The 71,726-nt window shown below is 38.6% G+C and overlaps 6 protein-coding genes and 1 long non-coding RNA gene across 18 annotated transcripts; 5 read left to right on the forward strand and 2 right to left on the reverse strand.

Annotated features, from left to right (window-relative positions):
* Positions 1-10,185: 10,185 nt before the first annotated feature.
* LOC111019537 (uncharacterized) lies at positions 10,186-21,175 on the forward strand. Of its 12 annotated transcripts, none has more exons than XR_015792607.1 (7): positions 10,204-10,527; positions 12,225-13,708; positions 13,791-13,956; positions 14,117-14,226; positions 17,640-17,690; positions 17,785-18,218; positions 20,670-21,175. It is a non-coding gene; the product is annotated as an uncharacterized LOC111019537 (long non-coding RNA). The 12 variants fall into 12 exon arrangements; XR_015792611.1 differs by having other exon boundaries at positions 14,117-14,202; XR_015792598.1 differs by having other exon boundaries at positions 10,186-10,527; positions 14,073-17,690.
* A 78-nt stretch (positions 21,176-21,253) lies between these two features.
* Positions 21,254-22,466, reverse strand: LOC111019570 (polygalacturonase inhibitor-like). The gene has a single exon (XM_022295964.2). It carries the CDS (start codon positions 22,409-22,411, stop codon positions 21,434-21,436), a length of 978 nt encoding a protein of 325 aa, XP_022151656.2. The 5' UTR covers positions 22,412-22,466; the 3' UTR covers positions 21,254-21,433.
* Positions 22,467-27,196: 4,730 nt separating this feature from the next.
* Positions 27,197-30,141, forward strand: LOC111019573 (cytochrome P450 93A2-like). Its single transcript, XM_022295967.2, has 2 exons — positions 27,197-28,333; positions 29,384-30,141. Exons 1-2 carry the CDS (start codon positions 27,401-27,403, stop codon positions 30,008-30,010), a joined length of 1,560 nt encoding a protein of 519 aa, XP_022151659.1. The 5' UTR covers positions 27,197-27,400; the 3' UTR covers positions 30,011-30,141.
* A 14,969-nt stretch (positions 30,142-45,110) lies between these two features.
* Positions 45,111-46,375, forward strand: LOC111019558 (polygalacturonase inhibitor). Its single transcript, XM_022295957.2, has one exon. The coding sequence runs from the start codon at positions 45,296-45,298 to the stop codon at positions 46,298-46,300; it is 1,005 nt and encodes a 334-aa protein (XP_022151649.2). The 5' UTR covers positions 45,111-45,295; the 3' UTR covers positions 46,301-46,375.
* Positions 46,376-48,813: 2,438 nt separating this feature from the next.
* On the forward strand, positions 48,814-49,706 carry LOC111019546 (uncharacterized). Its single transcript, XM_022295947.2, has one exon. It carries the CDS (start codon positions 49,017-49,019, stop codon positions 49,704-49,706), a length of 690 nt encoding a protein of 229 aa, XP_022151639.1. The 5' UTR covers positions 48,814-49,016.
* Positions 49,707-51,445: 1,739 nt separating this feature from the next.
* Positions 51,446-52,786, reverse strand: LOC111019562 (polygalacturonase inhibitor). The gene is given in 1 exon segment (XM_022295960.2): positions 51,446-52,786. A coding segment is annotated over 1 exon segment (1,068 nt). The 5' UTR covers positions 52,514-52,786.
* A 9,993-nt stretch (positions 52,787-62,779) lies between these two features.
* On the forward strand, positions 62,780-66,920 carry FTIP1 (C2 calcium/lipid-binding plant phosphoribosyltransferase family protein). Its single transcript, XM_022295956.2, has 4 exons — positions 62,780-63,617; positions 64,222-65,124; positions 65,770-66,512; positions 66,625-66,920. The coding sequence occupies exons 1-4, from the start codon at positions 63,111-63,113 to the stop codon at positions 66,842-66,844; spliced, it is 2,373 nt and encodes a 790-aa protein (XP_022151648.1). The 5' UTR covers positions 62,780-63,110; the 3' UTR covers positions 66,845-66,920.
* The last annotated feature ends 4,806 nt before the right edge of the window (positions 66,921-71,726 follow it).

The following is a 71,726-nucleotide window of genomic DNA, read 5'->3' on the forward strand; positions in this document are numbered from 1 at the left end:
GTTTCAAGGTCGACAGATAAGTGCCTCCCTTTCTTCAAGGTCTTACGAAAGAAAGGGCCGTTTGAATGGACAGCGGAGTGCGAGCAAGCGTTTCAGCAATTGAAGAGCTACCTCTGTTCGGCACCCTTGCTTGCCAAGCCCATGCCGGGGGACAAGCTCCAATTGTACCTAGCAGTGTCTGACAGTGCCGTCAGCTCGGCCCTAATCAGGCAAGAGGAAGCGCGGCAAAACCCGGTCTACTACACCAGCAAGGCTATGACCGAAGCCGAGACTAGATACCCTCAGATGGAGAAGTTGGCTCTCGCTTTGGTCACCTCGGCCCGACGGCTCAGACCATACTTCCAAGCCCATACGGTGGTGGTGCTCACTAACTTGCCCCTAAAAAGCATCTTCCATAAGCCGGAAGCTTCTGGACGCCTAATGAAGTGAGCAATAGAGCTAAGTGAGTACGACATCCAGTTCGAACCCAGAACTGCGTTGAAAGGACAAGCAGCGGCAGATTTCATAGCCGAGCTCACACCACCTTCCGAGCTGAGCGAGTCCGACCTACCTTGGACAGTCTATGTCGACGGATCCTCCAATGAGAAGGGGTGCGGAGCCGGGGTCCTCTTGCTCGGACCAGGGGGCGAGCGATTTGAGTATGCCTTGCGGTTCGGCTTCCGGACTTCTAACAACGAGGTTGAGTATGAAGCATTTATTGCCGGCCTGCGAATCGCTCGAGCATTGGGGGCCTCTTGTGTTAAGGTCTTCAGTGACTCCCAGCTGGTTGTGAGCCAGATCAATGATGAATACCAAGCCAAAGACACCCGAATGGAGAAGTATTTTGGCAAGGTCAGATCATACCTCGCCCAATTTCGAACTTACGAGGTAAGCCGGATTCCGCGAGCAGAAAATTCCAATGCTGACGCCTTGGCCAAGTTAGCATCGGCGTACGAGACCGACCTCGCCAGGTCGGTCCCCGTCGAGATCCTAGATAATCCCTCGATCTTAGAGCCAGATCTGATGAAGATCGGCGCTCCAGAATCCTCATGGATGGACTCGATCACGGACTTCATTAGGGGCAACTCACCACAAGATCCGAAGGAGCGCAGAAAGTTGGCAAGGCGGGCAGCTCGGTTCGTGGTCCGAGATGGGGCATTGTACCGACGTGGCTTTTCCCTGCCTCTATTGAAATGCCTAACCCCTGAAGAGGGCCTGTACGTCCTCAGAGAGATCCACGAAGGAGTGTGCGGCAATCACTCAGGCGCCCGGTCGCTGTCAGCCAAAGTGATCCGGCAAGGATACTATTGGCCAACCCTCAGCCAGGACGCCAAGAAGTTCGTTAGAACTTGCGACAATTGCCAACGCTACGGAACCATAATCCACCAACCTCCCGAGCTGCTCACCCCCATCTCGGCCCCATGGCCATTCGCGCAGTGGGGGGTAGATATCATTGGTCCTTTCCCTTTGGGCAAGGGCCAGACCAAGTTCGCTGTGGTTGCTGTGGATTACTTCACCAAGTGGGCCGAGGCCGAGGCGCTCTCCCACATAACGGAATCCAGGGTCACGTCCTTCGTATGGACGAATATCATATGTCGCTTTGGTATACCGCAGGCCATAGTGACAGACAATGGGAAGCAGTTTGACAACGCCAAGTTCAAAGACTTTTGCAGCAAACTTGGCATAAGTCATCTCAGCTCGTCCCCTGCACATCCGCAAGCAAATGGGCAGGTGGAGGCAGTCAACAAGATCATCAAGCGAGGCATCAAACTTAGACTGGACTCCAAGAAAGGCAGGTGGGCCGAGGAGCTACCAGAGGTTCTATGGTCGTACCGGACCACCCAACGAGAGTCGACGGGTGAGACCCCGTTCTCCCTGGCCTTCGGCTCCGAAGCTGTAGTCCCGGTTGAGATCGGCATGCCATCTGACAGAGTAGAGCATTACGAGCCTACGACGAATGAGGATGGGCTGCTCCTCAACCTCGATTTGTTGGAAGAAAGAAGAGCAATGGCCCAGCTACGCCTGGCGGAATATCAGGGCAGAATGGCCAGACATTACAATGCCCGCGTTCGACCTCGGGCCTTTCAGGTCGGACATCTGGTCTTAAGGAGGGTCCAAACGCATGTGGGTGCCCTTGATCCGGCCTGGGAGGGCCCGTTTGAGATCAAGGGCATAGTCCGACCTGAGACGTACATATTGGCCGATCTGAAAGGAGACGTCCTCGCGCACCCGTGGAACGCGGAGCACCTGAAGCGTTATTATCCTTGAAATGACAAAAGGATTTTCAATGCATCTGTAAAGACTGTTCCAAAAGAATTATGATCGGAATAAATGTGATGATTTAATTTCATGCTTCCGAGTTCGACAAGAAATTAAATGGGGGCCACGGACTCCCACGCGATCGCATTCCAGCAGTTGGTTCAAATTCAATCCTTCGAAGCCTAAGGGTACGAGGTGCGATGCCAAAACCACTGACGAACTTAAAATTCAAACCTTCAAGGCAAAGGGGGCGATGTGGAAAGTTCAAAATGATCAAGCCTCCGAACTTGGGGGTACGAGGAACGATATGAAGAATAGCTACGGACTTAGGATTTTAGCCTTTTTACCTTTTTTAAGTTAAGGGTGAAATGTTAAAAATCCAGAGTTGGTGCAATGTATTGAACATTAAGAGATTCAAACTCAAACTTTCAAATTATTTTAATTAAAGGCGCGACCTCAAAAGTAAGAGGTGCGAGGTGACATTAGCTGCAGTTCAAAGGAAAAGCAAAGAAAAGAGGTTGCCAACAACAAAGTAGAAGCAAATGAGAGTCTCTTTATTGAATGAAGAGCAGAGCCAAGGCTTATAGACCTTGCAGCTCTGCCCTGACACTTACAAAACCAAAGAAAAGGGAGGAAGAACAGCGAAAAGCCTCGTGAAGGGTGGTCGCCTAAGAGCCCGCTTGAGGAGTGCCCTCTTGAGTGGAGCCGACCTGGTCCTCTTCGGGATCGGAGTAGTCAGAGTCCAGATCTCTGACATACTGTTCCACCAACGCTTGGGGGCCAGGGGTACCGCCAGGACCAGACGCCCACTTCTCGGCATACCTCCTTTTCAGACCGTTGAGATCGATCTAAAGGTCGGGCATGTCGGAAGCAATGCCCTTCATGAGGAACTTGAAGCCCGCGTCAGAAAAATCTTTGGCAAATCCATCGAAGTCAGGATGTTGCCTAAACGATTCCTCCAGTAGGACTCCATTGCTGAGGCGCTCATTCGCCGTCTCCAGCTCGGCAGTCGCATGCTCCAACTCCTTATCCTTCGCTTCAAGCGCCTGGAGCATGTCGTCCTTCTCCTTCAGGAGCTGGAACTTCTCCCTCTCCAGGCCCCTGGTAATAGCGTGGGCAGCTCGGAGTTGGGCCTTGCGCCTGTCCTCTTCCTTCTTCAGCAGCTCGGCCTGGGACTCCACCTCGGCCTTCAAAGTCTCCACCTCAGAGTGAGCCTTCAGCAGCTCATCCTTCATGGTGGAGGAAGCAGCCTCCAAGGCAGCAGAGAACTCCTCTTTCTCCCTCGCTGCCAGAACTTCCCTCCCATCCAGCTCGGCCTTTACAGCCAGAGCCGATTGAATGGAAGCAACGAACGCCTGAGAAACGGTACAAGGAAAAAGTTAGATCGAACTACCTGTTGGGCGAAATCAAGCAAAAATGGGGCACTAGTCTTACCTCGGCGGCGTAGTCGATGGTCATCTGCAGAACGGACCCAGGATCGCTGACAAATTTGGACGCCCTCCTTAGGTAGCGGTCCAAACTTGCAGCTGAGATGCGGGACACCTGGTCCCTCACCCCGGAACTTGACGGCTCAATTCTGAACCGTGTCGTCATGTCGGACGTCCCGCCCATCCTGGCCGCAGGATCGTCCACCCGATCTGCGAAACTTGCAGGCAAGACCCTGCAAGCTCCGACCTCCGAGGGGGAGATCGCCTTCTTTTTCTTCCTTCTTCGCTTCAGAGGGGCTTCCTCCCTCACCTCCTCGCCCAAAGGCGGGGCGTCAACCGCCTCGGTCTGGGCGTCCACCGCCTCGGTCTGATCCCTGGGGCGCTTCTCCCTCGAGGGACCCCCAGAAGACTCCAGCTCGATCACCGGGGCTGGATCTTCCGAGGCAGGCCCTGCCACGGCAGGGGTGGCAGGTTTCGAACTCTGGGCGGCCTCAAGAGCATGGGCTCGGCCCTTAGACTTGCGCTTCACGCCGCTTGCAAATCTGCAAACCATGGCTGCGAAATAAAAACAGGGGTCAACACAAGGTTAGAGGAAAAAGGGGGGAGGCAAGCTCGGCATACCAAGTTCAGAGTTCGGCCTTGAGGATTCAATGGGACGAACTGTAGGGTTGTAATCTAGCAGCCCGGACTCAAGCAGCAGTTCGTCGGTTACCAGGGTTCCGACCTTCCTACCCCTCGGAAAGCGCTCCTTGTAGTATTTCAGCGTATCGAAGGAGGCTTGCGTAAGCTCGGGGACTGGTCGGATTGAAACTGCACGAGGATAAAATCCGAGTTAGACCTGAATGACAGAAGAGAAAATTACGAAAGGCAAGAGCTACTCCGTACCTAGGTTCCCAAACCTAGTGGGGACGTCAAAGAAGGAACGACCTGACTCGTCCTTTGCGAGCCATTCCCCGGAAGCGTAGAACCACTTCCTCACCCATCCCTTGATGGAGGTCGGCCCCTTAACTATGCCGCCTGCGCCTTTCCTTGCGCACATATAGAACCGACCAGGCTTCTTAGCTATCCTTTTCGCCTCGAAGCACGCGAGGAGCTGGTCTACGTCCAACAGCTCGGCCTCCTCACTATCCCGAGCTCGTAGCCAAAAGAGGATGGCCAATGCGAAAATGACACCCCACCCATTGGGGGCCACTCGAGCCGGAGCCAACCCAGTCCGGAAGAGAAATTCTTGGACAAAAGGGTGAAGGGGAAGTCTGAGGCCGTACTCAAACATTTTGAAGTAGAGAGTGACCCATCCCTCTGGAGGATTGTCAGCTCTCTCCCCCTCCTCCGGAAGCCTGAGGAGGATGTTCTCAGAGATAGCGAACCCCCTACGAAGGGATCCGAGGTAGTGCTCAGGTATCCTAGAAGGGTATTCCAAACCCTGACCTGAAGTGGAGGCGTCACTATCCTCCCCGTCATCGGAGATTCTAAAGTTTTCTATCTCCTCGAGCTCGGACTCTAACCTACGAGCTAAATCGGATCCTAGGTTGCTGCTAATAGAGGACGACATGGCAGTTACGTTCGAAAGAGAGAGGGAAGAGACCGACCTACCAAGGGTTCGAGCTGCCTTCAGATCGAACTCCAAAAATTCAAGGAACGTAAGGTATGATCTGAAGGATTGGGGGCATTTATAGCCCGTCGGAAGAATTTCCCCACCGTACACGTGTAATAAACGAGCGGCTAGGATCCTCTCTGAGATCCGAAGCGTCGGAATATTTGAATATTCCGACGATAAATCTTCCGCGGCGGTTGTATTTTCCCACGAATAGGAAGTCGCCACGTGTCCAAAGCAAGTCGAATGAACTTCTCTGCTAGGTCGAGATCGGACCAGACAGAGAGGGGGCCAATGTTTGGGGAAGGGAATACCCTGGACACGTGGATGACCCCTATTGGTGCTCCAAGATGGCTCATGAGTCATGCCCAGCTCGGATAGCCGAGATGGCCGCCACCAACGCTGACAAATGCTAAGTATGAGGGCCGAGGTGAACCTGACCCAGGTCTGACCTACCGGGGAGCTCGGTAGGGGCCGATGTGAGCAACATGCGGCGTGATTATCGGGCGTAACCGTCGGTCCCGAGATCACCGGGTGTAACCGACGGTCCCGAGATTACCGAATGTAACTGTCGCGAGATTAGCGGGACCACCACCCATAAGTAGAGGACCTCACTCCCCGATCAGGTACGATAATTTCTGGCTTCGAACTAAACTTGGAATCCGACCTATACTGACTTGATCGTCGGAGTGCTCACCTTTTTGTGCAGGTCCGCCCAAGTGTTCAGGTCGGTCCGGAGGCCGAGTTCGAGCTACAATCAGGAACACACTGTTGTGCACATCTGTGCATAAACAGGGGAAGACAGATAATTGGAAGAGAGACGAGGAGAAAAAGAGATAAGGAAGAAAGTGGGTGGGGAGACCTTCAACATGGAATCCTGAATTCATTTGATTGTTACAGAAAAAATGATGAGAACTTGGTGAATAACTAAACTATGTTACATAACTAAACTATGTTACATCAGATCAATTATATATATAATTCTTATTTTTTGCTACTAATTAAAAATGTCACATAACATAGTTAAGTAAGGTCTATGTTATTTTTTTTATTAGTCAACTAACGATCAAATGAATTCATAGACCATTTTAAGATTAAAGTATGTCGGCGTATTCCTGCCGGTTAGAGGTCGATCACCACTTTTGAAATTTTAGGGATCAAATAGATACCGACCTCAAATTTTAAGGACAAAAATCATAAGGTTTGAAAAGTAATATAAAAATATTTATAAAAAAAGCCATAAACACTTAAAAATACTCTGTGAATAAGTATTTGTAGAGCTCTTTAAGCTGCTTGAAAAGGACTTTTTTCTTATACCAAATATCAAAATACTTTTGGAAACATATTCATTAGTAATAGTGATCACCTTACTCTTATTATTATTATTGTAAGGGTATCTCTCATAACTTATTATTATTTAAATATTAATTTAACAGAATTAATAGTTTATTATGGAAAAGAAATCAAAATTGAAGTGTAGAAAATTAACCTAATTGGAATAATGCCAAAAGTAGGAAAAACATTGTGAAGCACTACCCTGAGATTGAGGATTTTGCACATGTTATGTTCGTTGAGTGACTTTAATGTGGAGTAGGTCAACTTTTTAGTTGGATCAAGTGCTACAATAATATATTATCTTCACAATGGAGAAATTTTTTTTTTCCCTTAAAATTTTTATTATTATATTCTCTTAATTTGAGTTTTCGAACTTTAGGTAAGTTATCATCTTTTAAAAACGTTAAATATGGTCCTATTCTCTATTCCATTTCTTTAATTTTGCCCCGAATGTATTAGAAAGTGAAAATGTTACTAAATTAAATTCTTAGAACGTGAGCTTTTACCTAAGTAGACTTTTTATAGATTCTAATTACATATTTATAAGATTTACACTTTTGTTAGCTGGGTAAGAAAGTTTTTTTTTAAATTACCAAATTACCCATGTATATATATTTGATTAACAAAAATATTCTAGATGCAAAAATCTGGGAGGAAACTGTTCCCCACTCCAATCTTGAATCAATATTCTTCCCCCAAAGTTTATTCAGCCGCCACGCCACCTTCGTGTCCACCGCCAACATTCTTCACCAACGTCCCATATTTCGTGTTGATGGCGAGTTTTGGAGGTCTGTGTGCCCTTCAAAAGCGTAGGTTGCTGAAGGACAAATGAGTTTGCAACCAGAAAACTCGACACCGGTGCAGCGTCCGGCCTAATATACTATGACCATCAAGTTAGATATCGGAGTAAGAAAATAGGAGTAGATAGCTTAAGAGTTTAGTGACAGGTTTTTCAACTATTTGGTAGTGAAGGGGTCCTTCATTTTTATAGGTGCGTTCCCTTTTATAGGCACGAATGGCTACCCGTACAGTATTTTAGGTTACATGCCTGTATGCACACCCAACTTACATTGCTAACCGTTTGTGGTCCCGCGCCTCATTGTCATCCCTAGTGCTCGATACCTTGCTTAGATTTCTCCCTCAACATTTAGCCCTCTTTTGGAGCCAGGTCATCTCGCTTGGGAGGGACGGATCCAAAAGTGTTGACGCAGGTTCGAGCGTGAGCGAGTGACATGGCGGGGAGGTCATTCCCAAATCCATTATGGGGCTACTGGTTAGACTGGAATCATCATGGTGGACGCTTGTTCGTACAACCGCATTAATGAGGGGACACATGTTCAAACCCATTTCGTGGGGGTCGTGTCGCCTGTGCGCTGAACGAAGCGGTGGGCTATGCCGGTTTCAATTCTGAGTAGCCGTTGGGATCCGAAGTGACTGTTGGAAGGGTTTAAAATCCTGCCTCGAGGAACCATGGATTTTTATTTCATTTTCCTTCCTTTTTGCTCCTTTCGATTTCCTCTTCATCGAAGATCCAGTAATGGCTACTCGCAGAAGCGCTTCCTTTGGCGACGGTCGCTCGGTGGTGGTACACATTTCATCGACTACGACGGAGGCAGACGTGGAGAAGATCAGGATGACTTACCGTGTTCTCGACTACGTTCTTATACATTTGCCCTTGGAGGACAAGAGGATCGACTCCCCCTCCTGGGATGGGTGAGTTTTTACCTCAAGATGTTTGACAATGGGGTTAGGCTCCCTCCATCGTTGTTCGCTCGGTCCTTCTTGTCCTTTTGTCTGGCTGGCACCGGCTCAGCTTTTTCCTAACGTCTGGGGGATGATGATGGCTCTGGTCATCATTTGACCGAAACACAGCGAAGGCCAACAATTGACCTTGGGCTTGCGGAGCGCCCTTATGATGTTGAAGACAATTGCAGGCTTCCTGGGGTTCTATAGCTTTAACACTCATCATTGGGAGATATTGAAGCCTCCCATCTCCAACAAACATTTGAGTAACCGATGGTTTTTCGTTGGTGGGACGTGGTTGGCTACTGGCAAGCCAATTTGTGGTCGGGTTCCCAGCCACTTCGGGGAGAACAGTAAGTTTCCCATTCTTTGCTCTTGTCTTACCTTGTCTCCCTTTTGTCGTGGGTATAATTCAACATCTCAGATGATCTTTTCCTCCTTTTCAGCCTTGCCGAGTGGGGTCCCGCCTCTTTCCCTTGAGTCTACATTGATACTCTAGGAGATACGGGCACTCCCAGCCAACAAACGGGCTCCTTCAGTAATCATCACCAATGAAAAGCTATCGTTCCACAACCTCGCCGGAGATCTTGCCGGGCAGGTTCGGGCTGCGATCCTTATCCTGACCAGGCAGGTCCCTTGACTAGTGAGCATCCCGACCCCTTTTTCTCCCAGCGACGGAGTAATGCTCGACTTCTCAAAGTAATACTCGACGGTCACTCGGGGGACATCGATTAAATATGTCCAAGAATTTCTTAAATTGAGCATCAAGCGTTTTCTTTTGAAAACACCGAGGATAAGCTAAATTAATAGGAAGAGTAGGAAGAGTATAACTAGTAGGCTTTTCAACTTCGAGTGTCAGTGGTGCTTCCTTCCCTGGCTCCTTTGGATCGTCTTTTTATTGGTTCCTCAATTGCTTCCTGCACTGAGGAAAAAAACGATCCAAAGGAGTCAGAGAAGGAAGCACCACTGACACTCGAGGCTAAAAAGCCTACTAGTTCTACTCTTCCTACTTTTCCTATTAATTTACCTTTTCTTCAGCGTTTTCAAAAGAAAAGCTTTGATGCTCAATTTAAGAAATTCTTGGACATATTTAAAAAGCTTAATATTAATATTCCTTTTGCAGATGCACTTGAGGATTGCAGTGCAAGAATTCAACGAAAACTACCACCAAAACTCAAGGATCCAGGGAGTTTTTCTATTCCACGTAATCTTGGTAGTTATGGTTTTAAAGCTTTACGTGATTTTTGTGCCAGCATTAATTTAATTCCTTTATCTTTGTGCAAAAAATTAAATATTGGAGAAATTAAGCCGACCACTGTAATGATCCAATTAGTTGATAGATCGACTACAGATCCTTACGAAATCATTGAAAACGAGTTGATAAAAGTTGGCAAATTCATCCTTCCGATAGAGTTTTAAGTGATGAATATATAGCAGGATCACGATCGAGTTACCTGTGATTCTTGGAAGACCATTTATGGCAACTATGCAATTTTAATTGATTTAGAACAAAGGGAGCTCACCATTCGGATCCAAGACGATAAAGAAGTATTCAAGGCCACAAAGGACTCGGACCATCGAGCATAAACTCATAAAATGAAAAAGCCTACAAATGAAGAAGTCAATGGAGGAAACAATCAATTTCAACCTCCTTGAATAATTGACTTAAGCCCCATCTAGTTACCGACATTATAAAACGCTTATTGGGAGGCAACCGATATTTTTCTTCTTTAGTGTTCATTTCATCAGTATTATTCTTTGTTGTTTTTGGGACTTTATTAACTTGTTTTATTTTTATTTATTCTATTTATTTAATTATTTTTCTTTTTGTTACAGATAATTATTTAATTAAAAAAACGAAACACGCGCGTTGGGACGGACATCACAAGGTCGTAGTGTTGAGACGCTCAAAAGTGTCTTAACGCTACTGCAGGTTAAAATCTCGCCGTGACATGTTGAGACGCTCGAAATCTGGGACTTTAAATCCAAGATTTCTACTCATGGGGGAGCCCTAGCCGTTGCCCCCTACTTTTCTCCTCTCTTCTAAGTTTTCTCTCCTCTTCTCTCAATTTCTTCCAAATTTCTATTCCGTTCTTCCATATTCCCTCATACCCACTCTATTTTGCAGCAATATTTCAAATTCAAGGTGGGATGAAGACATTTTCGAGGTTCTTGAAGCTACATCTGTGGGTATTTATCTTCTTCACTCTTTGAGAATTTTTTTTTTCTGATTCGAACTCGATTTGGTGTTGTCCATTCTGAGGCCGAGTTTTCTTATAGGGCAGTTTCTTTCTCTACTCTCCTTTTTGGTTTCATTGTTCTGATTGTTTTTTATGTTTTCATTTTATTTACATTGGGACAACGTAAGTTTTAAGTTTAGGGGTGGGTTAAAGTAATTTTGGTCTGTAATAATTTGATGGGATGATAGGTTGCTATAATTCATGTATTCTGATTTCTTTTTGAATCTTTGAATTCTGATTGATACTCCAAAATATTTGGTATGTCATGAGTGCATCCTTGGGTTGATTCATTATGCATGAAAGAGATAAGCATGATCGTTTTTGTTAAAAATTTTATGATGTTATCTCATTGAAATTCTTGATTGAAAATCCACTTCACTTGATGCAATTTACACACCCAAGTCAGTTTTTTGAGCTTATGAGCAACCCATTACATCTTGATCTACTTAATTTCATTCTGGTGTAATCAAAATTAGCATGATTATTCTAGAACTTGCTTGTGAATGCATTTTATGACCACTTATTTGGATAGATGCTTTAATATCGTGATAAGGGCAATTTAGGCTTACCCTATGTTTGACTTCTAAAAAGCCCACCTTTCACTATATTTTTCTATAGTAAGCCAACTTTGAACCTAATTTCCTATTTTTCTTCTTGTTTTGCACACCATTTTGAAACCCTAAGGTCTTTTGATTGTTTTATCCTAAATGTTTCCCTATGGTCAAGACAAAGGAGAAAATATTGCACAATACTACATTAACTCCTATCCTTATGCAAAGTGTGTGTTGAAGAGAAGAAAAATGAGATGGTGATGAGCATTGAAAAAATTATCATTTGATGAATTATGCTATAAAATTTCAGCTTATAAAAAAAAGGCGCCATTTGGAGAGTATTGTTTCAAGAAAAAAAAAATAATAAATAAATAAAGTAAATCAATTTTAAAAAATAATTAGTACTCGAAGATATGGGTGGACAATTCAAGATGCTAGGAATACGATGTACTTTATGTTATTATGCAATTTAATATATGTGCTGTCTTGATTATTGAGCCTATGAATTTCCTCTTATCCCATTTTCACCTAAGCCCCGTTACAACCATTATTAAAGTCCCTTTGATTTTTGCAACTTATTCATCTAAACGTGGGGAAATTTGATTCATTTGCAAGCCTATGTAATAACATACTATGTTTGGTTTTGAGAGTAAAAAGAACCCTAAATCACATTGAGAGATTGGAGTGAATTCCTGTGAGGGTGTTATTGATGAGATGCTTGAGTTCTTTAAAAATTATATCTTATCATCGCTTATTTCTTGATTGTCATTTTGATTCATCTCGTAGATACATGATTAACTTTACTTGTATTTTTGGGTATTGAGAAGAAGGAAAAAAGGAGTAGAAAGGGGAATTGGTATAATGAATAAGATGCGTGAGCATGACTTTGGAGAATTTACTATGAAAAATGTGCACCCATATTTATCCTTAATTAATTGATATGAGATTGCTATATTTTATAGGACAAGCAAAAGGTTAAGTTTGGGGGTGTTAATAGCCCTCGATAAGGGCTATATTTTATAGTTATTGTAATGGAATTAATTGTTAGTTTTCGTTTCTTTATGATAAATTCACGTGCATAAATGTTATTTTGTAGAAAAAAGGTATCAAGAAGAATCGAGACATCAAATTGATCAAATAGAGTGAAAGGTAATAGTCCGAGCAAGTTGAGAAGGCCTCACAACGTAATTTAGAGCTAGAAGACCCGAGGGGGGGGGTAGCGTTGAGATGCTACCAGAGTGTCTCAACGCTTAAATGTCACAGCCAGCCGACTGACCAGCAAGGGTAGTGTTGAGACGCTACCTCAGAGCGTCTCAATGCTACGACGATGTTGAAGCGGGTTTATTAACGCTTCACGTCGTAGCATCTCAATGCAATTCATAGCGTCTCGATGCTACGACGCCTGGATCGGTTTCTTTTTAGTATTTAGGGCATAACGTTGAGACGCTGTCTTGAATTTTTCTATAAAATAAAGCCTTCGCAAATCAAAAGAGGGGGGAGACCAGAGGGAAAAGGGTAGAGTATTTCGAGGAAGAAGTCGAGTTTGAAGATTGATCCTGGAGATTGAGTTGGGGACGATCAATCGACACGACAAATTCATTTTCTGTCTCTTTTTCTATTATTTTGCTAGTTTAATCATGAACACGAGTAGCTAAATTTCATTGTCTTAGGGATTGATGTAGCCATTGACGTTTATGGATTGATTGTTTAATTTTTTTGATTGAATGCATTTGTTTATTCTATTTATGTTTCTCTTTGCTTTATGCGTTTCATCTCAAATTAATTGATCTTAGACTTGCAATCTTACACTCCACAGAGATGGTTGAGAGTTGAGAACTGGGATTCATAACTGAAGGGGTTTTAAGATCAAGAGATTTAGAATTCTTTTAGAGGCAGTTAAGAGACTTGTTTATTGTAGCATTTACTTGTTGCAAAACTAGATAGGGATATTGGTTTCGTAATTTAGTAAGGAGATTTGGCTTGTGCTCGGGAGAGGCAGTTGAGATTTGAGAGTTCCTGGCCTATAGAATTGATAACCTATTCAATCTTGAATAATTAAATAATTGTTCCATAGATTCAATCGGTGAAATCTATTCTCTAAGATAGTTATTTCCGTTGAATTTACATTCTTTAATAGTTTATTAGTTTATGTTAACTTGTCTTGATCATATTACAATATTTCAATTTTATTTTCTAAATAGAATTGGGCAAAAGTATCTGTGGTTCTTAAGTGATCTAAAAATCCAACCCTGAGGACAATATCGATATCTACTTACTAAGTATATTAAAACTTGACCCATACACTTGCGGTCGTAGTTAGCAATTTCTGCTACAAGGATTGATTCTAGCTCATTTGTAAATGTGCTTTCGAGATGTCCTCCATCACGTGAGGAAGCGGCGCCGCCAGGGCTTCAAACTCTTTTCAATATTCTTCCATCGTTTCTTCTTGCTTTATGGCGAGAAACCAAGCACATAAACTGCGATCTTGTGACGGTCTGAAACGATTGAATAGTAATAGTCTTTACTTGAGGTTGTGCCACCCTTTGAATGGTTGCCGCCCCTCATCAAATTGATACCACGGTAAGACTACCCCGTCGAAGCTTACCACCATCAGGGTCACTGTTAAAGATTGAAGAATTCTTTAACCTTAATCTTTCTGTAGGATAGAATGGTCATGATGGAGGATGAGAGAAAATGAAGACAGAAGAATCAAGTGGTTCAGCTTAATTAAAGCCTACGTCCACAGAAGAAGAGCAGATGATTCATTCACTATGTTCTTGGAAAAGAAAGTTTTACAAAGATGATGACTGAAACTACATGGAAAAGTGGTATTTATATCTTATATCTTTTACAACAGAATTATTAACTTTAGCTGATTTACCCAGATTTCTGTTGGTTTCAACACGGTAACAAACCCACAAATATCCACCTTTGAAATTGACAGAAAGTGACGACGCTCTGCCCTAAGAATTGTTCACCCTTTTTCAGGCATGGTAATACCAGTCAGCTTTAGGCAGTACTCAAATTTCGCTTGTACGACTGGTTTAGTAAGCATGTCTGCAGCATTTTCAGATGTATGAACTTTAACTATTTAAACGGTACTCAAATTTCCATTTCTCAATTTGTTCTCTAACATAATGAAATTTTATGTCTATGCGTTTTGTTCTATTGTGAAATTGTTGATTCTTTGTTAAGTATATTGCACTTTGATTATCACAATAGATCTTTACCTGTTGTTGTTCATGTCCGAAGTCCTAGTCCTTTGAACCACACGACTTCTTTTACTGCTTCTGATAAGGCTATAAATTCGGCCTCTGTTGTGGATAGGGCTACAACTGGTTGTAAATTTGACTTCCAACTCACTATATTTCCATCAACTAGGAATAGATAACCTGATAATGATCTTCTGTTATCTAGCTCTCCTGCGAAATCAGAATCTACATATCGTTGAAGCTAAGGAAGTGATTCTCTTGGTCTTTTATACATTAGACCTGTAGTTGAAGTGCCCTTTAGATATCTTAGCACCCATTTCACTGCTTCCCAGGGTCTTTTACTTGGATTTGACATGAACCTGCTGATTATACTTGTTGCATATGCATTGAACATACCATCAAGTACATTATACTACCAATAGCACTAGAATAGGGAATAGTTCTCATGTAACTAGTATGTTCAAAGTCATCTTCTGTTGGTGAGTTTATATTCGAGAGTTTAAAATGTTGAGCAATTGAGGTCTTAACTGATTTGGCTTCGTCCATTTTAAATTTTCTTATAACTCTTTTTACAGTAAGAGGATTGGCTAATGAATATCTCTCCTTCAGCTATCCTTCTTGAAACATCCATTCCTAGGATTCTACTTGCTTCTCCCAAATCTTTCATGTCAAACTCTCATTTCAAACATTGTTTTACAAGATTTGTTTCTTCTCGATCATTTCCAGCTAAGAGCATATTATCAACCTATAGAAGAAGATATATGCTGATTTTATTAATTGTTGTTTTGGAGTAGAGACAACTATCAAAATAGCTTATGTTAAAGCCTATATTGATTATGAACTCACCAAATCTGTTATACCAGCACCTCGGAGCTTGTTTTAAACCGTAAGGGGATTTATTTAATAAACATACCTGTTCCTCTCTCCCTTTTACTTGATATCCTTCTGGTTGCTTTAGGTAAATTATTTCTTCAAGGTGTCCATGAAGAAATGCTGTTTTTACGTCTAATTGATCAAGTTCTTGACCTCTTTGTGCCACCAAAGCAAGTAGAACTCTAATAGATGTGTGCTTCACAATAGGAGAGAAAAATTCTGAGTAATCGATTCCCTCTCTTTGTGTAAACCCTTTGGCTACCAATCTTGCCTTGTACCTTGGCTTTTGAACACCAGGAAGCCCTTCTTTATACTTGTAGACCCACTTCGAGGATATGACCTTTTGGCATTTTGGGAGAGGTACTAAAGTCCATGTTCTGTTTATTTCAAGAGATGTCATTTCTTCGTTCATTGCATTTATCCAATTTTCTGCATTTGGACTGTCTATAGCTTCCTGAAAACTTAGTGGTTCATTATCATTAAATGAATGAGCTACACTTAGAGCTACAGCCATTGTGTTACTCTCTGCATACCTACTGGGACGTACAATTTTTCTTCTTTGCCTATCTCTTGCTAGAGAATAACCTGTCAAATCAGTCTGCAATTGAGAAGTTTCTATTACCTCAGTTAGTGGTTGAGAAGTTTCTCCATGTTCATCAATATCCTCTTCTTGTGTTTCTTGTATTGAACTTTCAAGATTTTTCTTAAAGCTGGAAGCTCCACCTCAATTATTGAGTTCTGATTCAAACTTGCTAGTTTTGATGGTTGTTGATACATGAACATCTCTTCTTCTCGAAAAATTACATCTCTACTATTTATGCATATTTTATCTGTTGGATGCCAAAGCCTATATCCTTTTACTCCTTCTGAAAATCCAACAAACATGCATCTGATAGCTCTTGGCTTTAGTTTTCCCTGATTTATATGACATAACCAACACAACCAATCACTTTAAGATTATCTAGATTTGGAGGTTGTTTAGTCCATTTTTCTTCAGGTGTTAGGAATTGATTTGCTGTGTGTGGACACCTATTGATAGTATGAACAGCATAGGAAGCTGCTTCTCCCAAAATCTTTCTGGTAGGTTTGCATCTGACAAAAGACATCTCACACGTTCCATTATAGTTCGGTTTAGTCTTTCAGCTACCTCATTTTGTTGGAGATTATTCCTTACGTTTTATGTCTTTTTATTCTAGTTGTTTTATAGAAAAAGTTGAATTCTTATCCACAAAATTCAAGTCCATTGTCAGTTCTCAAGTATTTTATTGACCTTGACATGCGATTTTTTCAATCATTTTCTTCCATTCTTTGAATTTTTCAAGTACCTGGTCGTTGGTTTTTAAGAAATAGATCCAAGTCTTCCTAGAAAAATCATCAACAAGAGTTAGAAAGTACCTTGAACCACTTAGAGATTGTGTTTGTGCAGGCCCCCATAAATCGGAGTGTATGTAGTCAAGAATGCCTTTTGTAACATGCTCACTCTTTTGATAACTTTGTTTCTTTGCCTTCCCCATAAAGCAGTGCTCACAGAAACTCATTTCTTTAGATATACCAATGGGCAAAATGCCCTGTTTTTCAAGTTCTAGGAGACCTTTAGTACTTATATGTGCTAATCTTCCATGCCAAAGATCCCCATTTGAACATGTTGATTATGTTATTAATGCAGCACCAGGAGAATCAATATCTTTGACCACATACAACCCATTCACTTTTTCTCCAACCAACACAATTCTGGAATTTTTTCTTACCTCAAGTGTACCATCATGTCCACTGTATTCACAGCCTATAGAGTCGAGCATTCCTAAAGATATTAGATTTCTTTTTAGGTTTGGCACATGCCTAACGTTCTGAAGGAGCTTCAAAGATCCATATTTTATTTTAATGATATTGACCCAATACCAATTACCTTTCAGATGTCATTGTTACCCATGTAAACAGAACCACCATCCCATTCTTGGTAACTTTCACCAAGTCCTTGATGGTGTCATATGGTATGAACAGCCAGAATCTAGCAACCAATCATTATTTTCTCGAGTATTACTTGAATGAGCACGATTATCTGTTGCTGCCAAAACATCCGAATAAGTAACAACATTTTCTCCTACAGAGGCTTCAGCAGGCTGTGATTTCTTGTTCTTCAAGTTTTGCTTCTTTTTAAGAAAATAACAATCTCTTTTCAGGTGACCCTTCTTGTGGCAATAGCTGCATCTGATTTCTTGTTTACCTTTCTCCCCACTTTGGTATTTAGTATCTTTCCAATTGTTCTTATTTCTGCCTTTTGCAAAATGTCCTTCAGCACTCACATTCTCTTTTCTTGAAGCTTGAAGCTTGAAGTTCGAGTTCTTTGGTCTTTACGGCTGAAATTATTGCATAATTTGTTACTGATACTCTTTCATACTTCAATGCTGTTTTTACATCTTTGTAAGCCTCTGGTAGTGAACAAAGTATCAAGCTTATTCCAAATGTCATATGCAGAGGTGAGATCTAATACCTGTCTTAGTATGCTGTCACTAAGATTCAAGATAATGGTTCCATATGCAATCTCTTCCATTTTTTCTTTTTCTTTTGCAGTCATCGACTGGGGCAATTACGCTGGATCAAGGATGGCTTTAGACGCCTTCTGTTGACCAAGAACAACTTCGATTTTGGCTTTCCATAATTCGAAATCGCCTTTTCCATCGAACTTCTCTATTTCAAATCTTGCAACCGTTATCTCTCTTGTTTCTGCTTCTAGACGAAAGATCTTCTAACCAACCGTGAGCTCTGATACCACTTTGTTAAAGATTGAAGAATTCTTTAACCTTAATCTTTCTGTTCGCAGAATAGAATGGTGATGGAGGATGAGAATAGAATGGTGATGGAGGATGAGAGAAAATGAAGACAGAAGAATTAAGTGGTTCAGCTTAATTAAAGCCTACGTCCACTAAAGAAGAGCAGATGATTTATTCACTATGTTCTTGAAGAAATTTTTACAATGATGAAGACTGAAGCTACATGCAAAAGAGGTATTTATATCTTATACCTTTTTGAACAAAACTATTAACTTTAGCTGATTGATCCAGATTTCTGTTGGTTTCAACACGGTAAAAAACCCACATTCACCTTTTCCTCGTCCATAAGCTAGTGAATATCAAAGTACCTATCGGCTCGGAAAAGCCACGCATCGAGGTCTTCACTAGAGAAAATTGGCATTTCCAATTTCTTGAATTTGTTGCGATTAAAGGACCCCATTTCTATCTTGCTTGTTTGAGCGTCCCTTTCATTCCCCTATTTTTGGAACAAAGAGTCCACTGTTTCTTACGGTTGTTTATGTTTTTGTGTACCTCAATCTGAGCGCGAGGACGCGTTTACTCCTCTTTTCTCGATTGAAACTTCGTTTTTTATCCACGCTAAGATTTTTTGTGTTTCTCCTTGTTGACCTTCGAACTTCGCAGCAATATCTGAGACTATTTGTGCTAGCTGGTTTATCGCCCGTTCCAGTGTTGATAACTTCGCTACATCATTGATGGCGCCTAACTATCTACCTGTCTCTCCCATTCTTTCTTCTAACTTTTTTGAGCCATTTTTCTCAAGTTTCCTTGGTCGAACTGCCTTGATACCAATTTGTAAGAAAATCTTACAAGCAAACTGATATTCAAGAGGAGATGAGCTTGGTTCTCTCCCTATCCCAAGACTTCTCAAAATGAACAAAGCATACCCTTGCACAAAAGATCTCAAAAGCATATAAGCAACAAACAAAATAACTTGAGGGGATGAATTCCCCTCTTTGCCCCTCCTTCTATAAGTATTAACTATTGGGGTCTTACATGGACATTTGGAAAATATTAAGTATAATTTGACTCCAAGACATCTATACATTTTAACTATTTACCCTACAAATATTAAAATCAAAAAAGAAAAAAAAAACAACTGTTTATTAGACCTAGTATTATTTTTTAAATTCCGTGTATAATGTTTTTGGCTTAATTTTATTCATGGAACTTGTGTTTAAAAAAAAAAAAAATTGTATTTGTGGAACTTGTGTTTAAAGAAAAATTTACGTTCTCGTTCCTTGGTTTCCTTCCCTTGAAGCAAACGAGGCCTAACTTTATTTCATTGATGGAAGTAAGAACTTTTATGTTTTGTTTTAAAAGTTCTCTTTTCTTAAAACTATTAATTTTTTTTTTTTTGATTCAGATGGGTTTTTGAAATCTATTTTTTTTTCTTTAATGTGATTTATTTTAATTCTAGACAACAGTTATTATTTTAATTTTGAAAAAAAGTAATGTAATAATTAGAGCATAAACCATAATTATTTGGGACATGTTTGGGTGGACTAATGTATTAAAAAATTTAAATAAGATCTTTTTATAAAAAAATTGCTTAAATTTGTTAATAAAAAACTGGCGTATCATTAAACTATTGTTTTATTAACAAATTTGGACACAAACACGATATTATTATAATATCATTAAACTATTGTTTTATTAACAAATTTGGACACAAACACGATATTATTATAATATTTGACCGATGAAATAGAAATTGTTAGTTGCATATGAAACTAGCTAGTACAAAAGAAAGAGAGACACTCTGAAGAAATAAATTTTTATTAAGAAGATACAAATATGACACTCTCAAAGAAACTATCTCACACTATTCTTCATTACTACACTACTTATCTAACTTACCTAACATTCTAACTGTTGGGTTTGTAAGGAGTATAAATAAAGTCCCACGTTGTTAGGGACTTTGTTTGCACTCCTTACGAACCCAATACTAATTTGCTTCTAATATCTGATAATACAGCTCCTTAGACAAGAGATCTTTAGTTGAATCTTACATGTAAATATTTCTTTAGTAAATCTCAACAAAATCTTTTCTTTTATATATGTGTATATTTTTCAAGAATAGACAAGATATAGGTAGATCCTTCATGAACGCACACTACTAAAATGTGACCTGAAGACGAATAATTACTCTGCACAAATTATTTGCAAATTACAACGATTGTCTTAGAAAGGTACCATGCATAACTTCAATAGATGAAGAACCTTTTGAACTATTCGGAAGTTATATAAACATTTGCTCTCAACAAAATTAAAGATATAAAGAAGGTATAAAAAGAGAATTATGGAGAGAGAGAAACTCGAAGGTAGGATGAATTTTTTATTTATTTATTTATATTTATTTTTAATTAATTAATTAATTAATTAATTAATTAATTTTTTTTGCAAAGGGGAAAGTTAGGATAGTTTGAAAGGAAGAACTAAGCAACTATCTATTCTACCAATTATTTCATACGTATATATCTCTTTTCCTCCACTTTCTTATCCACCTTCAATAATTTTAACAGGTCTTTAAACTTTCAAGATAATGCTTATTTAGTTTTTTTTTTTGAATGAGATAATGCGTATTTAGTTGATAGCTTATTTAGTTTTTTTTTTTTTTTTTGAACATATATTCTCTTCGTTAAGCAACCGACCAAAGAACTGTTCACCAAGAATAAAACTTGAAGCCAGCTGCAAATTCTTCATCAGGCTTCAAAGTCGAAGAATTTCACAAGTTACAAGCCGAAGAACTTCAACAAGTTGTAAAGCTGAAGAACTTCACAAGCTACAAGTTGAAGAACTTCAACAAGCTGAAAAGCTGAAGAACTTCACAATTGCAAAACTGAAGACTTCAAGGATTATTCAATAAGCTCAAAGCCGAAGACTTCACAAAATCTTCATTAAACTACAAGTTAAAGAAACTTCATCAACAAATCGAAGTCTTCAACAAACTCAAAGTTAAAGACTTCAAAAATCATTCGACAAGCAGCAGAGACATCAACCTCATTGATTTAAGAACAAGCGCACAAGCTCTTAAATTAAAGTTTGCATTCGAGAGAATTAATCAAATCGAATTAATCAGAGGATTATATATTAGAGATTGTACACTACATACATAAATACAAAACAGTATTAAAAGTTTATTTTGTCAATTTAGAATATCGAAACTATAAAAAATATCTAAATATGTTACTCGATAGACTTGTAGAGCTAAATTTGAAGGTTCAGAAGATCCCAATGATTAGACTAAATTTGTAATTCAATAAACTCTATATTAACAAGTTGCATTAAATATATATACACATATTTTTTAAAAATACAACTTAAAATCCCACAACAAAAACTTTATTCCAATGGTCTTAAAACTTGAAATCAAGATTGTGAGTCACGAGTGAGTGGTAAGAAGTCCATCATTTGCAGCTACCAAGCGGCGCGCCACACAAACACTTGTTATGAAAATACGAATAGACATCAAAGCTCTGCAACTGCCCTCCCACCGGAATCTCACCGCACAGCCTATTATAACTCACATTCATAAACTGAAAACTCAGCTTCGTCATCTCCGGCGGAATCCCCCCAAAGATCTTGTTATGATTCAGATCCAGCGAAGTCAGGCTCTGCGGAAACACAACCGCCGATAAATTAAACTCCAGCAGATTCCTCGACAAATTCACGATCTGGGTCGTCTTGTTCCCGCCGAAAATCATGGAGGCGTCGCCTTGGAGCTTGTTTCTGGACAGATCAATGACATTGAAGTCAATTCCGGCCAGGGAAGTTGGGATTTCGCCGGAGAGTTGGTTGTGGGAGAGATAAAGGTACGGAATTTGTCCCTTGAAGTATCCGAAGGAGTGTGGGATTTGGCCTGTTAACTTGTTGCGGTCCAAGTGGAGAGCGCCTAGGCGCTGGAGGTCAGCGAGGGAGCGCGGGATGGGCCCGGTGAGATTGTTGAAGGAGAGATTGAGGAGGGTGAGATTGGAGAGGGAGCCGAGGAACGGCGGGACCGGACCGGAGAGATTGTTCCAGCTGAGGTCGAGGAATTTAAGGTTGTGGAGATTAGCGATGGCGCGTTGGATGGGACCGGAGAGATTGGAGAGCTTGTGGAGCATGAGGGTTTCTAGAGATGGGAGATCGCCGACCTCCGGTGGGATTTGGCCGGAGAGCTCGCCGGCGAGGATGGTGAGGGCGGTGATCCGGTGGGTGGTGGGGTGGCACTGGACACAGTACCAGTCACAGCAGTCGAGTTTTGGGTCCCATGAGGAGAGGATGTAGGGATTGTTGAAGGATTTTTTGATTTTGAGGAGGACTTTTTTGTCATTTGGGTTGCAGAGTTCTGCCAAGGAAATGGTGAAGAAGAAGAAGAGGGTGAGGAATGGGAGCTTGAGAGCCATGGATTTGGAGTTGAAGACAGCTGACTGGTGAGGGTGATATGTGGATGGATAAACTTGAAAGTCAAAGGGGGAAAGAATAAAGATAGGGTTGCATTTGAAGTTCTTTTTAATGGGGTGCAGAGGTTTTTTGTCAAGGAGTGGGGATGGGTAAAAATGATGCCACTATCATTGAAGACTGCAAGTAAAGTCAATAGTTGCGGCTGCAGCTGTGATGCATTTCAATATAGATATCAAAACAATAGAGTGGCTTGATTTTCCATTCAAAATGTGACTCATCCAATCTCGAACGCGCATCTCGACTAGTCTCATAAAGTATCGTCTGATCTTACAATATTGAACGTGAATTAATTTCTAAGATAAGTGGTGTTGGGATTGATAGAGTCAAATCACAATGGAAGCGGAAAAGAAATTGACGAAGAAAGCATGGAAAAATGCAAGGGAGCTGCATGGGCACACTACTTGAGGAGGCAGCGTTCGTACGCCACATCAGAGCGTCTCAACGCTGCGAAAGCGGGAGGATCACGTTGCACGAATCAAAGCGTTGAGACGGGACAACATCTCATTACTGTCGCAAAGAGGCGCGCGTTGGGCCTTCCATCCGTAGCGTTGAAACGCTAAGGACAACATCTCAACGCTACTACAATGTATTATAATACACATCATTCTGTTAGGGTCTGAGTTAGCCAAAATTGAGAGGTCTTTTCTGTGGCGTTTTGAGGCAGCGGCTCGAGGGTATTGGCAACAGAAGGGCAAGTTGATATCACTGTGATTGGGTAATTTATTCTCGATTATTTTAGTGTGTTTTCATTTATGTACCTAAATATAGTGTTTAGAATACTAAAAGCTAGAGTGCTTTTGTTGGGACCTGTAGAGGGTGAATATCTAGGGGAGATATTTGAGTGCTTGCTTGTATTCAATAATTTTCATATTAGTGGAACCCGTATCTGAGCGGAAGACTGGACGTAGCCATTGATGGGTGAATCAGTATAATTCTTTGTGTTGTTATGTCTTTACCTATTTTCTCATATATTGTTGATTGGCTGTTTGTCTGGATATAACTGTGGAAGGGAAAATTATGGAATTCCTAAATTTTCCAACGGATGATAATCATGGAGTTTGAATTGACACTACTAAACTTTTGCTTTTGTTCTTCTATAATTTTAAAATTACCTCATCATTGAATCCAGAGATTTTCCTTTAATCAATTACTTGAATCATCTATATCGGCTCATAATCGGCGTAAGTTTTGGAAAAAAAGATATAAGTCCAATAGAAAAAAAAATAGACCAATCGATCTTTCCGCTGCAAACACGATCTATTTGATTTTTTTGATTTTTCGCATGTTTAAAAGCATAAATAGATAAGTAAGTGACAATAATAAAAGAAATAAAAATAGAAAGTTTAACAAGGATTATAGTGATTCATCATAATTTAGGGACTACGTTTAGTCTTATGCAAAATTAGATTCTTACTATGTATTTGGAGATTACCATAAACTTCTCTCCCGATATCTCACTGGCTTGATTGCTTCTAAATATATCAACAATAGTTGTCTAGAATTACACAATAAGAAACACCCTCACCATATCTACTAGGTACAAAAATTTCTCTATTCCACAAACACTCAATTCCCTTTTGGAATTTGTATAAATAAAACTTAACAAAAAAGTTATATTTATATGAAGCAATATCTTAATCTTTAGATGAATAAACAGTAGTATTGAAAATTATTTTCCTCATAGGACATGAGCCGTCTGTATTGGCTTCGTTTCTCAACAATATTAAGATTGCTAGAGGTGTAAACAAAGTCCCACGTTGACTGAGAGAGCAGTCTATGAAACATAAATGGAAACAATTATCTCAATTAGTATGAGGACTTTGGTAAAACTCATCAAGTTGTATTGGGGTTGGAAATTCAACAAGAGGACGATACTTAAATTGCAGAGAGTCGGTCTAACCCGAATTGAAATTGACAAAACGTGTATCAATTTTTACTATAAACTTTCAATTTCATGAGATTAGAGCTTAAACGTATACAAATTGTACAACTTTCCATACCCATTACCATTAGGATGGGCGTATACTAAGTTTCTAATTTTGCAATTCCGTTTACCCCCAAACCCAAGAAATCAGTAACTAATTGAAATGATCTGATTCATTGTTCCAACTTTGTTCTGCACAATGGGCAAGAATTGTTCTTGTTCAACCATGAGAGGATGCATGATTCATGATACACATGACCGCACGGCATCTTAATCACCTCGCTCCCGCCATTCATCTCATTCAAACAAACGCTGCAATCTCCCAATTCTACTTCTTCTTCAACCTTCTCCTTCTTCAGCCTCGAGATCGCCGATTTCGCCGCCCCCGCCGGAGCTTCTTCTGCAACAATCGCCATCTCCTCGATATAATCCACCAATGCCACGACGTGCAGGTTCACCTGATCGCTGTTTCCGCCCGCCAATTCGACGACGAACGACGCGATCTTCCGGGCGATGACCTCGCAAGCGCCCTCAGGGAGATCCAGCGAGCACAGCAACTGCCGGATGTAGGCCTCGAGGAACAGCAGACCATTGAGCGCGCTCAGGGGGAGAGGGAACACGGCATTCGCCATCGGAGTCCACGAAGTTTCCTGGAGGATCGCTGCCGGAGATCGAGAGATCATACGGCTCTGGGACCTCAGTCGGACTTGCAGGACCTGATGCGGTTGGTCGCCGGAGGAAACCACGCTGCGGTGCCCGTGGAGGCAATAGCGGACGGAAAAAGAAGTGGAGGATGACATGATGACCTAAAGAGATGTGACTATGGTGGAAGGCCGAGGCCTGGATTGAGTTTTGTAGATGAATTGAAGGCAAAGGGGGTGACAAGATCATCCATGGGAGATTAGCGCAAATTAATTACGGTTACAACTTGCATTCAAATTTTTGTTCTCTGTTTTAAACAATCCCCCAATCTTTGGAATGTTTTTAAGGCTACTGTTTGTGTTTTTGTTTTATTTTTTCGGTTCTTAATTCTTAACAAAAATAATAAATAATAAATAATAAATCTAGTATGCTACGATAATTTATCCAAACAAAATGTAAAATATTGTACCATTTTTAAATTTGAACCTCCATAACTACTAAAACTATTGGCTTGGTTGAACTTAATTTAGATTTATATAAGTGGTGGACAAAATGCTAAAACCTTATTTTATTTAATGAGAAATCATGTTTGGATTGTGCTATAGAGAGTAAAATTAAGCTCGACATCTGGCTCTCTCCTACTTCGACACGTGTGTTTGAACCTTAGTTTAGGCACTCTAAAAGGTGAGAAGGAAGAGTTTGTGACTTTGGAAGAAGAGCTTAGCTCGGTTTCAACATGGGGAAGTTTTTGATCTGACGGAAAATTTGGTGACGTTCAATTGAAGGGCGATTCTGCTGTTAGAGGATCTTCTAAATTTTGGCGAGAAACCTGTTGAATGACAAGTTTGACAACCACAATGATAGATCATTGATCTCCAATCTCCAAAGCTCTGGAGCTTTCAAATACGGATCCCTTCCTCTAAAAAACAAAGTCTAACATTCTCAAATGTACACAATCTCTTTCATTTCCCACAAGCTATAACCTTGAAACCGGCTTAGACTTAATTCTAACTTAAACTTTGAAGTGTTGCCTTCATAGCTCGAATTGTTTGTTGACATGTCACCTTGCCTAGAATGGTGCATTAACAAATGGACTTTGATAACAAAATTGAAACTAAAAAACACGTAAAACATGTTGGCTAAAAAAAAGTCTTTTCGTAAAACTCTTTCAAATTACAACAAATCTAAAATAACAAAAATTGGTCAGGTATAACAATTTCTATTATAAATATTAACATTCATGGATTCCATCTCAAAATGCAACATATTTCTATTATAAACGCCTGTTAATTCCATTTTATTTTTAATGTGGGATCCTTAAGGAATGTAAATTAATATCCCATAATAATGAGAATTTAGAAGGATCATAATGCTCATTTTCTCCTTCTAGTGTGACCATCTTGAATTTGAGGGAGAGGTTTAAGTTTAAATCTATTTTCTGAAAGTGAACATAACTCAACTGTAATTGATATATATCTCTGATCATAAATGACCCTTAAAAGCGAAACAAATTTATATATGCATAACTCACTCAAATGTACTTACTTAAAATTGCTCAAACTCGTCTAAGCACACTCCATATCTTAGAAACTCACTCAAATTAACCTTTTAAAGCCAAGAAGTGTCTCACCGGGACCCGCTCGAAATACCACTAACTTATTTGAACACACTTCACGTCCCACAAACTCACCCCAACTAACCCTTTCAAAAAACTCATACGATCTCACTTCAAATCCCACTAACTTATCCAAATTATAAACATTAAAAAAAAGTGTCTAACTCACTTAATTAAACTACCTCTCTATTAGGGTTACAAATTTTATTGGGACATATGACTTTTGCCAACAAAATTTAAATTTTATTAGCAGAAGATACTTTTGCAACGAAGTTGTTCGACGTCTAGAAGAGCTAGTATAATAGAGGGAGAAAACTTAGAAAGTTGTATGAAAGATTCGACGTAGTGATCCTGATAGTTTCGGAGAGAGAGAATATATATAACATGCGGGGTAAGTGCATATTTTCTTTTGAACAATATTTAAGTGCTGATAGTTAGAATTTATTTTCAGGCACCGAACCACTATTAAAAATTTGACACTAACTTATTGTTTTTTTTTAAGGTTTTAGTGAGTAACACCCAAAATTCCAAACCATACAAGGCCTGCAAGTTTCATTCTTTTTAAAATCATTAAAAACAACAAACAAAACATAACATTGCCAATCATAAAAACTCCCAAACAATCACCAAATTCACAATAAACAATACTACTCGCCGGCTGAACTGACGGATCAAATACAAAAATGACACTATCACAAGCCATCAAAGTCGTCTTCCAATATAAAACAATGATAAAACCATTCTGAATTGATGGAGCTTCCATTTGAGTCGTCAATGGCGGATTTCCAAACCTTCATAATCCTCTTCCTCACATGGCTAGTTTCCACCATCACAATACGCTTCATCTTCGCCAAAAACAAACCAAAACCTCTCCCTCCAACCCCTAAATTTGCCCTTCCCATCATCGGCCATCTCCACCTCCTCGGCCCCTTGCCCCACAAAGCCTTCCACAAGCTCTCCTCCCGCCATGGCCCTCTCCTCCACCTCCGCCTCGGCTCTGTCCCCTGCCTTGTTGTTTCCTCCCCCGAAACCGCCAAACAAGTCCTCAAAACCCACGAGTCCTCCTTCTCCAACCGGCCCCGTTTGGCCGCCGTCGACTACCTCACCTACGGCTCGGCCGACTTCTCCTTCGCCCCCTACGGGCCCTTTTGGAAGTTCATGAAGAAGCTCTGCATGTCGGAGCTCCTCGGCGGGGCGACGCTCGACCGCCTCCACCCTGTGAGGCGGGACGAGACGAGGCGGTTCCTGCGGTCGCTCGAGACAAGGGCGACCGAGGGAGAGGAAGTCGACGTGGGAATGGAGTTGATGAGGTTGAGCAACAATGTGATATCTAGAATGATGTTTGGGAGGAGAAGTGGTGAGGGGGAAGAGGAGGCTGAGAAGGTAAGGAAATTGGTTAAGGATGTGGCTGAGCTTACAGGGACTTTTAATGTTTCAGATTATGTTTGGTTTTGTAAGAATTTGGACTTGCAAGGGCTTGGGAGGAGGCTGAGGGAAGTGAGGGAGAGATTTGATGATATGATGGAGAGGATGATTAAGGAGCATCAAGAGGAGAGAGAGAGCGAGAGAAATGGAGAGGATGGTGGGAAAGAGAAGGATTTGCTTCATATTTTGCTTTCTAAGTTTGAAGATGAGAATTCAGAAGTGAAGTTGACAAGAGAGAACATTAAAGCCTTTGTCATGGTAAAAATATTCCTTTGTTTTATACTTTTACCTTTCGAAAATACGTTCGTATCGGTTAAGGTAGACTTTTAACCAATATAGTTTCAATTTGATTTCTAGAATTTGGTCAAAATTTTGATTTAGCTTATGGGATTTAGTATATAGTTTTAGAGACGACAATTAATTGACCCAACATATAGATGTACATCGTGTAGTTAAGCTGACAAATGATAGTGATATGATCTCTCTTTCTCTCTCTTTATTATCTCAACCTTCTTTTCAAAGAGAAACACTTCATCTCTATTTCCCTCACTTTTGAGGGTCGTCAAACCTAGCGGGTAGTTTTATGCCTTTGAATGTGCAAGGGGAAAGTAAAAGCTTTTTCTTAATATGCATTTAGTGATTAAAAGGCAAGAGTCACATTGTGGCGATCATTGAATAGGGAAAATAGTTGGCTCGTTAGTATTGGTCCTAATCATCATTGAGAAATTGACAAGTCATTATTTTCTTAGAACTATCTGTTTTCCATTTTATCTCTCTTAGTCGTCAATTTTTCAATGATGGTCAAGAACGTATTGGATAGTTTTTGACCCTTCTTTGTCTCTATTCTTTCTCCTCTAATCAAAATCTCCCCCTCCCTTTCTCAAAAAACTTTTTAGATTGTGATGAATATCAATATTCATTGAAACCAACCTTAACATTCTCTCTCATGATCGTTGCACCTCTTTTGATTCATCGATCTTGGTCGGAACTTTTTTTTTTTTTTGACCAAATGATGTTTGAGCGTTTTAGGCTCTGATATTATACCAATTGACTATAGAGGAATAGTAGTCCATATATATTATAAACGTTTATAAGTACTTTTATCTTTTGTGAAATTCTTCAACATTAATACTTCTGGAATTCTTATCATATTGACCGTTCACACCAATAAAGAAATTGGGAGTAAACAAGTTTATGTTTCAAAAGTTATAAAAAAAATTAAAATCATTATCAAACTAGTATCTTGGAAAAAGAAAAAGTACTTACCTCTAAAGATTGACATGTTAGTTTTTTCAATCAATTTTTCAGGACATATTTGCAGCTGGAACAGACACATCTGCAATCACCACAGAATGGGCATTGGCAGAGCTAATAAACCATCCAAACATAATGGAGAAAGCCAAACAAGAACTCCACTCAGTTGTGGGAAAAAACAGACTTGTGGAGGAATCAGACATTGCCAACCTTCCCTATCTCCAAGCAATACTAAAAGAGACACTAAGGCTTCACTCAAGCCCATTGATTGTGAGGGAGTCATCAGAAAGCTGCACAATAAATGGGTATGAGATTCCACCAAAAACCCAGCTGTATGTGAATGTATGGGCCATCGGGAGGGACCCAAACCATTGGGAGAACCCGCTCGAGTTCAAGCCAGAGAGGTTTGTGGACAAAGAACGGAGTGTGAGTTGCGATCTGAGAGGACAGAATTTTCAGCTGTTGCCATTTGGGAGTGGGAGGAGGAGTTGCCCTGGAACTACTCTTGCATTGCTGATGGTTCAGACTACTTTGGGTTGTATGATTCAGTGCTTTGATTGGAAGGCTAATGGAGGAGATGGGAAAGTTGATATGGAAGAAGGGCCTGGCCTTACACTTCCTAGGGCACAGCCTTTGGTTTGTGTCCCAATGGCTTCTCTTAGTCCATTTCCAACCCTTTGATTAGAGCATGTGTTGAAGGGAAGGTCATGGGATTAAAAACCCAAGTTCTATAGAGTCAATTGGGTAGCGTTTCTATTTCTTATTTTTTGTTTTTTGTTTCCTCTTTTAGAATAAATGAAAAAAGAATTGTGTTTGGTAACTGTTTTTTGTTTTTTATTTTTTTAGAAAAGAAATATATATATAAACATATTTGGTAACGTGATTCTTTCTTGTGCTCTAAAATTTTAAATTTTTACATGAAAATTAATTTTTTAAATTAAATATTCAAAATTTTATGTTAGGTTTATATTTCATTATATTTTATAAGTCAAGAATGATAAAATAATTCTTTTATGCATGTTTTTATGCATGTTTTGGAAAAAAAATTAAAATTGAGACAGATAAGTAAAAACTATAATTCTAAAGAATCTAGAAGGAATTAGTTCAAACCATGATAGCCACCCACCTAATTTAATTCCTATAGATTTCATTGACAAACAAATTTGTTCTAGGGTAAAGTAGTTATTCCATGAGATTCTTCACGATGAGCGTAAGTTTTCCCGGACACTCACAGTTATCAAAAAAGCAAAAAAAGAAAAAGAAAAAATGATTTTATTCAATTTTTGAAACGTTTCATAAAAACGAGGAATGACAAATTAAAACAGTTACCAAAAGCTTATATACAGTGCGATAAACCTATACTTCCTCCAAAATGTTATATAATATATATTTTTCAATGTTATATGCTAAACTTGAGGTTATATCATATTATACTTTTGTATCCAACCTACAATATGATAATTATATACCCAAATATATGTTATATAATGAATACTGGCATATATTTTTTTTCTCCTTAATGACATCATCTATTTTCTCCTTCGAAAAAAATCCTAGACACCTCATTCTTCTTTTCCTTTCACTAGTTCTCCTTAATGACATCAACTGTCTTCTCTAGCATCGAGCAACAACTTGGCGGCGACAACCCTTGCGAACTCCCCGCGACCCATGCCTGGCATCCTCCGATGACCTACAGCGGCGTGTTGGCTTTAGTGAGAGAAAAAGAGGGAGATTAGGGTTTGATGTTGTGATGGAGAGAAAGAGAGAGGTGTATGTGAATTTTAAGAGAGATTTTATTGACTTTGGAATAAAGATCATATGGGAGGTGGCCTAAATTTTGTATTTTTTCTTATTTGTAATTTTTTTTATTTATTTGTTAAAAATATACAAACATTAGGTAGCTTGGTAATTTTCACATGGTCTTCATCCTCCATTTTTACAACTATGTAAATTATTAAGATTTAATTCATTTATGTGTAATTAGGTTCTTGAAAGAGTATGTATGTGTATTTATTCCAGTAAATTATATATATATATATATATATATATATATAAAGCACGTGAGAAACTGCACGAATCAGTAAGAATTACAAATTTCACACATGTGAGTAAATAGAGAAAAAAACACTGATAATCAAAGTACGCTACAAAACTGTAACTCTTGTTATGCCTCATATAAACCCCATTCTGATTTAAGTATTAGAATGTGTGTGGCTAATACCACACCGGTGTCTAATCTATCTTGTTTGCAAATCTCATTGAATTCCTTTTGTTCAGAAAGAGTAGTGCGAATTTGATAATTCTACTAAGTTAAACTTACGCATCAACGCTAGCATAGAAAGGGAGAGAACATTTTTAGAAATTGTTGGGGGTTAACTACGCACGACCGACCTGACTCCGGCAGAATTGAAAGAGCCGACCTAATAGGTCGGCCTCAACACCAGGAAAACGAGCGAACGGCCAAGCCTCACCTATTGCGACAGGGAATGGACCGGTTAATAGTAGGGATCGAAGGTCGTTCAGGAGAGCCCTGCCCGAGCAGTGGAATACGCTGATAGGACGGATATCCACCCCATCTACCACTATAAATACACCACTCACCTATGGGCCCAGGTATGAAATCTATCTGATGCTGAACCGTTAAGCTCGGATCAAACACTAACTTAGACGTCGGAGTGGCTTACCCCTTTGCAGGTACCCCGAGAGCTATTCTAAGTGTTGCCGGCCGACCTCTGAGCTTATCCTCCGTACCTCGGCAGGTTTTCGCACCAACAGTTTAGGCCATCTGTGGGGACGACTATCACAGCCATATCAAGTAGATCGCCCAACCGCTAGTCATGACGTAAGGTTCCCAAAATCAAGCAATCACCGACCCAAAGATCCGAAAGCTCGACTGGGTTCCTCCAAACCACCGGTAAGTCAGAAGTCGAAGACTCAAGTTTATTCCCAGAGGTCGAAGTCTTGCTTCCAGGTCGAGGTGATGTTCGACCTACAAGAAGAAATGGATGCCATGAGGGTTCAGGTCACAACCCTGACTGAGGCATTGCAGACAGCGGCAGTGCCGCTCCCTGAGCTCGAAGTCCAGTACTACCCTCGAAGAGGAAAGGCGAAGGCCACTAGGGTAGACCAGGTCGGTGGGACGCAACCCGTCAAAGTTCGTCCTTAGGGGAAACGATCGCCCTCGGGGGCAGGAGGACATGTGCGACCGTCTCTCTTTGTTGAATGAACGAGACCTTCGCAATGTGTTGGATTAGAAGTACTCCTCCAAGAGAGATAATCCCCTGACGAGGTTGGAGTCAGTCAACAATGTGGACCTATTGCTGTAGTTCGAGCAACTCTGGAAAGAGGTCAAGAATGACCTCTGGAAGGTCTAGGGGAAATCGGTCTCGGATGATGACGAGCCCAACGAGCCACCCTTCACCCAGGCCATATTAACCGCGTCGATCTCATCCAAAGGGAAGCTCCTGAGCTTCGATAAGTACAATGGATCCACCGATTCGGTGGACCACGTGGAGACCTACGAGTCACTGATGGATTTCCATGCCTACTCTGACGCGATGAAGTGCTGGGCATTCTCCGTGACCCTACCGGAGTCCGCAAGGAAATAGTACCGGCAGCTCTTGCCTCACCCCATTTCCTCATGGAATAAGCTCCACAAGACATTTGTTGCCCAGTTCGCAGCTCAGCAGGAGATTCAACACCCAGCCAGTGCCTGCTCACGATAAGGCTGAAGGTAGGAGAAAGCTTGAGGGACTACGTGAGAAGGTTCCTCGCTGCACAAATCATGGTTGCCTGAAACGAGGAATTCGCCTGCTCGGTGTTTGCTTTAGGGGTTCGACACGAGCAGCTCAAGTGGTCACTAGCCAAGAAACCCGAGCTCACCATCAAGGCGAATATAGAGTGAGCTAGGAAGTTCATACACGCAAGTGAGCTCATCCAGTCAAGAGAGGAGCCACTAAGAGCCAGCCCTACAAGCGAAAGGAGAGGTCGGAATAATTCTCGAAGGTCATCATAGCACCAGCGACGTTATGACCGCAAGTCTCGACAAAAACATGACCAGAAGCACGGACGACCTAAGAGGTATGATCGCTTTACAACTCTGAATGTCCCAGTGGCTGAAATCCTCGCCAACATACAGGATTCGAAGCTCGACCTACTCACCAGGCCCAATCCCAGGCGTCGAGACCTAGAAAAGCGCAACAGGTCGAAGTTCTGCCGCTTTCACAAGGACCACGGTTGATCACGATATCTCCGACTGTTACGAGCTGAAGAGGCAGATCGAAGAACTCATTCAGAAGTGGTATTTCAAGAAACATGTGGGGTGAGCTCCCAGCGGAGGAGGAAATAGAGCAGGTAGCTTGAAAGGAGAAATGACAGAGAGGGAGAGGACACGATCTCCCCCGACGCGTGCAGACTGACCTACTATGATCAATATGATCTTGGTGGACCAAACGGGGGTCAAACTGGAAACAAGCGCAAGGTGCTGGCACGAGAAGCCCGCCATGAAGTGTGCACAACCTACGCGCAGCTCGTATGCTACCAGATCTCGTTTTCGGTCGAAGACGTGAAAGACCTGTACAACCCATACAACGACGCTTTGGTCATCGAGGCTCAGATCGATCACGTGACAGTCAGACGCATACTGATTGATGGAGGTGCCTCCGCTAACATTCTATCATTTTCCACTTACATTGCTCTATGGTGGAAGATATGCCCGCTTAAGCCAAGCCCCAGTCTGCTGGTCGGTTTTGCAAGAAAACCAGTTCTACCTGAAGGATGCGTGAGTCTTCCCATAACGCCGGGAGAAGGAGAGCACCAAATCCACAGATGGCAGAATTTGTGGTGGTTGAAGCCAGGCGGCGTACAATGCCATATTTGGCCGACCTGTCATCCACGACTTATAAGTTGTGCCATCCACACTACATCAGACGATAAAATACCCAACTTCCAAAGGGGTAGGAACCGTAAAGGGTAAGCAGAAAACTTCGAGGGAATGCTATGCAGTAGCCCTCAGGCCCACGCGCAACGCCATCATTGGGGGCCGCGAGCTCCAGGCGGACAAGCCACTTGACGAGCAGAGCTGCCGTGAGCCCGCAGATGGCTTGAAGCTTGTCCAGCTACTCGGCCCAGAGAAGTGCACAAGCATCGGCACAAAGCTAGGGGCCACCAAGAAGGAAGAGCTCGTCCAATTCCTAAAAAACAACACCGACGTGTTCGCCTGGTCGTACGAAGACATGTCTAGGATTGACCCCAACATCATGGTTCATCGTCTAAACATAGATCCCTCTGTACGACCCGTAAAATAAAAGAGACGACCTGCAAATGCTGAAAGAAGCGCAACAATTGTAGGAGAAATCCAAAAACTTTTGAAAGTTGACCAAGGAAGTTAACTACCCTGCGTGGCTCTCGAATGTAGTGTTAGTAAAAAAATCAAATGGAAAATGGAGAATGTGTGTGGACTTCACTAGCTTAAATAGAGCATGCGCAAAAGATAGCTTCCCCTTCCCACGAATCGACCAGCTCGTAGACGCAATGGCAGGGCATGAGCTCCTGAGCTTCATGGACGCATATTCAGGGTATAACCATATCAAGATACACATCCCTAACCAAGAGCATACCTCGTTCATCACCGACTAAGGGCTCTACTACTATAAGGTCATACCTTTTGGGCTAAAGAACGCCGGAGCAACCTACCAGTGCATGGTCAACAAGATGTTTGCCGACCAGATAGGCCAAAACATGGAGGTATACGTCGACGATATGCTTGTGAAGAGTAAGAGGACGACCTCCCACATTGCCGACCTAACAGAGACCTTTGAGGTCCTCCGAAAGTACTAAATTAAGCTCAACCAAGAGAAATGTGCGTTTGGGGTCTCCTCTGGAAAATTCCTCAGGTTCATGGTCAACCAGCGTGGAATAGAGGCCAACCCTGAAAAAATCCAAGCCATGCTGGATATGCAACCGCCTCAGAATTTAAAGCAGCTCCAATGCCTCAACGGAAAGATCGTCGCACTAAACTATTTCGTATCACGATCCACGGACAAGTGCCTACAATTCTTCAAGGTGCTACGCAAGAAAGACCGTTTCGAGTGGATTCTTGAATTTAAAGTCTCGTTCAATGAGCTCAAAGGCTATTTGAGCTAAGCACCACTATTATCAAAACCAATGTCAGGCAAAGAGTTTGCACTATACCTCGCTGCATCCGCAACAGCAGTGAGCTCGGCATTGATGTGGCAGAGCGATGGTCGGCAGAGCCTTGTGGATTACACGAGCAAGGCAATGACAGACGCCGAGACTCGGTACCCCCAAATGGAGAAGCTAGCGCCAACACTAACTGTCGCGGCGCGACGTCTTCGACCCTACTTCTAGGCTCACAGGGTGAAGGTCCTTACTAGCTTCCCCTAAGACAGGTCTTCCAGAAGCCCGAAACCTCAGGGAGACTCATGAAGTGGGCTATCGAGCTGAGCGAGTACGACCTCAGCTTTGAACCAAGAGCAGCGATGAAGGGCCAAACGGTGGCAAACTTCATTGCTGAGCTCACTCCGTTCTCGAGCTCGGGCAAAGACAACTTGGATAGATGGATCCTTAACGTCGATAGATCCTCAAACGAAAAAGGTAGTAGGGTCGGAGTTCTTCTCCAAACACCTAGTGGTGATCAGTTCGAATACGCAGTAAGGTTCAGCTTCCCAACTTCAAACAACGAGGTAGAGTATGAAGCGATAATAGCATGATTGCACATGGCTGAAGCCATAGGGGCCACACGCCTGGACATAAGGAGTGGCTCGCAACTCATAGTCAATCAAATCACCAAGGAATACCAGGCCAAAGACGACAGGATGGAGAGATACCTACACAAGGTATGCGAGTTGTTGTCTCGGTTCCAAAAGTAGACTATAGAGCGGGTACCTCAGGCAGAAAATTCTAACGTCGATGCCTTGAACGCGCAACATCTGCACATTTACTACCTGGGACATACACCCTGGTCGACCTTGAAAGGAAACAACTCCCACCCATGGAACGCGCAACATCTGCACATTTACTACCACCAAGCATGGCCTAGCGAGCTTTTTAAACGCGTTATGTAATTACGAGAAATTTAAATGCAACTCTTGTTCTTTATAACCAAACCGAGCTACATTTAAATGGGGGCCTAAACAGTTTTGTTACTTAAACGTTGGAGCATTGATAGTCATTCACACAAAGATACGAGCTAAACAAGATGTACAAAGTTAAAACAAAAAAAAGAGCAGAAGGACAAAACGAAGGATAAACACGCCGTAGTTTCATTGAAATTTACCGAGGAGAAGGCCTCGGACCTTAACAAAGAAAATATAAGAGAGTTGCAGTAGAAAAAGAGAGTAGCAGGGTCACTTGTCCAGGAGGTCGGACTGAGCCACCTTGGCCAAGGGATCATCATCTACGGGGGCCACAAGGACGAGCTCGTCCAACTTCTTCACCCTGGCCTAGATCACTTTTTCAGAGGCCACAGTGCAATGAAGGAGATCATCCCTGACTTAACATAGGCGCACTTGAAGGGCACAAGATCCCGCTCGCCGTGGTGCTTCTCCAAGTATGCAAGGGCGAACTTGAAGCCATCATCCGCCAGAGCCTTGCTATACTCCACGTAGCTCAGCAGCTCCTGGAACTTGGCTTCCAGAAACTCCTCATCCTTCAGCTTGGCGGTCATGGCAACCTCAGCCCGTCAGAGTTTCTCAGCCTCCGCCTGCAAGCCCTGGTTTGCCAACTTCAAGGCGCTAACCTCAGAGTCGAAGCTCAACAAACAAGCTTGGATGCCGCGTAGCTCTTTCCCCTTTGCAGCCAACTTGACCTTGAGCTCTTCGACCTTTGACGCAAGGGAGGCTACCTTCTTGTTTGCCTCCAACAGCTTGACCCTGGAATCCCTGAGCTTGACCTTGGAATGATCCCTCCCTCCGTGGTCCGAGCTCGAGCTGCAGTCTCTTTCTACACCCACCGATCGCGACCCAGCAACTCGGCTGACACGAACGCCATGGACTTGCACATGAGGGCGTGCGCTTGAGGAAAGAGGCACGTTTAGTTGATAATAAGTGAACGAATAAAGCATAGCTGAAAATGAAACTCACCTCAGTGGCATGGTCGATAACAAGCTTGACGGTCTTGCAAGCATCCCTAGAGGGTGAGCTAGCTCGCCTGATGGCCCTGTTTGAGCTCGCGCGCCCCAGTTTGCGCGTCAGGGTATTGATACTCCTAGAAGTAGGGTGAGTCCTGAAAGACAGCTCGAGGTCCCTTACCTTGCCAATCCTCTTAGTGACGACGAGCCCGCCAGAATCCACCGTCACCACAGGTGCCACCTTCTCGCCTTCGTTGAGCGTCTGCGGGCTCGGACTCGAGCCCTTGTCCACCTTCTTCTTCTTTTTCTTCTTCTTCTCCAGGGATGTGTGGACCATCTGAAGAGGGTTCGCTTCGATGGTAGAGTCGGGGGGCGGAATGGCAGGGGTCGACCCTATTTGGGCCTCCTCGTCTCGGACTTTCGATGGGTGACGAGCTAGAATAGATTGGGGAAAGGATCGGTGAAAGAGACCTAGAAAGACTCGGAGTGCGGGGGTTTGGGTCAGCCTTCGCGACGACATGCAGTAGGGGTGTACGATATACCCCAAAAAACTGGCCCGACCGACCGAAACTGACCAAACCGGTGGGTTTCAGCTACAGGTCGGTCGGTTAGTTTTACCTTTCGTAAAACTGACCAGTCGGTCGATCAGTGGGTTAGTCGGTGGTTCTCGATGAGGAAAAACCCACCGACCGACCGATAATTTTATTAAACTGAGTAAAATGGGCATTCTTCAAAGTGGTTTAGAGAAAAACCATGGGCACTCATCGTTTTCTTGAAACCACCCAAACTTTTTACCTTATTTTAATTATTTCTCTTTCGTCTCTCATCCCCATTTCCCCAAAACATTTCTTTTTCTCTTTTCTCATTTATTAATTTCTTTCTCTTTTCTCTCATTTCTCAAAATCTTCCCTCTCAACCTCCTTCTTCACGCAGAATGTTTCTTGCCTTTGGATCTTCTTCTTTTCTTCTTCTTTTTCTACTTTTTCAAACCTTTTTCTTTACAGTTTACCGTGTCTTCTTTCCCCCTTTTCATTATCAGTCTCCAATGCTTCTGTTTTCTCGTTGATGTAATCTTTCGAAGTTTTTCTCATTTCTCAACAACAACCATGGCACATTCGTTGGTCGCCTTCGCTAGTGGCCCTCGCCGTCGCAGCAACCTCAACCCTAAGTCGGTTTGTCGAAAACCGACCAACCGATTGTTTGTTTAGTTTGTTGGTGGAGAAGCAGCAACAATGGTTGGTCGGTTTTCAGATGCATTAGTCGGCAATGATTTAGGCCTGAAAACCGAGCTGACTGACCGATGTTCATCCCTAACGTGCAGGCTGTAGTAGTACAGGTTGTCGTCCACAAGGAGCGCTAGGTAATGGCAAATGCCCTGAGGTAGCTTGGGGATCCTCTTGAGGTATCCAAGTGTTAGCTCGTTGATCCTAGGGAGGTCGGGGACAAACTGCAAAAAGGAATCAAAGTTAGACGTGAAAAACGATCGCAAGCCAATGGCGACTAGGAAAGGGCTTTACCTAAACGGCTGAAGCTGCACGACACTTGGCAGCTCAGCTCGCTCTCTTGTCCCCTCGTTATCCAATCACTAAAGACGTAAAACCAGTCTTCCTTCCAGTGGTGAACTGAGGAAGGGCCCCGCACCAACTTCCCGACACCCTAGCGAGCTGTTAAGTAATACCGACCTAGGTTCTTAGGAATATGTTTGACAGTGTAGCAAGAAAGGAACTGGGGGACGGACAAGTACTCTGCGCCAAGGGTACGACGTCGAGCCCCCACCACAGCATCGAGCAGCTGAGCAGGATCCCCCATCCGTTGGGGGCAAGCTGGGCTAGAGCTAAGTTCACGGCGGCGAGGAACTCCTGCACGATGGGATGGAGAGGAAGTCGAACCCCGAAGTCGAACATCTTCTCATAGAAGGCGACGTGCCCCTCAGGGGGGTTGCTTACAGTCTCGTCCCCCTTAGGGAACCTCATACCTATGGATGGTGGATCTCGTACCTATCCCTAAAGAAGGCTAGCGACCCTTCCTCTAACTCAGAAGGGCTATCGACTGGCCTTTCCACAGGCTCAGGGAGAGAAACATAGGGTTGGATTTCCATGCAAATAGGAAGGTCATCCCCACCAACCTGAGAGGGAGACCTATCGTTAGAGGCGTCACCCAAGGCTACGCCCTCAGGGCAAACCCGACCACTAGGCAAGGCGACAGGAGGGGACTTGTTAGGGTTGACTTTTTACTGCAGAAACATGTGTCAGTAGGCCTGTTTGACCATGTTTTTTACCCCTTTCCCATCATTATTCGCCACAAAGAACCACATATTCTTAAAGTATAACATGATAGAATATTTCTGCATAAAACTCAAACTATGGTACTTTAGGAAAAATAGGAGAAAAATACGGTCAAAGTTGGAAGAAAATAATAGTTTTCTGTTTTTGCATAATTGCGCCCGGGACATTTTTGGAGAATAAATTGGTAAAACGCACGTTTTGATTAATGAAGAGCAAGGAGGACATTTCCCACATGTTCAAACCAACTCAAAACCGTGAGTCCAAGTCCAACAGGGTTTGTTAGGTGAATCTCAACCCATTTCCACCTAAAATGGTGGGGAGTTCAACCAACCCAAAGTGCTATATAAGAAAGTCATCCCTCCACTTGCAAATCATCCATTCCAAGCTTGTTTTCAGCTTTATTTACTTTCTTCTCTGTTGTAGAACTAGTTCTTAGGCTTAAGATTCAAGTTTTAGTTGTTATTTCCTTGTATTTTCATAATTTTGCTTACCGTATTGCTTTTAATTTCAAGTTCTATCTTTTGTTCTTCGTTTATTCTGTTCTTCTTACGTTCTTTAGCGAGTTTACACTCCCCTTACGAACGAGAGAGAAGAGAGTCAAGCTAGAACTCATTATACGACTCGTTTATTCGTTTTAATTCAATGAAAAATACTTCATTTATGTTTTCGTGCATTTTCTTTCCTTTAAAAATGTTCTAAATTAGTTATAAACCTCTTTGTGGAATGCCTTAGTCAAAATGATTTGATTTTCAACACGCTCGGGATTTGTCCAGAATTGCGCTTGGCACTTTTTTGGGTCGGTTTTTAAAAAGTTCTCTTTACGTTTTTTTTTTTCTATTTGGCCAGTGGGAACTTGATTTATATACTAAAGTCCAACCTTGAGAATGGTGAGTTAGGTAAAATAATAAGAAACCAATATGGGATGTGACTTAGACATAAGCGTATAAAATATAGTCCTAGATATAGGCCCTTTGACCCATGATGCAAGTGAGTTGATAATTATTCTCTAGGATTGTAATCACACATAGACATATGATTGTAGGTTACCCTAGCCTCTGCAGCAACCAAAAGCGGTGAAAAAGTAGAACTCAGTTTCCCAAGAAAAGCTAGAATTGCACTTGGTGCATTTTTCCAACAAAGCATGCTTTCCATGTTTTACATCAAAACTAAGGTAAAAAGCAAAGAGGTTGAGTTTTATTACATTGCTTGATAGTTAAAACCCCAAACAACAACACTACATCACATTTTTCATCCTAGATCACAATTGCATATTTAAACCATTTCACTGCATTACTTGATTTTGAAAGCAACAAGTCCCTAAAGATTCGACCTTGGATTACTTCCGAGTATTACTTGTGACCGTGTGCGCTTACACGAGTCTCTAATCTTTTTGAAGGTATAGAAAGTCCCAACAGGCCTCCCCCAAGGGTGACCTAAAGCTCTCCTCCGAGCTCGCCCTCCTAAACCTAGAATTAGCGCTACACCTATCAGACATTGCTAACTACCGCTCCAAGGAAGGGATGAGCTACTAACCTCGGCTTGAGAGCTGGAAAAATCTTGGAAGTGTGAAATGTAGAAAAATCCCTTGGGTATATATATATATATTATATGCAAAGGAGCGAGATCTAAGTTGTACACGTGTCTCTCGGCAAACGGTCTAGATTGAGAACTGAAACAGTAGTTGAGTGCTCAAGAGCATCTCGAAGGCCGCGTTCGACGTGAAACCTGTTGGGTGTGTTGTCCTAAACTCGTGGTTTGTATTTATGTAAAAACAAAGTTTTATTTAATCAATTTGTTGTTGAATTCATACCATTGCATTATCCAAAATTCAATAAACTAAACATTCAATGTTATTATCATGTAACCGAGACACTATATCTATTGGGTATATATTTGATATACTGGGTATATATTTGATATACCTCTGATATACTAGGCATATATTTGATATACCCCTGATATACAAGTGGATAATGTCCCATGAATAACCTAAGGGTCTATAGTATATAGATAAGGTTTGGTATCTTATCCTAGCAACACTATGGATACAGCCCACTTTGTAAATGTTACAGACGACTCAATTCAGATCATTTGTGTGGAGACATGCGAGTGGGAGTATCCTATACAATGAGTTTGTATAAGACTGGACTGCGAAATAGCCAATCTTTAGATGTAACGCCGTTGACTAACAGATTGCTATTTCATAGGATGACCAGACAACTCATTCTCAATCCTGAGTGAGTTATGGACTCCTGCCCGTGTGGGCTCGTCCTTTGATCTGTATAAGTGAGAGTGGCCCGAGTTGCCGACTCAATACTCCTACCATTTTAGCGAGTAGATGAGTGTTCTCTTAAATGCTGACTCTGAGACTTGAACAAGGGGTCCCACCCTCTCATTGGCCCGAGAGGGACTTTCGGTTATTGGTCGGACCATAACCGGGTTGTTCATTAGAGGAACAGTGGTATTTAAGAAGTAAGATGTAACTCATGGGTAAAACGATAATTTGACCAAGCTTGAGTTACGAGCACTCATGAAGGATTAACTTGTCATTAATGGTTTTATATCCATGGACACAAAAACATTATGCAGTGAGAAGAGTGCAACTGTGGGTCTTTAGTGGAGTGACTCGTAGTTGTTGCGCCTCAGCTTAATAGCAAGAGGGACGAGTGCAAGTGCACACTGTCACAAGTAATAATCTGGAAATATTCCAAGTTCGTCTCCACAGGGACTAGTTTATTTTAAAAATATGTTCTTCGAACTACTCGAATGAGCAATCGGGTTTGGGATAAAAATAATTGATTGGTTGGAATGCACGTTTTATAATTTAATAAAATAGAATTTTGAAACCAACCCTCATACTACTGACTAGTTTGAAGAGAAATGAATTACACCTATCAGAATCTCACACTAAATTTACTCTCTAATTGCAAACTGTTTCAACTCCTATTTCATACCGCTTTTGATTTGTTTAGAAGATTAGGCTAGTATTTAAAACATGTCTGTAAAATACTAGAAGAATCCTAAGTAATTAAAACTTCAACTTACGTTTAATGGGTAAGAGAGCATATGTCTAGGATCTTGTTTAAGTTCTTATGTCTAAGTAACTTCCCATTTTATCTTGATGAACTCTGTTGACTCTAACCTTTTCAAAATTAAACTCAACTATTGTGATTTAAATAAGTGGCCAGCAAGTAAAATCAACTAGATTAATTAACTCAATCAAGATAAGCAATTTGAGTGTAAACGCCGTGCTATCTGATAGATGTAATTAAAATGATGGGAACTAAGTCATTCGTAAGAGGGTTGGAAAAGCAAATTAGCTACTCATAGAAACATGAAAAATAGAAATAATAAGAAGTGGATTGAAATAAAATGTCATATTAAGTTTAAGAAGTAATTACAATAGCTAAATTAAAATCGAGAACCAAAATCTAAAGAAAATGATAACAACAAAAAGGAATTGCAATAAAAATAATTCCAGGAATGTTGAACACAATTAAAGACAAAACAAATTATAAAAGCGTAAATTCTAGAGAAAAAACAAGCTGGAATTTAAATGTCAAGTGAGCTCACCTTTGAATCTTAATGGAACTTGGTATTTATAAGCTAAACCTTGCAAGTTGGTGGAGAAAATCTTGGGTATTTGAGTGGAGGAGCTACAATGGGGCTTAACAGCATTTGGTTGCACGGATCAAGTGATGGGTTGAGATTTCTTCCAACTGCCCGGTCAACAAAAGCCCTTATTTGTAGGTGGAGAATGCGCCAAAGTTTCTGGAGTGTTAGCGATGCGCCAGACTCATCGCTGCTAGCTTTAAGATAGCCTCTGTGTCATCTGCAGCAGGTGCATTGCTGCTTTTTCCTTCCTTTTCCCTAGAAAACATGTATATTTCCTCATAATTCCATCTATTTATCCAAAACCAAGTGTACAAGTCTTTCCTAAGAAATAGTCCCATTTATACCGGATTCAATGCATGAAACATACGTATTTAATTTCAGAAGACACTAAACATGCACAATTTGTAAACATTTTTTCCTAAAATTCAAGACTTATCAGTAGTTAACGAATGTTGATTAACTCAGTCAATGAGTTTGACCGATTAATCTCGTATCGTTGGAGCTTCTGATCTGTAGGTCCATTAGGTCCCCTTGCTAGCTCATAATGGGTAAAACGAGGATCAAAAATTATGAAATAATTTGAAATGTTCGAATTATGTAAGGGAATATATATAATGTATATTGATGTTTTTCTTAATTTCCATTTCGATATCCAGCTACTCCCACTAATAAAACAACAAAAAATAAGACACCTAAGAGAAGCGAGACTCTATTTGGGCAAATGAGAAACAAGAAAGTAAAGAGAGCATAAAAACTCTTACCTACCTATTTATGTAGTGTCACAACACAACATTTATGAAGAATAACGTTTCTATGAAGTGGCAATGATTGAAAAAGATAGAACTAGAAGCATATTGAGTCATCTTTCTAATCCAAAGTTCATAGCACTCATCACTCACATATCAAATCACACCAAGCTTATCTTAGAGGATACGTACTTGGACTGATTTATGAGCGTGAAATCAAGTACCTTGTGATTTATGACACATAAATTCAAGTTACCTTAAAGTTCCTTTCTTCAATTGTTAACTCTTATAAGATTTCACAACCACACAATAATTCGTTTCCAATAGCCATTAAATACATTTATTTCTATGTGATTTTTTTAAGTGATTTCAAACTTTTATTTTAGTACAGCAAACAATTAGTAAATGTTTAACTACATTGTATTCCATATCCAAAATGAAACATGACACCCGTGCATACATTTGTGTCTCTGTGATTTTAATTGATTGACTTGAATCTCTAACCTAAGGAAATAATTAAATATCTTACTCGGAGAGCTATATATACTCACATTGACAATGAATTTAAAGGAGATTGGGGAGTCTTGTGCAAATCATGGTTTTAAATATCCATCAACATTTCCATCAACATATCCATACTTTTATGAGTTTGACATCGACGACATGAAGAGTAAATCGATATTTTCATCATACTATAAGAAAATCGACAAAATATAAAAAATATCAATAAAATGTCACTAATATATACATAATATTAATATTAATTATTTTTAACTAATTTAGAAATAGGAAAATGTTTATTTGTTAACTTAAATATTTTTTACGATTTTTTTAATTTTTCTAACTTTTACAGAAATATCCATCTGCATCGACATTTTGTCGATATTACCATCGATATTTCTATAAAATTGATAACTCAACCTTAGTCTAGATTGGCTTGGAACTCCCAACGGTCTCTATCGCTGTTGATTGCTTACCTTTGTAGGGCCCTCATGCCCGCCTCATTATTATATATATATATTTTTTAAAATTTGCTTTATAAAATGAGGAGATCAAACACAAAGAAAGGAAGAAATCCAAATCCAATAATCTCTCTTTTCTTTTGACTTTGAAATCCTTTTACTATCATCAAATGCGGCCTTAGCTGTCTTCTTGCTTCTACACCAGAAAACACTGCGCCACGTAACACCTTTTTAAATCCAAATCTCTCCAAGATTCCTCATTTTCAACCATGGCTACTCCAAACCTCAAGCTTCCATGGCTCCCCCTCTTCTTCTTCTTCTTCTTCCTTTTTCCCACCTTTATTCTCTCAGAACTCTGCAACCCAAATGACAAAAAAGTCCTCCTCAAAATCAAACAATCCCTCAACAACCCCTACATCCTCACCTCATGGAAGCCCCAAGAAGACTGCTGCACTTGGTACTGCGTCCAATGCCATCCCACTTCTCACCGTATCATTTCCCTGACCATCTTCGCCGACGACCAACTCTCCGGCCAAATCCCGCCGGCGGTCGGCGATCTCCCGTTCCTCGAAACCCTCATGCTCCACAAGCTCCCCAATCTCTCCGGCACCGTCCCCGCCGCCGTCGCTGATCTCCGCAACCTCAAATTCCTCGACCTGAGCAGGAACGGCCTCTCCGGTCCGGTCCCGGAGTTCCTCGGCTCCCTCGCCAATCTCACCTTCCTCGATCTCTCCTTCAACAACTTCACCGGAGCCATCCCGAGCTCTCTCGCCGACCTCCAGCGCCTAGGCGCTCTCCACTTGGACCGCAACAAGTTAACCGGACAAATCCCGCACTCCTTCGGATACTTCAAGGGGGAAATTCCCGACCTTTACCTCTCCCACAACCAACTCTCCGGCGAAATCCCGACTTCCCTGGCCGGAATGGATTTCAACGTCATCGATTTGTCAAGAAACAAGCTCCAAGGCGACGCCTCCATGATTTTCGGCGCGAACAAGACGACCCAGATCGTGGATTTGTCGAGGAATCTGCTGGAGTTCAATTTGACGGCGGTTGTGTTTCCGCAGAGCCTGACTTCGCTGGATCTGAATCATAACAAGATCTTTGGGGGGATTCCGCCGGAGATGACGAAATTGAGTTTGCAGTATTTGAACGTGAGTTATAATAGGCTGTGTGGCGAGATTCCGGTGGGGGGGCAGTTGCAGAGCTTCGATGTTTATGAGTATTTTCATAATAAGTGTTTGTGCGGCGCACCGCTTGGTAGCTGCAAATAATGATGGACTTTTGTTATCTCAATCTTGTGTATTGTGCAATCTTTAATATTAAATAAAGTTTGGTCATTTGAAAAATTTGTTCATCAGTGAGTTGTCGTTCTTATTATCTCAATCTTGTGTATTCTGCAATCTTTAAGAATAAAAAATGACGGACTAGCTTAAATCGCTTTTGAAAACTCTCTGCCTATCGTCTTGTTTTTTGTTCTCGTTCGTGTAGAGGACTTAAATCTATTGAGATTTTTTACCTCAATATGATTATTTGAAGGTTTTTTTAATGGAGCTTAATGAGTCATATTCTCAAGTATGTGCGCAATTTCCTCTTGATGTGTTCTCCTCCCACTCTATCAACAAGATGTTTGCACTAGTTGCTCAAGAAGAACGACAATGTTTTTATTGATATTCATGAACATCAGCAGGGTTACTACTCTTCGAGAGTGAATCAACTCATGTCACCATTTAATACCCGAAGAATGGGGATCAATGTTATGGGTGAAATTATAGTGACGTGGGTCGGAAGTCCAACGCTGGAGCACCCGACCCAACCAGGTCAAAGGATCACATGACCACCGGACTAAAAGAGCACCGATTAGGGTTTAGACCACTCGATGGAGTGACAGTGACAAGAAGATTCCATGGTGGCTTGCGCCAAATGACGTGTCCTTCCAACGGCCTCCGATGTTTATCGATCACAGTGGCCAGCAACGAGCCCGACAACCTGATCTTAAGATGAAATTATATTTATCATTGTTTCCTTTATGTTTGATCTGAAATTCGATCAAGCTCGGAATCGACTAAGATCGAAACACACCTTTGAAGCACTCTCGAAGAACCTACATAAAACAAGGTTAGCATACCGGTCTAGACTCATTGTGAGAGTAGATCCACCTACCTTGTTTGGGTGGTAGACATCCCTATTTATAGGAATGGTGTCCAACAGGACTTCTAATAGTGGCATACCGATTGTCAAGAAATATCTGCGTTGCCTTTTCACCTACGGACATCTTTTAATAGGTCGGCTCGAACCTTAGTTAGGTCTGTCGGGCGATAATGAAACAACTCGGCTCGAATACTATATATCGAGCTGGCTGGACTTGTACCAATTGTCGTTATTTAAATATATTTACCTTCTTAGCTTCTTAGCTACTGATATATTGCTCATTAAAAGTAGTGGTTTTTAATTTCCACTTCAAATGTTGTTGTATCTAAAAAACAAAAATCTAAAATAATTTATTGCAAACAAAATGTAAAATCAAATCACATGTTATAAAACTTAAATATTTTATTGTGTAAATGACTTTTTTTTTTCTTTTATAAAAAGATGTTTAAATAAAAATTTTAAAATATTCTATTGTGTAACTGAAATTTTAAAATATGTTTATTTTACTATGAACGTGGATATGACCGTAGTCATTGACATTAACACAAGTAGTGGTGAATTTTTAACTTTTGTGGAAGGCACATTAGATATAAAATTAAGGTTAACTACTCCCCTTCTCTTTTTGTAGGTCAACTCCCTCGATCTTCCAAGCAACAAGATTTCGTGCTTTCTCGGCTCACAACCCATCAGGTCACAGTTTCTCTTTAAGAAACTCAACCTCTTCTTGATCACTCGACGGTAGATCCACTCAGATTATACGGTTAGGTCAACCCAAACCTCTAGTCCGACCAACCCCCAAAAATTGCATCAACAAAGGACAATTTGTGAGATTCAATTAAATTCTAGGGACCAAAGCTTTTAAAATTATAGATATGAATAGGAAATAAATCAAAATTATGGACATTAAATTGGAACTTTAATCCTAAGGACTGAATTGGAAATTGAGGGACTAAACTTACAATTTAACATATATTTTGTTAATATAAATAACTAACTAACAGCGTTACCAGAGCATAACTCAGCATGTTAAGGCACATATATTCAATCATGAGATTGAAAGTTCAAATTCACACTCTCACATGTACTAAAATAATAATAATAATAATAAAACAGCTAAATTTTGGTTTATTTTAGTGTATATACTTTCAAAAGGACCTTTTGATTCTGGTACTTTTAAAAAATGACCCCAATTTTCAATCTCATCAATTTGAACCCAACATTCCCTCAATGTAGTTTAACCTATAATTTACAAATAATATGTTAAAATTTTATTTAGTAGGAAAATGAAAGCCAATACGAGAAAATAAAAAACAGCTATATAGCATAAATAAAGAGCCTGAACCTATAATTTACAAATAATATTTTTAAATTCTACTTTGTAGGAAAATAAAAAACAGCTGTATAGTTTAGTCTTGCATAAATAAAGAGCCTGTAATTTACAAATAATATCCTAAATTCTATTTTGTAGGAAAATGATGGAAAAAAGAGAAAATTAAAAAACAGCTATATTGATTTGATATGATTTAAATTTTTTATTAGAAATTGAATTACGATTGGATAGGATTTAGGTTTCCTATTAGAAATTTAAATTACATTTGATTATTCCTATTATGATTAGGAATTGTTCTACTATAAATTAGGACGTTGAAGGACTCATATTTTGTTTCACACTCAAATTCTCTCTCCTCCCTAAAATTTGTCTTATATAGATTAGTTTTGCATAAGTAAGAAGTCAACTGCGAAGTAGACAATCAGAAGCCGGCGGAGATCACCGGAATCAAATTTTTTACCGTTGAGAGAAGGAGACGGAAAAACCTGTTACCGTTTTAATCAACTGTAATGGCTTCTTTCGCTTCTTCTTCTTCTTCTTCTTCTTCATTGCTCCGCTACTTTCTCCACGGCACCGTCGGCCCCTCCTCCGGCGACCCTCCGTTTCAATTTCTCGAAGTCCGATTGGGGATGATCTCCACCGAAGCTCCCTTCAGTGCTCCAATGGCGATGGCCAACGCCGTGTTCCCTCTCTCTCTCCGCCGATTCTTCCATCACCGCCCTCCCTTCCACTACCTGCTCTGGATTCTGTCCTCCCTCGACCTCCCCCCCGCCGCCTCCCACGCCGTCGCTCGGAACATCGCCGCCTTCGTGACCCACTTGACCCGCGGGAACGCCGAGGTCGACTTACGCGTCGTCGCCGTCGTCGATTACATTCAGATCGCGGTTTCGGTGGGGCAGAGGCAGAGGCAGAGTCGGAGTTGGAACGCCGACGAGAGTATGATTCTCGATGAAGTTCCGGCGCCGGAGCCGGCGCCGGAGTTTGTAGAAGAAGAAGGAGGAGGAGAATTGGGAGATTGCAGCATTTGTTTTGAGGAACTAAAAATTGACGGCCATGGCGGAAACGGGAGCGGGACGAAGAAGAATAAGGTGGTTAAGATTGGGTGTGGTCATGTGTACCACAAATCCTGCATCATCACTTGGCTTACTAACAAAAATTCATGCCCATTGTGTAGAATGCCCATTACTTTGAAGTTTTGAACAATCCAATTACATTAATTTTTTTTTGTGGGTGTAAATCCATTTTATTAATGGAGATAAAAATTTCATCATATGACTCACTGCCTATAATTGCCAACTCAATGGAATATATCTTTTATTGGGTTTTTATGCGACTTGTATAGTTCAATTGGTATTTACAAATGAATTAATGTTGCAATCTTGTAGCTTTAAATCAATTTTAGGTCATGTTTATTTACCAGGATTCAAAATTAGAATTGATCGGAATCAAATTAGTTTGAATAGGAATATTATTCATTTGACGTTCTTTACTATAAGTTTTCTGGAATCTAAATTGAAATTCTATTGATCTTGGTTACTACGAGTGAGATATATAACAATTATTAGTATATCCAATTTTTCTAATTACAAATACAATATTGTGTTAATATTTTTTTAATTAAAATAGTTATTTTATTACTAATATAAAATATTTTAAATTTTATTATACGAATATTTAGTGATAATGCATTATGTTTTAAAAAGTTTATTGATATTAATTAATAATAACAAAGTAAAATTAAATATACTTTTATAATATCTTATAATAAAATCACAACAACAAATAAAAATAGTATAAATTTTTATTAGGAATGTTTTTTAGTAGTATAAGTGAAAAAGAATTGATAGTGATATAAAATAATTAATTAAAAAAGTTAGGAGTCTTAGTAAACTAATTATAATAAAGGTGCGAGCCCACCTACTAAAGAATGAGGATGAGATTACAAAGTTTGAGATAAATCTACTTTTTCATTCCTAAGTTTGAGATAAATCTATTTTTTCATTCCTACACTTTGGTAAATATAATAAAAGAATTAATTATGATTCTCTTAAAGTAAACATCGACACGTTGAGAAATTTTATCAAATAGTAAGTGCTACACTTGAAATTTATTATATTATCTCCTCTCACCTTCTAACTTCAATTTATTTTGTGAAATCGAGCATAGTTCAAGTGGTAATATACCTATCTCTGACTAGGCCGGTCATGAGTTCGAACTCGAATTTTTAATACCCTTCGTTTAGATCGTGCAATGTTCGAACTCGAATTTTCAATACCCTTTTCGTTTAGATCGTGCAATTGTAAAAGATTTCAAAATAATTATTTAAAACCTTTTCAAGCTTAGGTGAGAAGAGAAACTATTTTCAAAACTGTGGTTGTATAAATTTGCCTAAGCGGCAACAGAATCTTAATTTCAACCTACAATGGCCGGAAAATTCAAACCTTCTTGGATTTCCCATCGGCGCCGATAATCTCCGAACTCTGAACCCCAAAATTAAGGCTGTAATTTTGGGGGCTAGGTTAGGTTTTTTTTTTCCAGCTTTCTTAACTTCAATCTCTGCGGCTTTAATTTCTCGCTCTTTGAATCTGATTTTGCCTAATGTTTCTGCGTTCTTCTCTAGGTTAGAATTTAGATTTTGCTATCTATCTTCATCTCGTTTAACTAATTTAGGGCTCAATCCGTTTGATCTTCGCTGAAATTGTTCTTTATTTGCTGTTTCTGCTGTTTCTCTTCTATACGTTAATGATCAATAATCTAGGGCTCTGCGATAAAGATCAATAACAACATCATAATTGCTCTTTTCCCACATCACACACAATTATTTTGGAACGTGTTCTGTTAATAAGTTTCATTGAGTAACATTGTTCGTTTTAGCCTTAAATTGCATTCTTGTTTCTGAAAGTAAAGTTCAAATCTGAATGATTGAGGGAGAAATTGATCATTTGCAGCTACTGAGTGGTGTGCCACACAAACACCTGTTGTGAAAATATGAATACATATTAAATCTCTGCAACTATCCACCCACTGGAATCTCTCCGCACAGCCTATTGTAGCTCACATTCAAGTATTGGAAATTCAGTTTTGTTATCTCCCCTGGAATGCCTCCAAATATCTTGTTATGGTTAAGATCCAGCGAAGTCAGGCTCTGGGTAAACACAATATTGGATAAGTTGAACTCCAACAGATTCCTTTATAAGTCAATGATCTGGATTGTCCTGTTCTCACCAAATATCATGGATGCATTGCCTTCGAGTTTGTTTTGGGACAAATCGATTACGGTGAAGTTCAGTCTGGACAAAGAGGGTGGGATTTTCCCAGAAAGTTGGTTGTGGGAAAGGTAAAGGGAAGGAGCCTGATCTCCAGGTAAGTACCCGAATGAGTTCGGGATTTGTCCTGTTAACTTGTTTCTGTCCAACTGGAGAGCGCCGAGGTTGGGGAGTTTCGCCAGCGAGCTTGGGATGGTTCCGGTTAGATTGTTGAAGGACAGGCTGAGATGGGTGAGATTGGTGAGATTGCTGAGGAAGTCCGGGACCAAACCAGAAATGTTGGTCCAGTTAATCCAAAAAAACTTGAGGTGGTGAAGCTTTGCCATGCCTGGTTGGATGGGACCAGTCAGATTGGAGAGCTTGTGGAGCATGAGTGTTTCCAGGAACAGAAGGTCGCCGATCTCCGGTGGGATTTGGCCCGAGAGTTCGCTGGAGACGATCGTAAGAGAGATAACACGGTGGGAAGCCCGATCGCACTCGATGCAGTACCACTCGCAGCAGTCAGTTTCCAGGTGCCATGAAGAGAGAACGTAGGGATCATTGAATGCTTTCTTGATTTTGAGTAGGACCTTCTTGTCATCTGGGTGGCAGAGCTCTGAAAGAACAAAGTTGAAAAGGAGGAAGAAGAAGAAGAGAGGCAGCCATGGGAGCTTGAGATTAGTAACGGGAAGAGCCATGGATTTCAGTGAGACACAAAGATTTATGGATTGAAAGCTGAATACTGTAATGAGCTTATTCATGAGGATATTAATAGATTGGTAAACTCAAAGAATGAAGATATGGTTGGTTTTAATTAGTGGGGTGTAGAGATTTTTATGAAGGTGGGGACTCGGAAACTCGGGCCATTCTCATTAAAGGTAGCAAAGTCAATAGCTACAGTTGTAGTGTGATGGATTTTCTGCATACAACTTGCAGAAGAGAAGAAACTGCACTTTTTTTTTTATAACCTGAAATCTATGCGGTGTGACTTCTCCAGTTGGATCCTTAGAATTAGGGTCTGTCTACGGCCACTCAACACTGTAATTGACGTTGCGGGACTCATCTCCGAATGGAGGTGGGTGAGGGGGCGGGGCAAGCCTTGACCATGCATGCTAGAGGAAAAACCGGGGAGGGTATCCCCATTCGGCCACAAATCCACTACGCCACCAGATTTGAACTCGTTATATATTTTGAGAGTACAAAACCTAAAATAGATAGAAGTTAGGCAAGGGGCTTTGCAGGGGATCTTCGAAGAAAATATTTTTTAAATAAAAATACATTTCTTACTAGCATTTTTTAAAGAATTACTAGTTTAGAATGTGTTTAGTACAATTTTTTGAATGGTTTTAGATTACTAAAAGTGTTAAAAATATATATTTTAAAGATTTTAATTGCTTTGAAAACTCTTTTGAAGAAACACTTGAGAGATGATTTTTAAAAAAGTGACTTTAAAATTGTTGACACATTTATTAACTAGTTTAAGCATTTAAGAGATAATTACTAGAAAAAAGTGTTTAAAATAAATGGTTCACAAAACTCATTGAAAGCCATGATTTTGAAATGAACAAAAATCATTTTTGTTTGACCAAAATCACTTCCATTTAAAAATTATGTTCGGCAACGGCCGTAAGGTCAATTTTAAAAGTAATGTAATTAAAAGAAAATATAAGAGTACTTTCGAAAACAAAAATTACTTATTAAAAACATTTTAGTTAAATCAAAATAATTTTTAGAAAATGTGAAACCAAACATAAATAATTATAATTAATCATTTAGACTAAAATAATAAGGGAGAGTTTAGTATATGTTTTAATTTAAGCATTTCTTTCACATTGAGTAATTATCTCGGGTGTTTAAACTACAAAGAGTATTCAATTACTTATAAAATAAATTTTCTTTGGATAATCATCTCTCTGAATGTTTCTTAAAAAAATAATAATAATTAAATTAATCAACCCAATTTTCTAAAATGTTTTTTTTATTTGTTATCAAAGATCGTATATTTTTAAAAGTATTTTTATTTATCTAAAATTAGTTAGTAAATTATACCAAACACACTCTAAATAAATAATTCTTGGAAGCTGTAATAATTTGTTTATAGAGAGGAAAATAGTGTAGAGTTGAATATTGATATGGGAATCCAATAGTAATGTAATGTGTGGGAGTTGAATAGTAATTTTATTGTTCAACTTTTACAACTCCTCCCCAAACATGGAAGAACACCTATTTTAATAAATGATCCATAGTAAAATAGCCCACCAAGGCTTCAAGAGAATTCAAATATTTCTCAACTTTTACATTAAATTTGTTTTAAATGGAATGATTTAATCAATTTGGATTCTTTTATCAAATGATTTGACAACAACTTCATTTATTATTTATTATGTCAAAAATCTCGTCATAATTACAATCACAATATAGTTGCACGTAGCTAAATATACATAAAAACAAGCAAATCAAAGACTGGGAGTCACCACAGAAAATAGTTCAAACAAGTGTTTACTTAAGCTTCTTCCTCCACTAATAAATTAAAAACGAGAAGTGGGGGTAGGTTGAAGATATATGCCAATTACTGCTACTTTGACATCTTATATAAAAGTTGAATAATAAAAAATTGGGTAAATTGCAAAAACCACCCCTCAACTATAGTAGTTGTTGCAATTACACCCCTAAACTTTCAATGGTGAAAACTAAATCCTCCAACTTTTATAAATGAAAAAAATTAAATCCCTAAACTTTCAATAATAAAAATTAAACTCTTAAACTTTTACCCGCTATAAAATTACACCATCTACAATTTCAAAGGAAAAAAATAAACTCTAACATTTTTTAAAATGAGATGTATTTGACAATTCTAGCCCTTTCTCTTCGACAAGAATTTGAGACAATGGTGTTGGTGGGAAATTAGAAGGGGAGGATAAATTGTGTGTTTTTTTAATTTTAGCCCGATTCTTAGTTCTCGATTCAATATCATTATCTTCCTCTTTCTCTGATCCACGATTTGCCGCAGATCTTCATCGAAGCTCGGAGATTCCAATTAACTTTGTCTACTGGAGAAGCCATGGAAACCGACCATGTCTCCGCCAGAAACAGAGCAACATTTTATGTGAAAAATGAGGGGAGATTCAATATGGGGTTTGCTCAAAATGGCACAAGGTTAAGGACTCATACGATGATTTTAGCGATCAATCCAAAGATTTGGAGATGAGAAATTGGAATTCAATGGATTGTAAGGAACGGTAGATCGGAAGGAGAGGAGCCTTTTATTTTTATATAAATATTTTGAAAATGTTACCTTCGACTTTCAAGCCCTGAAAATGAAATATATGGGTGAAAATAGAAATGGGAAATGCAAAAAATGAAGAGTGGTATGAAATAAAACTTGTTTTTGCTTGGTACATTAATTAGTTGAAGAGACCCGAGAGTGGAGAGAACGTTGAAGAAGATTGAAAGGATAGAGAGAGAAAGAAGATCCATATCACGAAAGTAGAGAGAGACGTGTGCTACATGAATCTGAAGAATCGAACCAGAATTGGAGATTTTCTTGGGAAATTTTGTGAAAGGCAGAGAAAAACGTATAGATCGAATTTTTAAAAATTTTAGGGCTTAATTTTTACCATGGAAAATTTCAAGGGTCTAATTTTATAGTTGTTAAACCATACTATTGAAAGTTTAGGGGTTTAATTTTTTCATTTATAAAAGTTGGAAGGTTTAATTTTCACCATTAAAATTTTAAGAGTGTAATTACAACAATTATTACAGTTGAGGGGTGGTTTTTACAATTTACAAATTGACATTTCGCTAACATCCCTAACAATAAAAAATTGACATTTCACTAACATCCCTAGCAATAAAAGAGGAAAGAGGTTAGGTAATAGTTAAAACATTTTTAATTTTTTAAAAATGAAGTCCCATTTAAATAAATCTCATAAACCTCCAGACAAGTAAAACCTTTACACGGGAAGACTTGATTTAACGTCATTGCGACGCGGAGCGGCCGACGTCATTTCCTGAAGGATCTCTTCCGAGATAATGGTTTGGAGTCGCCACCAATCATTTACGAGGTGTGATTGGTCAGCTATTTAAAAACTTGGTTTACGAAAAACAGATTTTAGGTTTGAGAGTCGACTGAGCGTAGGGAAGGTGTTAGCACCCTACGACACCAGCTTGAAAATGATACCACATTTTGTAAAAAATTATCCTATTATTTTATTTGGTAAAAAAAAAGGTTCCAATTCTCGTCATTGGAGTTTTTTAAATAATTACTTAACAAAAAAATAAATAATAGTTTTAATTCTAAGGAACATTGATATTTGAACTCGCGATATGAGATTTGATTCTCTGGCATCTCACCAATGTGCCACCACTTCAACATATAAATTATAATCCTTTTTACAATATAAATTTTAAAATTTTGAAATTTGTTTTAAAAATAAAACTATAAACGAAATCTTTTATTTAAAATAATTATTTAGTAAAAACAATTATAAAATGAGGTTTTAAAAGATTCGAACTTAGGTCATATACATTAAAAACCAAATATCTCTCCGTTACACCAACACTTTAGATGTAAATTAAGAACTCTTTTACAAAATCAAACGTTTTAATTTATTTTTTAAAACTAAAAAAAGCCTACGAATTTTGTTAAATTAAAACAACAATTTTTTTTTAATATAGATTAAAAAAAATCAATTTTATTTAAAACAAATTGTTAAGATCTTTTCCAAAAATCAGGTCGTTTAAAAAAAGATTTCATTCCCCTCTTATAACAACTTAAACAACTTAGTGTAAATTCGAAATGTTAACAATAGATTTTATTTTAAAACAAGTCTCTAAAAAACAATTTTCTTTAAATCTCTCTATTTTTTTAAATCCCTCTTTTTAAAAATAAATAAAAAATAAGAAAACAAAATTCATTAGAAGACATGAAACAAAAAATAATAAATCTTATTAAAAGCTTTCCTAAAAAAAACCTTCTAAACTTCTAATGGAAATTTTAAAGAATCCAATTTATTTTTGAAACAAGATTTAGTTTATAAAAACTTTATTATTTTTTTCTAATTTAACAAACTTTAATGCAAAATCTTTTATTTAAATAAAATTAACTTTTTGTTTACTTTATTTAAAAATTATTTTATTTTACTCTAAGAAAAATTATTTTTCAAAACTTATTTTAAAAAGTTTATGTTCTTTAAAAGGAAAATTTTGGTTTCTTTATTCAAAAGAATTTTTTTTTATTATTATTAAAAGAAGTGTATGAGGTATACTGTGTAGAGATTTTTACCACCAGGCTTTAGGATGGTTCAAGGCAACAATGGAGGTCATGAGGTGTGCACCGAAGTCTTGCTGTGTGTCGGTTCTATTGCACCGCCTTTAGAGACTAAGGGGAAGAAAAAAAATAAGAAATAAAAAATTTCTTCGCCCAAATCATTCTTCCGTGTGCTCTCTATATCCATGCGTGCCTCTACTCTACAACTTTCCTCCGTAAAATTAAACAAAAAGAAGGAGGAAAATAAGGAAGAAGAATAGAGGGTTTGACCAAATAATTGAAAGGGTTAAAACAAATAAAGAAAAAACAAAATCTTTTTAGTTAAAATAACTTTTTTTATTTCTTATCTAAATTTAAGTAAAAAAAAACTAATTACTTTTAAATTTAATGTTTGGTAGTTATTTTCTTTTTCTTTTAAAAGGAATAATTAAAAAAACAAATAAAAACTAAAATAAATATTTTTTAATAAATAAAAAAAATATATAAAATAAAGTGAAAAATAAAATAATACGATGGACAAGAACGGTGACAGGAGCGGGTGAAATGGGTGGCGAGCATGGATCTGGATTAGGTGCCGCGGACGACGAGCGACATGTAGACTAATTTCTGGCGAGTTGCAACGGTGGCAGAGAGCTATGACTAAGAATGGTTGGGTAGCAGGAGCGGACAAAATGGATGGATGGCGGCCGACGGGTTGCAACGGTGGAATGGTTGGGCAGCGGTCAGCGAGTTGCAACGATGGAATAGACGGGGAGTGGCAGCGGTAAGTTTGTGGAAAATGAGTTGTAAAGTATGACATTTTAAATTGCATTTAAGTTATTTACAAAGGTATATTTTTCTACAAAATTATTCAAGATTTAAAAAAAATGTCATTTAACCATGTAATATTTGATATATTTGGTAATTTTTTAAATGATGTTATTATTTTGGTCATTCCTGCATTGCCTCCCATAAATTTCTCCATTGAACTCCATCCAAACTCCACCCTATCGTTGGCCCAAACACTTCTCACATATCTTGCAAGCCCAATCATGATACCTTAGTTTTTTGGGCTAAATTGTATAAAATGTAATTGATAGTTCTAATTTTGTCATTTTAATTTATTCTCAATCTTTTAATTCGATGTTAAAAGAGAAAATATATTGAAACCAAGTACTTAGGTGAGAGGTAAAATTAAGATCAAATAAACTAGATCAAATGCCCCTAACTAATAATAATTGGTCTCAATTTTGCCATCTCAATTTTCAAATGTTTTAATTTTATTCTCAATCTTTTAATATTTGTTTAATATTTCAAATTTTGAATTATTTTATTCAAATAAACTAGGATATTAAGGTAGAATTAAGGAAAATTATAATGGGTTGTAAAATTAGATGGCCATATTTACAAATTTGTCACAAAGAAATAATTTGCAAATATTATAATTTATGTTGTATATTACTAATATACTATTATTTTTTTTATCATCGATAAAGTCTATCACACTGATGTACCAATGTTGATGTCGATTTCTGGGAGATGCCACGTACATCTTCGTCTACCAGCTCAGAGTTCACCTGCACAAAACAATCTAGCATGGGTATAATGCTCTCTGCCGAATGCACTTCAATGCCTAAGTGCATGTGTGTCGAATTCTCCCAAAGAGTTGTGTAGAGAATTTTGACTTACCTTTTTTAAGGTTTATCCTCCCTTGTATATGTGGAGAGAAGGATGCTCGAAGAAGGAGACGCAAACACAAAGACTAATATGTTGCGCCTGTGGGTTGTGGAGAGACAACCGACATTTTCCTTCACTCTATGCACTACAGGAGGGGGGCATAACTGAATGATCCTTCAGAGCGTATCGCCATTTGGGCACAAGGTGTTAATGCCTCGATTGTGGCTGTCTCTCGACCTATTGTCCAAGTACACTAGGCCCTAAACTAATGTGCTTTGATTTTTGGACCTGGTGTGCTCGCTCCTCATTGTGATCCATGTGGCTTGATTGGAACTTGGATGCGTGTTGCCTTGGGTTTACCCGATAACAATGACTAATATAAAATACATCACTAACACACCATTTAATGTACTATTGGTAAAGTCTATCTCTATTATACCAATATAACGTATATCACTACTATAATTTTTTATGGAAGTAAATCACATAAAAAAATCACTAATATAGAAGTTCTAACATTTGTGCCAATTTTATGATGGGGCAAATTTGCACTCATTCAAGCTAAATCCACTATTTTCAAAAAAAAAAAAAAAAAAAAAACCCTACAATTAATCCTTTTTAAATGTTAGGAACACCATTGCCCTTAAAAAGTGGAGTTTTATGAAGGAATTTGCCGAAAGAAAGAAAGAAAAAAACAGTGGACAAAGTTAAATTATGTATACACAAAATTAGGGAATATTTAAACAAACTTTACCTTTATTCTTTCATTGGGATGTCCATATATATTTTGATTTTTATGTCACATTTTGTCTAATGTACAACTTTCTCCTAAAGTTTTCTCAAAATCATCTTTCTTTGAATTGCATTCAAATGGGAAAGTTACCTCCAAAGTATGATTAAAAAATAAGATAACTATAAATAATTAAACTTTTGTTTTGCTCTTGGAATTTGTAAATTAAAAATGGTTTAAAACCATAATGATTCAGACATTATTTTATAATAAATAACCATATAAAAAAAGGCTTCACTATTTTTGTTTAAGTTCATTTCTTCATAATATTACTTAAAAAATGATGGAAAATTATTCTAACTACACCTTTAAAAGCAAGCTACTAATTTCGGACTACTTACGTTAGAGTCATGTGTTAGTTTAATTCCACCGGTGTAGAAATGATTTATCAAGTTAAATTATAAATTTGGTCCTGAATTCTTAGGATTATGTCTAACAAGTTACTAAACTTTAAAAAGTATCTAATATAGGTTCTAAATTTTCAATAATATTGAATCTATAGATTCCTGAACTTTAAAACACAAAATGTCTAACAAAGTTGTCCTTAAACTTAATTTTGTGTCTAATTAATGAGTTTTTGAATTTTTAAAATTTGTGTATAATAGCCATGATCTACGGGATACTTTAAATTCTAAGAATCTACTGAATACAAATTTACGGGATACTTTAAATTCTAAGAATCTACTGAATACAAATTTAAAAGTTTAAAGTGACTTCAAACATTTTATGTGAAATTTTTGAAGACAAATAAATAATTGATTGAATAATTTCTTTTCACAGCTTGGGAAGTGACAATTAAAATAATAGGAACCAAAAGTTGCTTGTGGAAGGGGAAGGAAGAACAAGAAGAATCCAAAATTGAGGAGAGAATATATAAAGGAAGAGGAATAATGGGCAAAAGCTTCTTTATGTCCACATGTTTCCTTTTGCTTTTCTTTCAACCAACTCTCAACCCTTCTTTACAATTTAGGTCTTCCAAAATTTTTCTTTTTATCTTTATAGTTGCACTTGTCTTTATCTCAACAATGAAATGGCTTGGCAATGCAATTTCAAACAAGATAAAATTAAATAAATGAAATGGTTATTCAATTCAGACCACCATTTTGCATGATTCATTATCGAAATTCAGGGTTTCAGCGACGACATATTTTATCGCTAAAAGGTCAAAATTCGTCCCCAAAAACTTTTGTGATCCTATTACATGAATTTCGTGATGTATTGTTATATTTTCACGATACCAACGTGTTACAAGTTATGTTCGTTAGAAAACATAAAATTGAGTAAGAAAATTAGAAGGAATTATTTTGGTTGAAAAATAATATCGAAGTCGTAAATAAAATATATATCTCATTCTTATCAAAAATTATTTGGTGTGATTTTGTTCCTTAATTAACCATTCCATGTAAGTTCAAAATTTTTCTTTCTAAGAATTGTTTGATATACAATGTTTTAAATCTAGTTTTAAAATCTTTCTTATACCTATAATGGCGTAGAATTACTAGCGTCCTAAATGATATCTCCATTATTATGTTCATAATTTTGACTGGATAGACTCAGACTAAGAAAAAAAAGGTTATTGATTGGATTTTGATTATGTTTGGTCATGAATGACCAAATCTGCAAGTCTCGAATCGATTAAGACGAGCTAAGCAGTGAACTCCAGATGCCGTGCAGAGGACCTGCAAAACAGAATAGAAATTCCGATACTAAAGTCAGTAAGCGTCCAAGTCAACTCGAGAGAGAGAATTGGGTTGATCGCGTACCTTGAAATGGAGTGGAACGGTCCTATTTATAGGTAAGGTGACAAGGTTCTCGAGGTCCAAGTAATATATTTGGTCGGCTCGACATGAGAACTCATGACCGAGGTAAATACACTCGCATGGGGCGACGCGTGAATAGCCAACCATAGCATGCCACGTGTAGGTTGAGAATTCACATCCAACAGATTACTTCCTTTGAAATATACGGATTTTATTGCATTTTAAGATATTAAAAATATAAACTTTAGAAAACATATGGATAAAAAAAGATTAAATTTTTAATACAAGGGCTAAATATATTTTAACTAATTATGTAAACAGTGTACATTTTCTAAAAGCAAGGGACAGAAGTCTAACTTCACTTGCAAATATGTCATAGGCTAAATTTACCGATGAGATTAAGGTTTTTATCCAATCTATAATCTTTTGAAATTATAAATTTATTTATAAAATTTCCCTTTGTTGTATTAAAACTTCTCAATTAGATCCTTAAAAAAATGCATTTTGTTAATATAAAACTAATGTGTGATTAAATTAATATTCTATTAATTAACAAGACTATACACTTGGATATATGTCATTCAAAAAAAGAATGTTTAGTTCAGATTTTTTTGGTAGGTGCATGGGAGTTCAAACGTCAAATAACATTTCAATGGTATATTCACGTATCTAAATATGTTGATTAGAGTCTGCTCTTTCCACTAAAAAAATTAACCATAAATAAATAATACACGAAAAAAAACATGTTTAGAACGATTTGTGACATTTTTTTAATTGTCATAAATTCTTAAAATGGTCAAATTAATTGTCATAGAATACTATTTTTTTTATTAATTTTTCGTGATATTTATGAAATGTCATATAAAATATGTAAAAATTCGTAAATCATCGTTTTTTTCTGACAAAATCACGTCTCAACGAACAGTTATTGACTGTGATTGAATTCAAACAAAAAAAATCAGTTTTTGGGACAGTTTTTAACTGTCATAAAATTATAAAAACCCGAAAATTAGCATTTTTTCCCACATGAAAACGTACCCCGCAATTTGTGACAGTTTGTTTTTGTTTCCAATCTTTTTTATTGTTCATAACTGTAATGGAATACCAGTTTTCTAGTAGTATAATAAAATAATATCAACTTTATGTAACATTTTCTTTTCTTTCTACAAACTTAAATTTTCACTCCCCACTCAAAATAAGAAGACATTGAAATCAAATCCAAAGGATTAAGAGAGAAAGTAGATATTAGTTTAGTTTAATTTGTACAATTTAATATTATACAAATTTTACTAGTTAAAATGGTTACAAATGAAATGTAAAAGCTCCTCAAGTCCCAATGAACCAAAATAATCAAATAAAGCATATTGGTGAGATTCCTTCCACATATATTCCTCCTTTGAAAATTTTAAAAAAGCTTATCTTTGTCCTTCAAAGTGGGGTATTGATTCCTTCTCACTATAGGAAGGGAATTTTTGAACAACTATACCTCACACACTCACTTTTTTTTCCTCAAAAAACTTTAAACTTTGACAGCTTAATTGCACATGATTCTCCACTCTTAGTTTATAGCTTTTAAACAAAGCAAAAAAAAAGCCTCCCTTTTTGCACTATACTTGGAACTCCCTCAAACACACCTCATAATTCTCAATCTTAACCCAACAAATTAGATCAACCCATTTCAAAACTTTGAGAGAATTCTTTCATAATTGTTTTCTTGGAAAAGAAAGATCAAGAAAAAGCCATGAAATTCAATGCTTTTCTGATTGTTTTCTCCAACTACGTTTCGTGAAAAAATTCTCTTTAAAACCTGGTTTCCAAATTGTTGTGACAGAGTGCGATTGTGACAGTTGGTATCACGGTTGGCTTTAAACCAGCTTGTACCAATGAGTGCACCGGCGCCAGGCAACGAGAAGGAGGACTACAAGTTGAAGGACACGAAACCACAGCTTGGTGAGCGATGGCCGCACGGGGGACTACGTGGCGGCGGGGGATGGATAACGAGCGAGCGAGCGACGAGCACATACGACCTTGTGGAGCAGATGTTCTATCTTTACGTGCGCGTGGTGAAGGCGAAGGACCTGCCACCGGACCCTATGACAGGGAGCTGCGACCCATATGTGGAAGTGAAGCTTGGGAATTACAAAGGAAGAACACAACATTACGAGAAGAGAACTAACCCGGAATGGAACAACCAAGTTTTTGCTTTCTCCAAAGACAAGATTCAGTCAACAGTTCTCGAAGTTTTTGTGAGAGATAAAGAGATGGTGCCGAGAGATCAATATGTAGGGAAAGTAGTGTTTGATTTGAATGAAGTGCCCACCAGAGTCCCACCGGATAGTCCCTTGGCGCCCCAGTGGTACAAGTTGGAGGACAGAAAAGGCGATACTAAGGTAATGTTAAACCACCACTAAACTCATCAATTTAGTCGCTGTAAATGATGAAAATTTTAACTCGTGGATGAGCTAGTCGATTTTAACTTTAAACTTTATGTTTTATAAAATTGATATCTTAAATTTAAAATAAGTTGTGATTCGCTATCCACATTCATAACAGTGTTGGATATTTCTAATTAGTTGGATTTGGGAATTTTGTTGCTATACCTTCAGTCTCTTTTGTTTTCTTGATTTTGTTTTGGACATTTCTTTAACATGAATTTAAGTATTTTGTTATTTAAATTTCGTATGATTTGTTGATTTGTTCACCAGCAATTTTCAAATTTTATTTTAAGGAGATATTAATTTCAACACTAAATTAATGAAACCAAAAGTTTAAACTTAAAATACAGTTGAAGTACTTTATCCTTCCCAGTATTTTTTATTATTTTTAACTTTATCTAGTACGAGACAGATAAGTGATTTATTGATATCAATTGAAAAGGAAATAATATTACCTACTATGTGCCATATAACTTGACCTCCTCAATTCATACAACACCACTAAATTCTCAAAGTTTTTAAGCTAATCTAATAAATTACAGTAAATTTAATCTCTCAGGTGAAAGGGGAGATCATGCTAGCGGTCTGGATGGGGACGCAGGCTGACGAGGCCTTCCCGGACGCGTGGCACTCGGACGCGGCCTCGGTCCACGGCGAGGGCGTATACAACATAAGGTCAAAAGTGTACGTGTCGCCCAAGCTATGGTACCTAAGAGTAAACGTGATAGAAGCACAAGACGTGGAGCCACAAGACAGGTCCCAACCCCCACAAGCCTTCGCAAAAATCCACATAGGAAACCAAATCCTCAAAACAAAGCTGTCTCCGACAAAGACCACAAACCCACAATGGAACGAGGATCTAATCTTCGTGGTGGCCGAGCCCTTCGAGGAGCAGCTCGTGCTGACAGTGGAAAACAAGCTCTCATCCGCCAAGGACGAGGTCATGGGGAGGCTTATCACGCCCCTCCACGGCTTCGAGAAGCGCTTGGATCACCGAACCGTGCACTCGCGATGGTTCAATCTCGAGAAGTTTGGCTTCGGGGCCTTGGAAGGCGACAAGCGGCACGAGCTGAAGTTTTCGAGTAGAATCCACTTGAGGGTGTGTTTGGAAGGGGCTTACCATGTGATGGATGAGTCCACAATGTATATAAGTGATGTGAGGCCAACGGCGAGGCAGCTGTGGAAGCAGCCCATTGGGATTTTGGAAGTGGGGATATTGAGTGCTCAAGGGCTGCAGCCAATGAAGAAGAGTAATGAGGGGAAGGGGAGTACGGATGCTTATTGTGTGGCTAAGTATGGCCACAAGTGGGTGAGGACAAGGACTGTGACTCAAAGCTTTAGCCCTAGGTGGAATGAGCAGTATACTTGGGAGGTTTATGATCCTTGTACGGTTATTACTATTGGGGTCTTTGACAACTGCCACTTGGGTGGGAATGACAAGAACGACTCGAGAATCGGGAAGGTAACGATAATTTCAATTCGATAGTACAAGACTTAAAAGCTTAGAATAGGTTATGATATGTGTTTCATCTTTGAACATTGAACTTTATTCTATTTTAGTCTTTCATCAAATATTGGTAGAGAATAACTATTTTGGTACTAAAATTTTAAAAACGTCTATTTTAGTCTTTGAACTTAAAAAAAGTAACCATTTTAGTCATTTGATTTTGAAATGTTTGATTTTAACTCATACGCCTTTTGAAAAATAACAAACTTGCCTTATAATGGTTTTGCTTTTAGTATATGTTGCATTAGATACCCAATAAATTAATTAAATTTATCCAATCCATCAATTTACTTTTTTGAACTGAGTAGTGTAGTAGTGTTTTATTCATCTTTAATACGGTATCAGCGTGAGAGGTCCTCTGTACTTAAGCTTTTTGAGTTGAGTGGTGGGTTATTCAAATTAAAGCGAGTATTAATTGGATAAATATTAAGTGTAAAATAAATATTTTAAAAACTTAGAGACCAAAATGATTCTTCTTTTTTTATGTTTATACAGTAAAGTAGAGATTTTAAAAGTTAAGAACCAACCAAGATAGAATAAAGTTGAAAGTTTAGAGACTGAAATAAGATTTGCTTAATCATTCACTCGTATTGTTAACAGGTACGAATCAGGCTTTCTACTCTAGAAATGGATCGAATCTACACCCACTCTTACCCACTTTTGGTGTTACAACCATCTGGTTTAAAGAAGATGGGGGAGCTCCAACTAGCCGTGAGATTCACTTGCCTTTCCCTAGCCCACATAATATACCTCTATGGCCATCCCCTCTTGCCCAAAATGCATTATCTTCACCCTTTCACCGTCAACCAACTAGACAGCTTAAGATTCCAAGCCATGAACATCGTAGCCGCAAGGCTCGGCCGAGCCGAGCCATCGTTACGAAAAGAAGTCGTAGAATACATGTTAGACGTGGATTCCCATATGTGGAGCATGAGGAGAAGCAAGGCCAACTTCTTCAGAATCGTCTCCCTCTTCTCTGGCGTTATCTCGATGAACCGATGGCTCGGGGAGGTTTGCCAGTGGAAAAACCCTATCACTTCGATCCTCGTCCACATCCTCTACTTCATCCTCATCTGCTTCCCGGAACTCATCCTCCCCACAACTTTCCTCTACATGTTTCTGATTGGGATATGGAACTTCAGGTTTCGGCCGAGGCACCCGCCGCACATGGATATAAAGTTGTCGTGGGCGGAGGCAGTTCACGCAGATGAACTGGATGAGGAGTTCGACACTTTTCCAACATCGAAGGCGCAGGATGTGGCGCGAATGAGGTATGATAGGTTGAGGAGCGTGGCGGGGCGAATCCAAACAGTGGTTGGTGACATAGCTACACAAGGAGAAAGGTTCGTTAAATTACCATTAAACCTATAAACTTAAAAGAATATTACAACAATTTCCTGCTACCAACATATGTTGTACTGGCTCGATATATTTAATCATTTATATTCTTAACAGGTTTCGGACGTTGCTCAGCTGGAGAGATCCGAGAGCTACGAGTCTTTATGTGGTGTTTTGCCTTGTTGTGGCTATTGCATTGTATATTACTCCGTTTAAGATTGTGGCTTTGGTTGCAGGGATTTATTGGCTTCGGCATCCTAGGTTTAGGAGTAAGATGCCATCGGTTCCTAGTAACTTCTTTAGACGATTGCCCTCTCGAGCTGATAGCATGCTTTGAAAAAGTTAATTAAGTAGGAACCCACACCATTGAAAAGCTAATTCTTGAGAGATATATAGACATCTCTTTAAACTTTTGCTTTTGTTTTTTATTTTCTTTTAACTTTTTTCTCTTTAAATTGGAATTGACCCAACAAACTATCTTTTTTATCAAATTATCCTAGATTATTCAAACGAAACCGTTCATGAGCATAACTTAGCGGTAATTAGCATATATCTTCAACCAAGAGATTGTAACTTCGATCCTCCCACCTCAGTGATGTAAAAAATATATATAGTCAAGTCGATATTTAAACCATGATATTAACCACGGAAAATTATTAGAGTCAAAATTGAAAATTTAAAAATGTTATCCGAGGGTTCTGAATCTCTCAGCTATCTTTCTCTCTCCTCACGCTCTCTCCCTCTCTCCTCACGCTCTCTCCCTCTCCAGTACTCTCCCTCTTCTCATGGTGAGAGAGAGAAAGAGCTAGTGATGTTCTTTGTCAATGATGATTGTATTTAAATGCCCTATGAAACTAAAAAATAGCTCAATAAATTTGGAAACAAAAGATTGAATAAAAAAACTTAGTTGTATTTCATATATTTCCAATATTTTCTAATACGTTCCTGGTAACAGATTTAGAAAGTGGGATCAAGTTGTTCAAATTGTGTTTAGTAATATATTCCTAAATAATAAAACTAATGGTAATTATCGACTTTTGTTTTTAATATCCGTAAGTATTCGGGCCAACTTATGTGTGACTAATTTCACAGGACAACCGTCTAACTTTACTACAGTTAGTTGACAACGAAACTCATAGTATATTAAATTCTAGATAATAGTTTGAATTCATTCCGTCTAAATTCTTTTAAATTTACTTACAGGACCAGCACATAATGTTAAATTATCTGACTCAATATTTAATTGACTCTCAAATATTATTAATAAATTTATAAACATATTTTAGGTTATAATTTTTGTATAATTGTTATTGGATAATGCTGATAATATTATATAATTTATAATTTATTATAGTACAAAATAATTTAATTTTTACCAAAAATAAAATGAGTTTATATCACGAAATAGTATATTTACTAAAGTTTTATCAACTTCAGTGTAATTATGAGTATTAAATTTCAAAATTAACCGAAAACATAAAAATACTGTTTTAAGAATTTCTCCTATTTGAATTGCAAAATTCAAAAATTGTTTTCAGATTCAAATCCATTAAACAACATCCAACAAGGATATTCACATAATTTAATTATTTGATTGAGTGAATCTGAAAAGAAGATAATTTTCCCGTCAAACAAACCGTAAGCTTAACTTTGGTGCGTAGTTTATTATATTCTTCCTTTGATTTCTCCTTCAAGAAATTGGGAAGTATGTTTTAGTAGAAGTCGATCGGTTGAACCTTTTTTAATGCTTCTAAAGTAATGCCTCTTTCGAAAATTAAATGAAAAAGAAAGACTTATTAGTGAAAATTCATGGACTACAAGTGTTAAAGATTCCACATCAAAAAACTCAAGAGACATAATGCAAAGTTTATAAGATCGATGAACTACTCTTATAATTGCTAGTTGATTTTGAGATGAAACCTATAAATTTTGAGGAAAAAAGAGTAGGAATAATTAACAAAAGGTTTATAATAGACATGAACTACTCTTCTCATCGTCAATTGGTTTGAAATGGAAACCATGATATGGTATCAGTGTCATCTATATAGAGTTTTAGCCAAACTTTAGAGTGAGCAACAAAGGATCAAAAGCTTATGAGTTAAGCAAAATTTCTTGATTGTCTTTGCCAAAACCCGTGAGCAGAAAGATATTTGAAGGCATTTTTCCATCTAAGGAATTATGCTTGTAACGGCTAGAGAATTTACAAGGAAAGAATTTATGCCCAATAGTCAAAAAATGGAAAAGGAAAATAGTAGGTACATATGGCAAGATTGATTGGTTGTGATAGTGCAATAATTAGAGATTCTTGCTGATTTGAGGGATTGATTTCCAGCTTGTACTTCCAGCCAATTTATCTAATGAAAAGGAATCTACTTGTGTCCAGCTAATATTTTAGTGTCATTTGGCTACTGATACTTTGTTGTTTTTATCATCCTTTCTCAGACTTAAGGTAGTGATTGAAAACAGCTTTTGTCAATGGTTTGGTTAGGATGTCGGCGAGCTGTTGTTTAGAGGTTACGTATTTCGTAATGAGTAGCCCAAGTACTACCTTCTCGCCTACAAAATGATAGTCCAACTCTATGTGTTTTGTCCTAGCATGGAATACATGATTAACAGGTATATAAAATGCACTCATATTGTCATAATACAATTGTGGTGTGTTTAATAATGGAATGCTAATGTCACGAAGGATGTAGATAATCCATGTAAGTTCAGCTGTTGTGCTGGCCATGGCTCGATATTCAGCCTTTAAGCTTGATGGAGCAATAGTAGGTTGCTTCCTGGAATATTGTGAAATGCAATTCACTCCAATGAATATGCAAAATCCAGTGGTGCTGCGTCTAGTGAAAGGACACCCACCCCTGTCTGCATCACAAAAACCATATAAGTTAGTGGAGTTATGTTTATAGAAGGTGATATCATGATCCATTGTTCCTTGAATGCAGCGTAGGATTCTTTTTCACAACATTAAAGTCCTTAGTTGTTGAATTTTGGAGTTGTTGATATACTCAGTTCACTACGTACACAATGTTAGGTTGAGTGAGTGTCAGATACTGTAAGGAACCTACAATGTTTCTGTATAGTTTGGCATCATAGGTTGATCATCATTTGGTGAGTCTTGAGTAGATGTGGCCATATGTGTGCTCATGCTAGATGCTCGTTGCATTTTAGTTTTGTTTAGGAGGTTGTGGGCATATTTCCCTTGAGATAGCATGATTTCTTTAGATGTGTGTAGACCCCTAAATTTGTCCAATATTTCATTTCATCATTTTTTTTTACTTAATTAATAGTAATTTTTCAATAGAATTTTTGTTTATATTTTGTGGGAAATATTTTCTTTTTGTTGTCTGTCTTATGAAAAAATAAAAAAATAAAAAGTAAAAAGTTTTTGGTTTAAATATCGATTTCTTTATTATCTTTTTTTTTTTTCAAAATCAAATTATTTTTAATAAAATATTAAAAATAAAAAAAGTAACAAAATGATAAAGATTTTTGTAATTAAATGTGAATTTCCATATTTTCTCAAAATAAAATCTTTTCAATAAAAATAAAACAAAATCTTACTCATATGGAAAAGTTTTAAATTTGATTTAGCATAATTTGGTAAAGATTAAAATTTGTAAAAAATTATAAGATTTGATTGATTGTGTAATGAATGAAAATATTTTTTTCCATTTGTAAATTAGGGTTTTGAAACACTATAAATAGGAACTAGGTGGCTAGGTTTAAAAGGAGGGAGAAACATATCACAAAGGAAGGTGTACTACTCTCATTTTTTGCTCTCTCTCAAGGTTTGCTTCTTTTCGTTTTTTTTCCTCTTGAATCGTTACTGTTGCGCCTCAACTTGATAACTAGAGGATAAGTGCAAGTGCACACTGTCACAAATAATAATCTGGAAATATTCCAAGTTCGTCTCTACAGGGACTAGTTTTTCTTTTAAAATTGAATTTGAAAACTGTTGGAATGAGCAATCAGGTTTGTGATAAAAATTGGTGAGATTGGGTTAACACGAAAAACACACAAAAATAATAGAATTTAAAAGGTCAACCCCTACTTCTGTTTAGTTCTAAAATGATGAATTACACCAACCAAATGTGCCCGTAATTACGCTCAATTTATGCAAACTGGTTCAACTCCTATTCCATACTGCTTTTGGTTTGTTTAGAAGTTTAGGTCAGTGTTTACATATGTCTATGCAACTCTAGAATCCTAAATTAATTCAATGCAACTTACGTTTAACGGGTAAGATAGCCTATGTCTAGGATCTTGTTTTAGTTCTTATTTCTAAGTAACTTCCCGTTTTACCTTGATGAAATCCGTTTGACTCTAAGCTTCTCAGAATTAAATTCAAACCAATGTGATTTAAACAAGTGGCCAACAAGAAAATCAACTGGATAAATTGTATCAATCAAGATAAGCAAAAGAAGTGTAATACGACGTGCTCACTGATAGATGTAATTTATAGTGATAAGAACTAAAGCATTTGTAGGAGGGTTGAAAAATTAATTTAGCTACTCATGGAATTAAAATAAATGCAATAGCAAAAGAAGATAACAAAAGAATGCATTTTCATTGAATCGGGAAAGAAGAACACAAGTTAGAGTAACTAGAATTTCGATAAAATAAGCAAGGGATAAGTGTAAAAACGATAATGGAAGAACAAAACTTAAAGCTGGAATTAAAACTTAAAAGCTAAAGTTGACAAGAATTTAGAAAGAAAAAGCAAAGTATGGAAAATGAGATGTGTAGAAGTGATGTTTGGAGGTTCCTTTTATAGGCCATGGAAGTAACAAGTATTCGAGAAATTCAAGGGAAGTTGGCAACCACTCTTTGTAGAGATTTTAGGAGTAAAACTGAATCTTGGACCAATAATTTGGTCAAAAGTTGTTATTCCCGTTTTGACAATCTATGCATCGAATGTGGCTGGCGCATTGCAAAGCTGGAAGTTCCAAAACAATTGGCTGGCACATTCTTCTAATAAGCTAGAAATTCTGGGCATGAGATGTGCCTGACGCATTGCAGTCATCAATTTCCAATTTTCCTTACAAAATAAACAAATTTTCATCAATTAGCCTCTATTTGCTTCTAACTATTTGCCTAAGTCTTTAATAACGAAATATGCACAATTTCCATGAATTATATGCATTAACATACATTTTCCATCATAATTAACTCCCAACCAAACATGAAAACTACTTTTTTTTTAGCCTTTAATCAAG

The sequence above is a fragment of the Momordica charantia genome (assembly GCF_013281855.1).
Source record: "Momordica charantia cultivar OHB3-1 chromosome 1 unlocalized genomic scaffold, Mcharantia_2.0 BLBB01000001.1, whole genome shotgun sequence".
Classification (NCBI taxonomy): Eukaryota; Viridiplantae; Streptophyta; class Magnoliopsida; order Cucurbitales; family Cucurbitaceae; genus Momordica; species Momordica charantia.

What these genes read in the sequence shown, in the direction of transcription:
- LOC111019546 (XM_022295947.2), top strand. Translation starts at nt 49,017, where the DNA reads ATGGCTTCTTTCGCTTCTTCTTCTTCTTCTTCTTCTTCATTGCTCCGC.
- FTIP1 (XM_022295956.2), top strand. Translation starts at nt 63,111, where the DNA reads ATGAGTGCACCGGCGCCAGGCAACGAGAAGGAGGACTACAAGTTGAAG. An exon ending in ACGACTCGAGAATCGGGAAG is followed by an intron (nt 65,125 to 65,769) that starts GTAACGATAATT and finishes TATTGTTAACAG; the next exon opens with GTACGAATCAGGCTTTCTAC. An exon ending in ATAGCTACACAAGGAGAAAG is followed by an intron (nt 66,513 to 66,624) that starts GTTCGTTAAATT and finishes TATTCTTAACAG; the next exon opens with GTTTCGGACGTTGCTCAGCT.
- LOC111019573 (XM_022295967.2), top strand. Translation starts at nt 27,401, where the DNA reads ATGGAGCTTCCATTTGAGTCGTCAATGGCGGATTTCCAAACCTTCATA. An exon ending in ACATTAAAGCCTTTGTCATG is followed by an intron (nt 28,334 to 29,383) that starts GTAAAAATATTC and finishes TCAATTTTTCAG; the next exon opens with GACATATTTGCAGCTGGAAC.
- LOC111019570 (XM_022295964.2), bottom strand. Translation starts at nt 22,411, where the DNA reads ATGGCTCTCAAGCTCCCATTCCTCACCCTCTTCTTCTTCTTCACCATT.
- LOC111019558 (XM_022295957.2), top strand. Translation starts at nt 45,296, where the DNA reads ATGGCTACTCCAAACCTCAAGCTTCCATGGCTCCCCCTCTTCTTCTTC.